This window comes from Cervus canadensis, chromosome 21 (assembly GCF_019320065.1).
Source record: "Cervus canadensis isolate Bull #8, Minnesota chromosome 21, ASM1932006v1, whole genome shotgun sequence".
Classification (NCBI taxonomy): Eukaryota; Metazoa; Chordata; class Mammalia; order Artiodactyla; family Cervidae; genus Cervus; species Cervus canadensis.
In genome coordinates this window covers 22,300,874-22,372,962 of record NC_057406.1, presented here as the reverse complement: position 1 = coordinate 22,372,962, position 72,089 = coordinate 22,300,874, and the positions used below count along the sequence as shown (strand labels likewise).

The window sequence follows — 72,089 nt, the reverse complement described above, 5'->3', positions numbered from 1 at the left end:
GCTTTTGTTCATGAAAAGGGTACTGTCTGTGCATAATGACCCACCTCAGGAAACCTGCTCTGAGATATTTGCAAAATTAATTTGCCTTTTTACTTTAATTCCTCACCTCCTCCTCAATTCTGTTCTATAAAAGAACCTAGCATCCAGACCCCAACAAGATGGTTATTTTGAGACATTAGTCTGCCATCTTCTCTGTCTGCCAGCTTTCCAAATAAAGTCATTACTCCTTGCCTCAACACTTTGTCTGTAGACTTACTGACAGAACCAGCTTGGACTCAGTAACAGTATTGATAGGGACAGAGTGAAGGACAAAGTAGGTGACTAAATAGTTAATCCCACTAGGGGATTGTAAGTAGGAAAATATGGGAGACCCTGTAAGTTAATGATTACTCAAGAAAGCAGGTTTGCTTAACCACAAAACCAAGCTGGCATGCTTAGCAACAAAACCAGGCAACAGAAGCATGAGACAATGCCCCCAAAACAATAAAACAATGGGCGCATGAGACCCACATCCTGCCCAGTGAGCTCGGTAAGTTAATGATCCCTAGGATACGCTCTCTGAACACATAAAAAACAATAATTTGAGGACCTAGATTGACCACCCAGGGACAAGAAAACTCCTCTGCCCAACCTGTAGGAGGAGCTGATGATGGAAGCATGGTGTCTACTCAAGAAAGACAAAGAAGTTCTTTTCCCCCTCCCTACTTTTCCTTTGATTATAAAACTGTAACACAGTAAATTCTCAGGGCAGGGCACACCCCTCACCCGTCAGCTTATAAACCTCACAAGCATCCTATTCTAATTCAGTTCAGTTCATTTCAATTCAGTCGCTCAATCGTGTCTGACTCTTTGTGATCCTGTGGACTGCAGCACACCAGGCTTCCCTGTCCATCACCAACTCCTGGAGCTTACTCAAACTCATGTCCATTGAGTCAGTGATGCCATCCAACCATCTTAATCTCTGTCATCCCTTTCTCCTCTTGCCTTCAATCTTTCCCAGCATCAGGGTCTTTTCCAATGAGTCAGTTCTTTGCATCAGGTGGCCAAAGTACTGGAGTTTCAGCTTCAGCATCAGTCCTTCCAGTGAATATTCAGGACTGATTTCCTTTAGGATGGACTGGTTGGGTCTCCTTGCAGTCCAAGGGACTCTCAAGAGTCTTCTCCAGCACCACAATTTGAAAGCATCAATATTTGACACTCAGCTTTCTTTATAGTCCAACTTTTACATCTGTACATGACTACTGGAAAAACCATAGCTTTGACCAGACAGACATTTGTTGGCAAAGTAATGTCTCTGCTTTGTAAAATGCTGTTTAGGTTGGTCATAGCTTTTTTTCCAGGGAGGAAGCATCTTTTAATTTCATGGCTGCAGTCACCATCTGCAGTGATTTTGGAGCCCAAGAAAATAAAGTATCTCACTATTTCCATTGTTTCCCCATCTATTTGTCATAAAGTGATGGGACCAGATGCCATGATCTTAGTTTTCTGAAAGTTGACTTTTAAGCCAACTTCTTCACTCTCCTCTTTCACTTTCATCAGGAGGCTCTTTAGTTCTTCTTCACTTACTCCCATAAGGGTGGTGTCATCTACATATCTGAGATTATTGATATTTCTCCCAGAAATCTTTTTTTTTCCCCAGAAATCTTGATTCCAGCTTGTGCTTCACCCAGCCTGGCATTTTCATGATGTACCTGATATAAGTTAAATAAGCAAGGTGACAATATACAGCCTTGACGTATTCCTTTCCCAATTTGGAATCAGTCTGCTGTTCCATGTACAGTTTTAACTGTTGCTTCTTGACCTGCATACAGATTTCTCAGGAGGCAGGTCAGGTGGTGTGGTATTCCCATCTCTTTAAGAATTTTCCACAGTTTGTTGTGATCCATGCAGTCAAAGGCTTTGGCATAGTCAATAAAGCAGATGTTTTTCTGGAACTCTCTTGCTTTTTCGATGATCCAGCGGATGTTGGCAATTTGATCTCTGGTTCCTCTGCCTTTTCTAAATCCAGCTGAACATCTGGAAGTTCACAGTTCATGTGCTGTTGAAGCCTGGCTTGGAGAATTTTGAGCATTACTTTACTAGTGTGTGAGATGAGTGCAATTGTGCGGTAGTTTGAGCATTCTTTGACATTGCCTTTCTTTGAGATTGGAATGAAAATTGACCTTTTCCAGTCCTGTGGCCACTGCTGAGTTTTCCAAATTTGCTGGAATATTGAGTGCAGCACTTTCACAGCATCATCTTTTAGGATTTGAAATAGCTCAACTGGAATTCCATCACCTCCACTTATTTTGTTTGTAGTGATGCTTCTTAAGGCCCACTTGACTTCACATTCCAGTATGTCTGGCTCTAGGTGAGTGATCACACCATCATGGTTATCTGGGTCATGAAGATCTTTTTTGTATAGTTCTGTGTATTCTTGCCACCTCTTCTTAATATCTTCTGCTTCTGTTAGGTCCATACCATTTCTGTCCTTTATTGTGCCCATCTTTGCATGAAATGTTCCCTTGGTATCTCTAATTTTCTTGAAGAGATCTCTAGTCTTTCTCATTCTATTGTTTTCCTCTATTTCTTTGCACTGATCACTGAGGAAGGCTTTCTTATATCTCCTTGCTGTTCTTTGGAACTCTGCATTCAAATGGGTGTATCTTTCCTTTTCTCCTTTGCTTTTAGCTTCTCTTCTTTTCTCAGCTATTTGTAAGACCTCCTCAGACAACCATTTTGCCTGTTTGCATTTTTTTTCTTGGGGATGGTCTTGATCACTGCCTCTTGTACAATGTCATGAACCTCTGTCCATAGTTCTTCAGGCACTCTATCAGATCTAATCCCTTGAATCTATTTCTCACTTCCACTGTATAATCGTAAGGGATTTGATTTAGGTCATACCCAAATGAACTTAGCCTCTTGCTGAATTATTTTCTGTGCTGAGACATAAAGGACTGTGGTACCAGAGCTCTTTGGCGTCCCACTAAACAACACCTAATGGTTTCAGTATCATTATTCAGTTGACCGGGAAGGCAATGGCATCCCACTCCAGTACTATTGCCTGGAAAATCCCATGGATGGAGGAGCCTGGTAGGCTGCAGTCCCGCTAAGAGTCAGACACGACTGAAAGACTTCACTTTCACTTTTCACTTTCATGCATTGGAGAAGGAAATGGCAACCCCCTCCAGTGTTCTTGCCTGGAGAGTCCCAGGGACGGGGGAGCCTGGTGGGCTGCGGTCTGTGGGGTCGCACAGAGTCTGACACGACTGAAGCGACTTAGCGGCAGCAGCAACTCAGTCAATAACACAATGGTACTTACTAAGCACCTTCTGTGTGAAGGGATTATATTACTCTTGCAACACAAAGATCTCTACACAAAGGAGGTTGCTGAACTTGAAACTGCAGAAAGTTCCTGAATGTTTCTTGACCTCTTTCAGGGGAGATGTTTCATGCCTTTCTGAGATTTTCAACGACCTTCAACTGGCTCATGATTCAGAATGACTGCTTTACAGATTTGTTATAAACCTCCAGATGTTAAGATACTCTGTAAAAAGAACTAACATATGTAACTAATATGTTCTAATATTAGTAACATATGAATTAACGTGTAAACACGTAGAAAAATGAAGTCCCTGTTCTCTGTTGCCATCTGTCATGGAGGCATGGAACAGAAGTACCCTCTCCCATTTTCATTCTCCCCTGTGCTCAAGGAGCATCAATCTGTTCTCGAACAAAAGGCCTGGTTATCCGAGCTACTCCATCTAAGGCACTTGACTGAGTTGGAAGGCCCAGAAACTGACTGATCTCTTCTTTAGCCTCATCCCTTTGGTACTGTTGCATGTGTGCGTGCTAAGTCACTTCAGTCATGTCCAACTCTGTGCGACCCTATGGACTGTAGCCCACCAGGCTCCTCTGTCCATGGGATTTCCCAGGCAAGAATACTGGAGTGGGTAGCCATGCCCTCCTCCAGGGGATCTTCCTGACCCAGGCATCAAACCCACATCTCTTAAGTCTCCTGCATTGGCAGGCAGGTTCTTTACCTGCCTTGGTAGTAGTATTACTACCAAGTATTGTTACTCCTCAGAAATCATTGTTTAGTTTTGTCCTTGGTAGACTGCCTTGAGTGAAAGGAGTCTTCAAGCTAAGCGATTTTAAGTACATACACACAAATACACACACAGACACACTCGCGTGCTTATTTATATTGTAATTTAAGTCAACAGACATCCTGCTTAGCCGTTTGGTTCATTCATGCATGCACTTAATCAACATTTATTGTCTTACTTGGAACCAGGCTCTGGAGTTAAGGACAGAAGTCAAGTAGGTCCCGTCCTTAAGGCCTTCACAGTCTAATGAGAGATAGATACCTAAGCACATGATTTATGAGACAGTGGGTTAAATGCAGAGAAGTAAATAATTGGGAATTCCAAAGAAAGAGGATGATTTCTCCTGGAAGGATGATGGCAGGAAAGGCTTCACAGAAGTGATTCATGAGGTGAAATATAAAGGAATGAAAACGGCTCATTTGTAGAGACATGGATTGACCTAGAGTCTGTCATACAGAGTGAAGTAAAATCAGAAAGAGAAAAACAAATATTGTATATTAACACACACATGTGGAATCTGGGAAAATGGTACAGATGAGCCTATTCACAGAGCAGGAACAGAGAGGCAGACATAGAGAATGGACATGTGGGCTTGGAGAGGGGGAGGGGAGGGGTGGGTCGAATTGAGAGAGTAGCATTGAGATAAACACAGTGCCGTGTGAAAAACAGCCAGCCAGTGGGAAGCTGCCGTATAACAGGGAGCTCAGCTCGGGGCTCTGTGATGACCTAGACGGGTGGGATGGGGTGCGGTGGGAGGGAGCTTCAGCAGGGAGGGGACTTAAGTATGCGCATAGCTGATTCATGTTGTAGAGCAGAAGCTAACACAACATTGTAAAGCATGTATACTCCAATTTTAAAAATAGAAGTGATTTATGAGCTGAAGAATAAGCTAAGGCCAGACGCAACAGAGACACAGTGCATGCTGCTCCTCCAGAGGGGCACCTCCCCCTGGGAAGCACTCACTCAACACTTGCTAATCTAACACCCATGGGTGCGCAGCACTAAACGCCCAGTCTTCCACTCTGCAATGGCAATAACACATAGTCAAAGCACCCATGGGCCCTGCCCCGTTCCCCTGAGTGAGAAAAACAATTTGCGTTGCAAACATCTTGGCTGGGGTGGAGGGCACTTTACAGCAGCTGTTCCCGAGCCTAAGCATTTTATAATCCAATTCAAGTCTACTCCCATTTCTGGCTAAGTGAAAGCCAGCCTTTGACATGAGCTGTGTCAGGAAGGCCCATCTAACCCCCAAATCTCCTGCCAGAAAGAACCCTGTCATCTGCTTGGAGGTGGACCACCAGCATCAGTCAGAGTCTGACTTTGAAATGCTAGTTTGCTGTGAAACGCCCCGTGCATTGGAATCACAGAGTCTTAACCACAGGACCCCAGGGAAGTCCCCTCCTCTCCTAACAGTTGCTAAATATCATCCCCCCTTTGAAGTCTGCTCTGCCTACACCTGTGAAGTGTCAGCCATATCGGGGCACAGACGTCCCCAAACCAGAACCCAGGCCTGGCTGCCCAGGGTTCTGGAAAGATAAAACAACACATGGAAGAGAGCTATTTAACTGGGGATCCTTCTGCTCAGCTCCTGAACCCAAGCCAGCCTTCACAACTTTAAGTAGGTGGCTTAACCCTTTCCTCCTCAGCTTCCCAGTCTGTAGGTTGGGGTTAACACCTCCTCCAGACTTCTAGATCTGTCCATCCACAGTGGTTGCCTGGAAACTCTGAGAGGTGCTCTGGGGATGAGGGACAGAAAACCATCAGCCCTCAAGGTGTTTCCAGTAAAGCTGGGAGATGTTTAGAGCAGTGCCCTGTTGGATGAAGAACTTACACAGCATGTGCTTAAGTGCTGCTATAAGGTGCCCGCTCTTCCTCTGGGATTCTTTAAAGGTTGGGGGGATGGAGGTCTGGGGGAGTGACCCACAGTGGCTAAAAGAGTGAGGAGAGGCTCTCACAGATCTGAGATGTGAGCTGTGGACTTTGTCATTCAAGGCCTCATGTGGAACCGGGAGCAAGCATGAGGTGTTCCTGGACAAGAGGTTAGCATGGGTCCTGTCAGAGGTCAGTCATTTAAAACACAATCTTAGGACTTTCCTAGTGGTCCAGTGGTTAAGAATCCGCCTGCCCACGCAGGGGACGTGGGCTCAATCCCTGGTCAGGAAACTGAGATCCCACATGCCGTGGGACAACTAAACCCACGTACTGAAACTATTAAACTTATGAGCTCTGAAGCCATAAACCAAAGATAGCTTATGATGCAACGAATTTCCTGTGTGCTGCCACAACTAAGACCCGACACAGCCAAATAAATATCAATAAATTAAAATAAAGCATAATCTTAGAACTTCAGGGTCCCCTAATTCAGCAGATGAGACACCACCAGGCTCATTCTTTGCCCAAGGTCCCCTTTGCAGTCACCGGAGTCCCCTGTTGCCAGATGTTCCCAGAACTTCTAAGAACTGTGGGCTACACGGCCAACACGTGTCCCCAAAGAATATTTGAGAAACACGGCTTGAAAGGCCAAGGATGCCCCAGCAGAGCAGCTAATCAGATCTTCCTAGTGTTTTGCACACCAAATAAAACAGAAAAAGCAAATAAACACTCCCAGTCTGACCCACAGGAGAACAGATGAGGCAGTTATGAAAGATGGGGTGTGATTTTTCCAGTACAGCTGGGGGAAAAACTCTCAGAGAGAATCATTACTTAGCTTGCTTGGTTTCCCCTGGGGGGGCGGGGCAGGGAGGTGGGGGGGACACATCAATTAATGATTAGTAATTGCAGGCATAAGCTGTGGAAATGGGACCCATACCTCCTAGCTAAACTATCTCCACCCAGTTACTTGTAGCTACTCATCTGTCTCCATCAAATTGTACACTTTTAACTGGGTGCCTAAATAAACAAGTGAGAAAAGTTAATTCCCTGGCAGGAAATGCCTGTGTAATTAGTCAGCAGCTTCAGCCCCTGCCCTGTCACTAACCAGCCCCATCACCTTTATCAGGGCCGCCCCTCTCTATCCCTGAAACCATCACCTTAAGCCAGGCCACTATATCCCTCTCCTAAACTACACAGCTTCCTACTGATCTCTGTCTCTAGTTCTTCTCCTCCCTCAAGTCTCTGCCACTCTGGAGTTCTTCAGTATAGAGACCTTCCTAAAATCCCTAATCTGGTCCACTCTCCCCTGTTTAAAATCTGCACCATCTCTTCATTTACTCTAGGATAAAATTCAAGCAAGCTTGCAGAACTTACAAAGCCATGCTCTGGCCCCTGCCTACTATTCCAGACTCCTATCCCCCTTTCCCCATCTAGAGTCTATGGGGTCGCAAAGAGCCAGACAGTTACTGAGTGACTAAGCATACACATGGCTAATTACAGAAAAAGAATACAGTCCAACAATAACCCGAGCTTGTCAACCTTCCTGTCAAACTAACACCGTAGAAAATTCCCTCTAGACATGTGACTTTACATCCGCATTGTACATTTTGTGACTGAATTAATTTATTCATTCTATTCCATTTACCAGAAAATCCATTTCTTCTTTACTTTGGGAGAGCATGAAGAGAGAGATTATTCCTCAGACTTTGGTGCATATTAAACTGTAGACTGGGGCTTCCCTGGTGGCTCAGTGGTAAAGAATCCACCTGCCAATGCAGGAGACATGGACTCAATCCCTGATCCAGGAAGATCTCACAGGCCAAGGAGCAACTAAGCTAGTGCATGCTTAGTCGCTCAGTTGTGTCCAACTCTTTGTGATCCCATGGACTGCAGCCACCAGGCTCCTCTGTCCAGGGGATTCTCCAGGCAAGAATGCTGGAGTGGGTTGCCATGCCCTCCTCCAGGGCATCTTCCCAACCCAGGGATCAAACCAGGGTCTCCTGCATTGCAGGTGGATTCTTTACCAGCGAAGCGACCAGGGAAGCCCAACTAAGCTCATGTGCCACAACTACACAGCCCGTGCTCTAGAGCCCAGGAGCCACAGCTATTGAGCCAACGCACCCTAGAGCCCCTGCTCAGCAACAAAGACCCAGTACAATCATAAATAGATAAATAAATATCATCAACAGGAGACTGGACTAGCCACTCTTTGAGGGCAAGAAGTGAACCTTGTTCAGCCTCATATCTCCATGCTGATAAAGAGCGCCTGGTATGAGGTAGCTGCTTATTAAGGAGGAGCTGAATGAATGAATAAAGGAGGAAGAGAACTCACAACACAAAGTGCAAGAACTAGGCTGAGTGTTTTACCTAGAACACTTCACTTACTTCTCACAACCGTCTGTGATACAGGCTATGTAGCTACTTCTGATTGAAACCACTCTCTAGCATTCAAATGTTTCTTTCTCTTTTTTTGGCTGTGTGACCAGGGAACAAACCCAGACCTTTGGCCAGGAAAGTGCAGCGCCCTAACCACTGGACCGCCAGAGCGGTCAACACCGCCTCAACACCTTGCTTCTCATTATTTGTACCATGGAATCAGGGCTGATCTTTCACAGAAAGGAAAATTGTGGCTTGATTTCACTGCCACACAGAATTTATCTTCCAGTCATTACAGAAATATGTAAATAAACTTTGAAAGGTAAGATAAGCTGGTGAAGGCAATCTAGCTGAGATAACTGTTGAACAACAGGAGCAGAATGAGGGCCAGGTACGCAGATGCCTTCAAGACCATAACCGAATATTTGCAATTCATGGATGAAAGGAATCCTAGTCTGGGAGATCAAACAAGATGTCAGGAGACAAAGAACCTCTGTTGCAAAAGAAAAGGCTCTGCATTTTAGCTCCCTGTCAAAGAGATGTATGTATATCAGCCTAGATCCCATTAGGAGGCAAAAACCAATGTAAACAGGAAATGTTTAACATAAAGAATTATGGGAACTTCCTGGTGGTTCAGTGGTTAAGTCTCTGCACTGCCAACCCAGAGGGGGCAAGTTCAATTCCTGTTCAGGGAACTAAGATCCCACATGCTGTGCATCATGGCCGAAAGATTTTTAAAAAAACAATTATGAAGCTATGACAGGAGTGTAACTATAAGTTGTAAAAAGACCTCTAGAGTATACTTCAAGGCTGAAGGAGAATACCTAAGGAAAGACAAAGGTGGAGGGGAGCTCCCCGCCAAAGGCTGGGCTTCTGATCTTGTTGGAGAAGCTGTGATTGCAGCCCACTGGGTGGTGAAGTTCACCAGGCTGATCAGACCAGAGTTGGCCCACAACTGCTAGGCAGGCAGGGAACAACTCCCCAGGGTGCCGGCCCGCTGAGGCTGGTGGACAGGTGGGCAGAGGGGGTTTGGGCACCGCTGTAGGCCTGGAGTGGGCAGAACCACATAGGGAGGGCTGCAGGAAGGTGATCACTGGGCCGGAAGTTCTCCAAGAGACCGAATGTTCTGGGCACACTGCTGGGGCCCAGCACCGCTGTGCTCACAGACCTGCACCACTGACCATCTGTGCAGCAAGAAACAGAAAGGGGGGAATTCCCTGGAGAACCAGTGGTCGGGATTCTGTGCTCTCACTACAAAGGGCCCAGGTTCAATCCCTGGTTGGGGAGCTAAGATCCTGCATGCTGCAACTAAGAGTCTGAATGTGAAACTAAAAAGGTCCCACATGGCAAAAATCCTTCATGCCACAACTAAGACCGGACACAGCCAAATAAATAAAATAGATAAACAAATATTTTTAAATAAAAAATAAAATTTTAATTAAAATAAAAAGAAGAGCAGATGCCAGAGTGCACTTAGAAACTGACTGCTCTGGACCCAGAAACAGAAATCATCATCATCGTTAATATTTACCAGTGTCTATTCTTGGGCTTCCCTGATGGCTCAGATGGTGAAGAATCTGCCAGCAATTCAGAAGACCCGAGTTCGACCCCTGGATAGGGAAATGGCAACCAACCCCAGTATTCTTGCCTGGAGAATCCCATGGACAGAGGAGCCTGGCAGGCTACAATCTATGGAGTCATCATTATCATTAATGTTTATTGGTGTCTATTTCTGGTTAGTTGTTGTTGCTGTTTAGTCGCTAAGTCGTGTCTGACTCTTTGCGACCCCATGGACTGTAGCCTGCCAGGCTCCTCTGTCCATGGGATTTCCCAGGCAAGAATACTGGAGTGGGTTACCATTTTCTTTTCCAGGGGATCTTTCCCACCCAGGCATCAAACCCTCATCTCCTGCATTGGCAGGTGAATTCTTAGCCACTGTACCACCAGGGAAGCCCAGCCATCCCCATTTTATAAGAAAGAAAGGCGCAGCAGCTCAGAGAGCTTAAACACCCGGTGTGACATAACCCACACGTAGCACAGCTGTGTCACTGAAGCATAGAGCACTCGTGGTTTCTGTCACCACCTTAGGTCCGCCCAGGACTCCGTTCACCTTCTCTCTCAGGCAGCAGTGTGTGGCCCAGGGCAGTCGAGGTTGTGTTCTGCTCCACCTTGCTGGAAGTTTAAGGTAACTCACCTGAATTCTCCACTTGCTGTTTCCTAATTTGAAAAACAAGAGGTGAAAAGAAGGGACTGTCATCAGAAACCATCAGTTCCACAGTGCAGAAGTGAGCCAAAGCTGCTCTCCATATTTACCTCTCAACCATCGGGCTGGGCTCAGACAGGCTCTGGTGCCATCTATTTCCAGAGTTTCCCAGCCTCCATAATCCCACTGCATCCCCTGCAGCTAGTGACTTGGTTTAGTGCTCTGCTTTGGCATCTGATAAAAGTTAAATTAGAAAACCTTAATGTGGCATCATTGTATTTATTTTGGCTTCTAACTTACAAAGGAGAGCCTCATTTTATTTTTCCAAAGTCAGGTGATGAAAAGGAAAATGAGCCAGGCCACTCCAAGTTGAATTGACAAAGAGCTGGAGGTGGAGATGAATGAGTAGTATTAGCACCCACTTAGGCAGCTCTTCCAAAGGAAAGTGGGAGGGTCACGCACCATTTAACATGGCGACAATCCCAGGTTCAGGTTCAAGACCAGCCAAGCCTATCCTGACTCACAGGTATGGCCAAAGAAGATGCTGCCTACAGGACAAACTGAGTTGAAAATAACAATATGAATTCACAATTTTATCCTCTTTAAAAAATAGACAACGAGAGGTAAAATGATAGGAACAGAAGCAAATGACCATAAGGAAATCTATGGGGGTTGTAAGTGTTCTAAAACTGAATTATGGCATGGTTACACAAATTACCAGACTAGAAAGGAGAAGGATGAGGTAGGGCAGGAGGCGGAGGGAGGGGAAGGGGTGTCTGGAACAGAGCCAAATCAGCCTAAGCTCCTAAATCTACTAATCAACAAAAGTTAAATGTCCCAAACCATTAGGAAATGGATCATATAACTAACCCACTTCTAACTAGGGCTTCCCTGGTGGCTCAGGTGGTAAAGAATCTGCCTGCAATGCAAGAGACCCAGGTTCAATTCCTGGGTTGGGAATATCCCCTGGAGAAGGAAATGGCAACCCAATCCAGTATTCGTGCCTGGAGAATTCCACAGAAAGAGGAGCCTGGTGGGCTAACAGTCTATGGGATCACAAAGAGTCGGACATGACTGAGTGACTAACTTTCACTTTCATATAACTAACAATAAGCCATTTGGGAGACATTTGCCTCTATAGTTTTTCATCTTTCTTTGATATAGCCAATTATCACTGCATCCACTGTATTATAGTAACTTGCATACTTATCTTTTTACTCTCACTAGGCTGTAATCCTCTTAAGTGGATTAACTGGGAGTAACTGGGTTTTATTATTATTTATTTGGCTGTGCTGGATCCTAATTGCAAAGGATCATTAATCTTTGTTGCAGTGTGCAGGATCTTTAGTTGCAGCATTTGAACTCTGAGTAGCAGCATGTGGGATTTATAATAATTCCGTGACCAGGGATTTAAACCGAACCCCCTGCATTGGGAGCGCAGAGTCTAAGCTACTGGACCACTAGGGAAATCTCAGGATTAATTATTTGTGTACTCCATAGTGCCTAGGTAACTGAGGACATTCATTCAGTAAGTTATATTAATATTTACATGTCACTTGTTTTTATTCGCTTATAGGTAAATGTATTCACATTGTTCAAAACTCAAAAGTTACTTAAGGGGATATATAATGAATATCCTCATCACCCCCAGATCTACTGGCAACAAATTTCCTCAGTGTTTGACTACGAAAGTCTTTATTTCTTCATTTTTAAAAATAATTGTATTTATTTATTTATTTTTGACTGTGCTGGGATCCTCTCTAGGTGCTAGCTGTAATACGAAAGCATCTCATTGAAGCGGCTTCTCTTGTCGTGGAGCATGGGCTCGAGGGTGCCCAGGCTTCTGTAGTTGCATCACGTGGGCTCAATAGCTGCAATTTCCTCGCTCTAGAGCAGAAGCTCAATAGTTGGGGTGCACAACTATTTCGTTGCTCTGAGGCATGTGGGAATCTTTTCAGACCAGGGATCAAACCTGTGTCCCCTGCATTGGCAGGCAGATTCTTAACCACTGGACCACAGGGAAGCCCCTACAATCAAACTTTTAAAAGGCGAAGATAAAGTTGAAAGCATCAAGAGAGACATGAATCATCACATACAGTAAGATTATCAATATTATTGAGCCTCAATAAAATAAGATGATCAGTATAGTTCTCATGAGAAACTCTGGAGGCCAGAACACAGTGGACTGATAGACATATTCAAAATGCTAAAACAGCAACAACAAACCTGTCAACTATGAATCCTATATGTGGCAACTCTCCTTCAAAAGTGAGGGAGAAGCTAAGACATTCCCAGATAAATAATAGCTAAGGGACTTTGTGACCAGTAGACCTTCCCTGCAAGAAATGTTTAAGAGATTTCTGTAAGGTGAAATGAAAGGACACTAGATAGTAGCTAGAAGCCACACGGAGAAATAAGGACATCAATGAAAGTAAATACATGGAAAATTATAAAAGCTAGTACTATTATAACAATGTTTTGCAATTGTACTTTTTATTTTCTGCATGAGTTGAAACTAATACATTTAAAGAAAAAAATGTGTAAAAGCTATTATTGCTAAAACTTTGGTCTGTAACTTCAAGTCTTATTTTCTACATAATTTAAGAAACAAATGCATTTTAAAGAATCATTAGCTCATATTTTGGGGCACACAACATATAAGGTGTAATTTTGTGACATCAACAACATAAAGGACTGGGGACAGAACTGTAAAGAAGCAGAATTTTTTATGTTATTAAAATTAAGCTGGTATAAATTCAAATTAGAGTGTTATAGCTTCAGAATTTTAAATGTAATCCCCATGGTAACCAAAAAGACAATAGCTAAAAGGAAATGAGAAGGGAAAGTAAACACTTCACTACAAAAAATCAACTAAGCACAAAAGAAGACAGCAATCGGGAAATAAGGGATCAAAAAAAAAAACTCTAAAGCATACTGAAAACAAATAGCAAAATAACAGAAGTCCCTCCTTATGAGTAATTACTGTAACTGTAAATGGATTAAACTCTCCAAGGACAGAGATTAGCAGAATGGATACAAGCACATTATCCAACCATATGCTGTCTACAAGAGACACACTTGAGCTCCAAAGACACAGAGATCGAAAATAAAAGGATAGAAAAGACATTTCATCCAAAGAGTAACCAAAAGAGAGCAGAGATGCTATACTCATATCAGACAAAATAGGTTTTAAATGTTTACAAAGAAAAGCATTATATATTATAAAATGTTCAATACAGCGAGATGATGTAACAACTATAAACATTCACACACCAAATGATAGACCATCAAAATATGTGAAGCAAAAGCTGGCAGAATTTAAGAGAGAAACAGTTCTAAAAAATATTGACAACTTCAATACCCCACTCATAATAACGGATAGAACAACCAGACAAAAGTAAGGAAATAGAGAACTTAAAATAAACCAATCAACTCTAACAGACATAGTATACAAAGCACCCTACCCAACATCACACACATTATTCCCAAGTGCAGGCAAGACATTGTGCAGTCCAGTCCACAAATTCAGTCTCACTATGATATCTGACCGTAACCAGGTAAAGTTAGAAACTGGTAACAAGAGGAAAGCTAGAAATTGACGAAATTGTGGAGAAACCAAATGACACATTTTTAAACAACCAATGGATCAAGGAAGAAATCACAAGGAAAATTAGAAAGTAGTTGCAGGCGAGTAAAAATGAAAATACAACTTACCAAAACTTATGGAAAGTGGCAAAAGTGGTGCTTTGGGGGGAAATTGTAGTTATAAACATATTTAAAAAAACAAAAACAAAAAGGAAGGAAAGAGGCAGAAAGAAAGGAAGACTATAAAAGGATCAAAGTACAATACATGATAAGAAAATAGTTAGGGATTTCCTGGGTGATCCAATGGTTAAGAATCTGCCTTCCAGTGCAGGAGACTAGGGCTCAATCCCTGGTCAGGGATTTAAGATCCCACAAACTGAGGAGCAACCAAGCCCATGTGCCACAACTACCGAAGCCCAAGTAGAGAGCCTGTGTGCCGCAACAAAGGATCCTTCATGCTGCAACTAAGACCCAGATGCAGCCAGATAAATAAATGTTTTTTTTTTTTTTAAAGAAACAAAAAACCAGAAAACAGTAGGTTTTGGTGAGGATATAGAAACTGGAATGCTTGTGCACTGTTTGTGTAAATATAAAATGGTATAGCTCCTGTGGAAAATAGCTTAATGCTTCTTCAAAACATTAAAAATGATCTATGATCCAGCAATTTCATTTCTGGGTATATATACCTGAAAGAATTGCAAGCAGGGTCTCAAAGAGATATTTGTATACCCATGTTCATAGCAGCCTTACAATAACTAAACCATGGAAGCAATCCAAGTGCGCACTTAACAAATGAGTGGATGAGCCAAAGGTGGTCTATACATACAACAAAATACTATCTTGTCTTTAAAAGGAAGGAAATTCTGCAATATGCTATAACATGGATCAACCTTGAAGACATCATGCTAAGTGAAATAAGCCAGTCACCAAAAGACAAATACTGTAGATTCTACTTACATGAGGTACTTAGCCAAAATCACAAGGATGAAGAGTATAATGGTGGTTGCTGTGGGACTGAGGGGAGGGGAGAATGGGGAGTTGTTTAATGGGTAGAGTTTCAATTTTGCAAGATGAAAGAGCTGTGGGGACAGATGTTGGTAGCGGCTGCACAATGTGAATATGTGTAATATCACCTAACTGTATACTTGAAAACAGTTAACACGATAACTATTAACATGTTAACTACAGTTAACATGATAACTACTAAGATAACATATACAATAACATATGTATTTTACCACATTAAAGGAGAAGTGGAAGGGGGAAAAACCTGCACAGGAATGGTTACAGCAACTTTATTCATAATTCCCAAAACTTGGAAGCAACCAAGATGTCCTTCAGTAGGTGAGTGGATTAACTATGATACATCCAGGCAATGGAACGTAATTCAGTCCTAAGAAACGAACTATCAGGCCATGAAAGCTAATCTGAATAGCTAGAGAGGTGGACCACAAAGAAGGCTGAGCACCAAATAACTGATGGTTTCAAACTGTGGTGCTGGAGAAGACTCTTATGAGTCACTTAGACAGAAAGGAGATCAAACCAGTCCATCCTAAAGGAAATCAATCTTGAATATTCACTGGAAGGACTGATGCTGAAGCGGAAGCTCCAATACTTTGGCCGCCTGATGTGAAGAGCTGACTCTTTGGAAAAGACCCTAATGCTGGAAAAGATGGAAGGCAGGGGAAGGGGATGACAGAGGATGAGATGGTTGGATGGCATCACTGACTCAATAGACATGAATTTTAGCAAGCTCCGGGAGATGGTGAAGGACAGGAAAGCCTGGCGTGTGGCAGTCCATGCCGTCACAAAGAGTCAGACACAACTTAGCGACTAAATAGCAACAAATATATATATACTGCATGATTCCAACCACATGACATCCTGAAAAGGGCAAAACTATGGAGACAGTAAAAATAGTAGTGGTTGCCAGGCTTTTAGGGCACAGGGAGGGACAAACAGGTGGAGCAAGGATTTATAGGGCAGTGAAAATAAAATAGTACAGTGGTAGACAGATACAAGTCATTATACACTTTTCCAAACCCATAGAAGGTATAATACCAAGAGTGACTCCTAAGGTAAACTATGGACTTCAAGAAATTATGATGAAAAAAAAAGAAAGAAATTATGATGAGTCAATGTGGGCTCATTGATTGTAAAGTATGTCCCACTCCAGTGGGGGATGTTGATAATGGAGGAGGCTATACACATATGGGGACAGCAACATATCTCTATACCTTCCTCTCTATTTTGCTGTGAACTTAAAACTGCTCTTAAAAATAATTTTTTTGTATTATCATACAAAATAATACAAAACTGCTCTTAATAATAATTTTATTTGGCTGTATTGGATCTTCATTGCATGATCTTCAATCTTTGATTTTGTTATATGAAATCTAGTTCCTTGACCAGCGATTGAACCCCAGCCCCCTGCACTGGGAACTCAGATAACCAGGAAAGTCCCCAAAATAAATTTTTTAAATTATAAGGATATATCAGAGTTTTGTTTGAAAATTAATTTCAGAATGAAACATAATTTTTCTAAAAGGGCTGTCATCAGAATAAGTCTTTAACTTTCCCAATATGCACCCCTATTTGACATAAGTTTAAATACTTGCATCCTTGTATACAAGTTGTCATTAAAATAATGCTTTATGGGCATTATAAAAATATACAAAAATAGAAATCCAAAAAGGATAAACTTTTAAAAATAAATAGAAGTGAAGATTTCAGAGGGAAAAGAAATGAGCCCTGGCTACAGGCCACTGGCCAGTGGGTGATTCAGGGAGTCTGCAGAGTCGGGGAGAAGGGGCAGGAAATGACAGCCCTGCTGCTCAGCGCCATAAACTCCACCGCCGACGTCAGACTATCAGTCTCAGGAGACACACACTCTCCTTCCTCTCCCCTCCCTCTGGAAGCCTACCCAGGTGACCAGCACAGAGGTGGCTCTGTGCTCTTTCCCACATAAACTACTGGCCTGAACTTTGTCCTGGCCGGGCTTTTGGCCTCCTTCCAGACCGCCCTTGGTGATCACACATCAGTTGGAGTTCACCCAGGCAAACATGCTAAAGAGGTGAGCTGTGAAATAAGACTTATCTGCACTCCTCCCAAGATAGCACCTGGAACCTGGCTGGGGACAACACTGACATTTGTTAGGAAAATTATGCTGACCAGGGCCACCTAAAATACATGTTTGTCCCCCAACGTCTTCTACCATGCTTCTGAAAAAAGGAGACTTCAGTCGAAAGCTGTTATCCTGAAAACCAAGAGTTTTTTTTCCCTTTAGGAATTAGAACTTTTTTGAAAAATAGTGTCTCTTTTTAAATTGCTATAACCTTGTGAGTACATTATAAAACAAACATAAACTTACACATTATAAAACATATACAAACCTACAAAGATACACATACTGCCTTTAATTATCCTCAAAGGAAAAAATGAACAATCTGGTTGGTCACCAAGGTCCTCTCCACCCTAAAGTTCTGATTTGGGGTGAGGTATCACATGTGAGTTGGACTGTGAAGAAGGCTGAGCTCTGAAGAATTGATGCTTTTGAACTGTGGTGTTGGAGGAGACTCTTGAGAGTCCCTTGGACTGCAAGGAGATCCAACCAGTCCATCCTAAAGGAGATCAGTCCCGGGTGTTCATTGGAAGGACTGATGCTGAAGCTGAAACTCCAATACTTTGGCCACCTCATGCGAAGAGTTGACTCATTGGAAAAGACCCTGATGCTGGGAGGGATTGGGGGCAGGAGGAAAAGGGGACGACAGAGGATGAGATGGCTGGATGGCATCACCGACTCGATGGGCATGAGTTTGAGTAAACTCCGGGAGTTGGTGATGGACAGGGAGGCCTGGCGTGCTGCGATTCATGGGGTTGCAAAGAGTCGGACACGACTGAGCGACTGAACTGAACTGACTAACTGATCACATGTATATTAGAGCTTCCCTGGTGGCTCAGATGATAAAGAATTTGCCTGCAATGCGGAAAACCTGGGTTTGATCCCTGGGTCAGGAAGGTAGGAATGGCAACCCATGTCCTGGAGAATCCCATGGACAGAGGAGCCTGGCAGGTTACTGTTCATGGGATCGCAACGGGTCAGACAGGACTGAGCAACTAACACTTTCACATGAATACTATGTCTGAGTCCAAACGTCAAATTTATTCATTTTCTAGAGACTTGCTAAAAATATAAAACTACAGAGGAGAGGAGAATCTTTTCCACTCCCCACCTCACCCTCACCCATTTGAATTCCACTCAAATCAATGAAGTGAACACAGAAGTCACAAATTAACTAGAATGTGATCAAATCCCTACTTCATTTTGTCAGTATAAGCTCACCACGCTAATTTCCTGAACACCCTAGGATGAATTTAAGAAATCATGGGAATTTCCCTGATGGTCAAGTGGTTACGATTTTGTGGGGATACAGGTTTGAAGCCTGTTTGGGGAGCTAAGAACCAAAAAACCAAAACATAAAACGAAAGGAATACTGTAACAAATTCAATAAAGACTTCCAAATAGTCCACATTTTTTTTTAAAAATCTTTAAAAAAAAATCACTGAAGATGTAGAATAAGGAGTGAATAAGGAGTGACCACACTGTGGTTTTAAAATGCCACGAAGAAGCTTTTCTGTTTCCTCAAGAAATGACTCATTACATCCAGTTACTGAAATAGCAGATTCCAAGCAGCTAGCACATGCCTAGCACACAGCTGGCTCTCCAAATCCTTATGTAAAGAACCACAAACAAGCCATTACAAATACACAAATAGAAGTCTGTCGAGTAAGAAACCTTCTCATGGTCTCCATGCTCTTGACCCACCCAGAAAACACAATAAGGATGTTGGTTTGAAGTTGGCACTGGAGGGAACAGCTTGAGTTGCAGAGTTTCAAAGAGGTTGGGTATTGGGCAGGAGTCACCTGTGGACTTCTCCCCTGAAAGGAATGTGTGGGAAGAGCCAGCACAGAAATCAGTCACAATGGAGTTAGCTCACCTCACCTGCATGCTGCTACCACTCTTTTGGAACCAAAAAGACAATCCCCCATCACTTGGAGCTGAAAGACATGTCTTCAGGACAGAACGGACGAGCAAGTGATTCACTAGCTAGCCAGCAACAGGCTTATTGGACAAAGGAGTAAGGGCTTAACAAAACTCGGGGCGGGGAGGGGGGGGTTTAGTCGCTAAGTTGTGTCCAACTCTTCCAACCCAGTGGACTGTAGCCTGCCAGGCTCCTCTGTCCAAGGGATTCTCCAGCAAGAATACTGGAGTGGGTTGCCATTTCCTTCTCCAGGAGATCTTCCCAACCCAGGGGATCTTCCCCACCCAGGAATCGAACCCAGGTCTCCTGCATTGCAGGCAGATGACTTACCAACTGAGCTATGAGGAACTAGATGGATATTCAGTAAAAGGGGGCTTCCCAGGTGGCGCAGTGGTAAAGGAGGACCCACCTGCCAATGCAGGAGATGCAAGAGATGCAGGTTCGATACCTGGATGCGGAAGATCCCCTGGAGGAGAAAATGGCAACCCACTCCGGTATTCTTGCCTGGAAAATTCCAGGGACAGAGGAGCCTGGCGGGCTACAGTCCATGGGGTCACAAAGACCTGGACACAGCTGAGTGACACAAAATAGAAGAGGGATTCATGGCTTAGCAAATTTACATTCAGAAACACAAGCATGTAGTGGGGTAAGTCATGATATGGGGGGTGGTGTGTGGAGAGATGAACAGTACTCTGAGGTTACAGACCGGGGTGGAGGTTGCGGGGGGCATAAAGGGAGGGCAAGGGACTTTATCAAAATCCCAGGAGGGAAGGGCAGGCTTTTGAAAAGAACAAAGCTGCTTGTGGGCTGAAAAGGAGGGAATGCCAGCTGGGACTGTAAGCAAGAGATAACAGAGGAATGCAACTTTTTCTTCTTACAATATTTGAATTTCAGTTTATTTTTATCTCCCAGTCCCCATCTTCTGGGTCAACCTAGTAGATCCTCATGAAGGCTGACACCTTCAAATACCTGAAGGTGGTTCTCATAGCCACCCTGACCCCCAGCCCTTCATGACTGTGGGCCAAATATTAGACAAAGAGCCCTTTAAATAGGCCACAGTGAAAACTTCCCATTCTGGGGTATTTTTCTCCCTTCTGCCATCTACCGGTGGAAATGAAAATATCATAGCCTCCCACCTGGAAGTTCAGATCTGCAAATGGGTTTGAAAGCCCTATCGTGTCATATATTTCTTTGTTAGGTGGAATACATTTTTTTCAAAGGAAAAAAATATAAACGATGATTCGATCTTCAATCAGTAAGCACTTGCTGAATGAATAATATGAAATTATACATGTACACATAATACACAAAATGTATTTAGGATAAAGAGTAGATACTTGGCATCAAATTTGGTCCCTTATGAGTTGTATGACAAGCTATATGGGCATGCTATTAATGCTTATCCATTCTTCATCTGTAATAATACCAACAATAATGACAATCACAATGGCTAACGCTTACTAATCATTATAAGGAAGAGCCACAGTATAGTTCATTTAAACCTCACGAGGTAGCTTTATTACTATCCGTGTTTCTTCAGATAAGGAAATTGAAACAAGAAAAGGTTGAATATTTTGCCCAAGGTCTCACAACTGGATAGTCTGGCTCCTTAGCTTATAATGGGGACAATAATACCCACCTTTCAGGATTGTTCAAGGAACTAGAGACAAGTGTGAAGTTGCTGATACACAGTCTTACAGAAAATGACAGATATCGAAACTTCACAGTGTGCCGGGCTCTGCCGGATGTTAAGAATCACATCCACGAGAAGGCTGTGGTCCCTGCCCACTGGGTGAGCACAATCACAATACAACATTAAGACTGAGTTCAGCCCAGACAGCACCCAACTTTTCAGTACTGTCTTCCTGCTACCTGCCACAGTGGCTGCGAGAGAGCAGACACTGGAAAGGAGAGAGGGGACAGAGTTAAAAAACAAAGAAACCCGGTTCAAGACTCTGTGATGCAGGATTTCCCTGGTGGTCCACTGGCTAAGACTCCACCTTCCAATGCAGGGGGACATGGGTTCAATCCCTGGCCAGGAAACTAAGACCCCACATGCCTCGGGACAACTAAGCATACAGACTGCCAACCAGAGGGCCCGCATGCCGCAACTAGAGAAGGCTGGGCACCCCAACGAAGACCCAGCACAGCCAAAATAAACTTAAAAAATTTTTTTAATAATTTTTAATAATTTTTTTTTTAATTTTTAAAAAAGATTCTGTGAGGCAGATGGAAGAGATGCTCATTTCTGCGTTAATGAGCGAGAGAAATCGAGGGTCAGCAACTCCACAAGGTCACAGAGCTACGAACAGTCTCTTGAAGGAGATTGTGTTCCCACACTCCGCTGTGCTCCATGTCCTTCCAGTTTCTTCCAGGCCCTAGGTGGCACCCATGGGTTAATGAAGGATGACATTTTGGGAAGGTACTGGGTGGACCATTAACAGAAAAACTTCAAGAATCTGAACAGATATCAGGCCCACCTCCTAGAGATTCTAGTCTCTATACGAGCCCATTTTATCCCCCATCTCTCTCCCACTTGACGCAAATCAGCTCTTCACTCTAGGTGAGACTGTTCAGTATGATTTCTCAGAGTTCAAGTTTCTGCAGTTATTTTTAGCTGGCGTTTTTAGTGCATACCTGGGACAGGTGAGGCATGAAAAGGAATGTGGGTGTGGGTAGCCCTTGAGTCTCTAGTGCCAGAGTCTGGATCTCTTGTCATTCCAGCTAAAGAGGGTTGACTCACACCCTGATTTATTATCAGCCCCGAGGCTAGATTTCACCTTAAGAACTATGTGGATTAAAACGTGTCTACTCTCTGATTCTGCATTCAAGTCTTTGGAGCATACTTGCTTGATGTTATTTTGTTACCTGCTTTTGATAACATGGACGCCTTCGTTTTCTGTAACCAACACCACAGTCTGTGGTTCTTTCTGGTCTAATTCCTCAGGGCTTTGAAGGACCTGGGGTAGATAGTCTCAGATTTGGATCTTGGGCTAGATCTGCAGGTAGGAACTTACCTGGAAAATCCTCTGGCTGTAAACCAAGTCTATGTTCCTATAGAGTCAGACAAGTTCTAGGATACCCTTTTTTTTGCGGGGGAGGGGGGGGGGGCTGCACTGGGTCTTCGTTGCAGCATGTGGGCCCGGTTACCCCATGGCAGGTAGTAAGGTGGTATCTTATTTCCTTGATCAGAGCTCAAACCTGTGTCCCCTACATTGGAAGGTGGATTTTCAATCACTGGACCACCAGGGAAGTCCTTCATCGTATTTTTGAAGGACTGAGAAAATAATCACCATCATCTAGTTGAGTCTAGATCCCTCCCAACAACTTCTAGAATCCTCTCAGACTGCCCTTAAATTCCAGAGAGCCTGGAATTCTGGGCCTGCTTTAAGCCTAGAACCACCTACTCAGCTGAAAACCCAGCACTGGGATCCTATGTTGTTGTTCAGCGTCTAAGTCGTGTCTGACTCTTTGTGACCCCATGGACTGCTGCACACCAGGCTTCCCTGTACTTCACTACCTCCTGGAGTTTGCTCAAACTCATGTCCATTGAATCAGTGATGCCATCCAGCGATCTCATCCTCTGTTGTCCCCTTTTCCTCCTGCCCTTAATCTTTCCCAGCAATGGGGATCTTTTCCAATGAGTCAGCTCTTCACATCAGGTGGCCAAAGTATTGGAGCTCCAGCCTCAGCATCAGTGCTTCCAATCAATATTCAGGGTTGATCTCCTTGCTGTCCAAGGGACTTTAAAGAGTCTTCTCGAGCACCACAATTTGAAAGCATCAATTTTTCAGCGTTCAGCCTTCTTTATGGTCCAACTCTCACATCCATACATGACTGCTGGGAAAAGCATAGCTTTGTTTGGGATCCTAAGACCCCTCCCTTCATAAGGTAAAGATACTTTCCTCATCTCACTTTGGCTCAGCACAGAGGAAGGAAGTAAAACCAGGCTGGTTAGTATCATGAAATCATGATACAATGAATACTGTATAAAGTGGCACTATGATTCAGATGAAAAATAAGGGAGAATTTTCTCTGGGGCAGCATCACTGACTACTGCAAAATAATCCCTCTAAGTCATATAAGTTAGGTGTGGGAATTGATTGCAACTGGGACGCGGGGCAAGATGGTTGATTATTTTAAAGCCCTCAGTGTCCTAAATCAGGAAAGCAAAACTAAGAAATTATACCAAGATGGGACTAGAAGAAAGGCTAGACACCTTCCCCACTTCTAAAGCTAGACACTTTGGGACCTTGACTGCAAAGACAATTTACATTTAAAAAGATGCCATTGTAAATTTCTGTACTTCCAGCCATCTTACCATTTCTGAAGACTTGTGTGCACGCATACTCAGTAGTGTCTGACTCTGCAACTCCATGGACTGTAGCCCACCAGGCTCCTCTGTCCATGAGTTTTCCCAGGCAAGAATACTGGAATGGGTAGCCATTCCCTCCTCCAGGGGATCTTCCTGACCCTGGGATTGAGCCCACATCTCCTGCATTGTCAGGTGGATTTTTACTACTGCGCCACTGGGGAAGCTACTTCTTGTCTTTTCTCCACTTTCTTTGTAATTAACTCTATCTACCAGTTGTATTCCACAATACAATCTTAAACCCCCCCAAAATGTAGCAGTCCAGAAAGACAGTCTGTACTGGGTTGAAGTGTTTCCCCAAAATCCATGTCTACATGGAATGCCAGAATGTGACCTTATTTGAAACCAGGGTCTTTGTAAATATAATGAGTCAAGACGAGGTCATACTGGAGTAGGGTGTGACCTAAATCTCCAATGATGGCAAAGATTGAGGGCAAGAGAAGTGGGTGGCAGAGGATGAGATGGTTGGATGGCATCAACAACTCAATGGACAGTTTAAGCAAGCTCCAGGAGATAATGAGGGACAGGGAAGCCTAGTGTGCTGCAGTTCATGGGGTCACAAAGAGTCAGATACAACTTAGCAACTAAAAACAACTAAATTCAACTACTGCATCTTTACAAGAAGGCCATATAAAAGCAAAGACACACAAAAGGGAACGTTATGTGAAGACGGGGGCAGAGACTGGAGCTATGTTTTCACGAGCCAAGGACCACCATCAACCATCAGAAGCTAGAAGAGGCAAGGACAGACCCTTCTCAAGAGGTTTCAGATGCAACATGGCCCTGGTGACATCTTGATCCTGGACTTCTAGATTATAGAACTCTGACCCAACAAACTGTTGTTCTTTTAAGCCCCCCTCTGTGGTACTTTGTTACACATACATTGTACTCTGTGACCCCGTGGACTGTAGCCCAGCAGGCTCCTCTGTCCGTGGAATTCTCCAGGCAAGAACACTGGAGTAGGTTGCCATTTCCTTCTCCAGGGAATCTTCCCAACCCAGGGATCGAACCTGGGTCTCCTACATTGCAGGCAGAGTCTTTATTATCTGAGCCACCAGGGAAACTCACTGTTACAGGAGCCCCAGGAGACTCAAGACTTCACAAGCTTGCCTTGGAGGACAGGGAGCATGAAGAAAAGCTTGATTAGTGATACAAACCCACAGCTTCGTCCCCATTTACACCTGGATCACGTTCATTTCTGTGCCTGCTGCCCTTCACAAGTATTATCTCTACTTGTTGTCTGAGACTCTAGTTTATGGTCTGGACCCACCAATATGCCTGAAGACACAGCATCCACCTTTCTTCCCTTAGTGGCCCATCTTCCCAACCTAGCAAAGCATACTCTAAAAAGTACTTCAAAAAAAGCAGCTAAGCTTTAGACGGTTTCTACCCTTTTTAGTCTCTGCAGAAATATGCATGTACCTGAGGGGTCCACAGACCCTAGGTTTGGGATCCTATTTAAAAAGTTCAGATTTCTTCATAACAATTCATTTCTTCTTACACAACATTCACAAAGTGAAGTCGCTTAGTCGTGTCTGACTCTTTATGACCCCATGGACTATAGCCTGTCAGGTTCCTCCATCCATGGGATTTTCCAGGCAAGAATACTGGAGTGGGTTGCCGTTTCCTTCTCCAGGGGATCTTACTGACCCAGGGATCAAACCTGGGTCTCTAGCACTGCAGGCAGACTCTTTACCATCTGAGCTACCAGGGAATCCCACCACCCACAACCTGATTCAGATTCAGCCTGCTTCTAAAGTGTTCCACTGAGCTGAAATAGCAATCATACATTGGCTTTTATCCACTGGCTCAGAGGGAGACAGAGCTACCATTATCTAAGCTGCTCTGGAGAGTCCCAACAGGAAATACAATAATGGAGAATTAGCCCCCAGTGGGGGGCAACCCACCCCCCATATTTACAAAGATCTTCCTGCAGTCAACAGTCCACACTTGATTCCCACAGAGAATTTTACTGACATCTACTTTTCACTTCTTACTAAACACTTCAAGAAACACAACATGCACTTTCCATTAAGATGTACATGGAAGGCTTCCCTGGTGGCACAGTGGGTTAGGAATCTGCCTGCCAATGTAGGGGGCACAGGTTTGATCCCTGGTCTAGAAGATTCCACATGCCTTGGAGCAACTAAGCCCATGTGCCACAACTACTGAGCCCATGAGGTGAAACTGCGGAAGCCGGGCACCTGGAGCCAGCGCTCCAGAGCAGGCGAAGCCCCGGCAGTGAGAAAGCGGTGCACTGCAATGAAGAGCAGTCCATGCTAGTAGTCCCGCAACTAGAGAAAGTCCACGCACAGCAACGTCGTCTTCTAGAAGTCTTTTAACACAATAAGGTCTTCAAGGAGTCTGAATTTTTTTTATAATAATATTTGAATTTACTATTTCCCACTCAGAGTCATGAAACACACGCTGAGACTGAGTAAGTACCACTGTCTTTTAGGTATAAACATCCCTTTCCTTTACAATGACAGGTTGAGAGCTGCATTAGCCCAGTCCTTGACTTGCAGCTGAAAAAAGCACAGGTCGGTGTGAAGGGTGTGAGGGGACTGGAGAGCGTATGCTCCTCATGCCAGGAACGAGTAACCACAGTGGAAGGCCAGTCGGAGTCTCGACACCAGCACTGTGACATCCCACAGCAGCAATGCTCGGACACACGAAGGGGGCCCAGCACCGTATGAGCCGGGCCGCCTGGACACAGTGCCGGCGGACTTCGGCCTGAGGAAGAGGTCCCGTTCGCTCCTTCAATCCCCTCCACAGAACCGAAGGCGGAAATCAAGTCCTTACAAAAGGGATTAACGGCCTTTCCGTTTCTTCATTTTCCCTCCAGCCACCTTGTTCCTGACGCCGATCGCGCCCTCCGTGTCGTCGTTGTTCCCAGCGTCCTCCCGCGAGCGCTTCTTCTTCTCCCCGTGCTCCCTTAGCTCCTGCAACGGACAGAAAGGACGGGGCTGATCGTGACCACTGTCACCGAGGGAAACACGTCCCGGTCTCCGCTCCATCACATCAAACCCTGACCTTCCCTGGCGGCCCAGTGGCTAAGACTCCCTGCTTCCCATGCAGGGGGCTCGGCTGGATCCCTGGTCAGGGAACTATTAACAGACCCCACATGCTGCAACTAAGAAACCTGGCGTAGCTGGCAAGCTAGATAAATAAATAAAATCTTGATAAATTAGAGAATTCATTTATTAAAAACAAACAAACAAACCCTAAGTAACTCCCAATACCTCACATTAGCAAAGAAATAAAACCAAAATCCCAATATACAAAATCGTTAATCTAACTACTCAACAAAGACAGAAAAATGAAAACAGGAAGCTACTATTTTCATATGGCAGACTAGCAAAGATTTAAGAGTAGTAATATCTAGAACTGGTCAGGCAGGGGGCAGGCACAGACACTGTCCCCCATACAATGTCACATACATCGTGTAAGCTGCTATAGCTTTCCTGGGGAGCAACTGGGCATTCTGTATGAATCTGAACTGTGCATTCTCCGCTCAACAATTGATTCTACTTCTAGGAATTTATCCTAAGGAAACAAGTGTGCAAAGCTGTACATAGTAGGATGCTCGACACAGTCATTAACTAAAATATATAAAACTGGGAAAAGCATGAACACATATCAATGGAAAGCATGTTATATATTCGTAACAGATCATGAAGAAGGGATGCCATGAGAATTTTAAGGTGCTAGCACCTAGGTAACAGTCTCTAAAACCTACAAGTGGTGCCATTTTAAAAAAACTGAATTAAAAAAAAAAAAACTGAATTCATCCTCTTCAGACTACTAATTGCCTAGAACACATAATCTGACTTCCCTTGCCAATTCAAAAGGCAGTTAAGGAACTTTCAGTGACTCTAAGAAATCAGTGCTGCCACCATGTTTAGGCAAGTTTGGTAACTGAATCAAATGAGTGCTAATATGCAGCCTAGATGAAGTTTTTTTGAATAGAGTTTAAAATGTGAAAGAAAAAACGTGATCACATGAATCTCAATTAGTTGAAACAGAAAAAACAAAACACATTCAGATAAAGTCATATACAAATTGGATAAAGTCTCATTATGGCGAAAGAAAGAAAAACAGCCAAATGTAATCAATGGTTTTCTGTGGGGGGTGGCTTATGTGTTTCACTATTTTAATCCTTTCTGTATTTTCTAAAAAATGTTTTCCAATGCATATCAAATTTTTTATAAACAAAAACACCAAAACTTCCATGTGGGCTGAAAAACAAGCCCATAGCCCAGCTACTCAGAAAGCGCCCCATGAACTAAGTCTCTTGGCCCCTCAGAGCAGCACTCCTGGGAGAAGAGGCAAGTGCTCTCCTCTAGGCCCTCCTGTCTCCACTGCTCCACCTACAGATGCTCTCAGGAACTACACTGTCCACCTCCGCTTATCTGGTGCTCAGAAACCCTGTCTCCAAGGTAACTACTCTTCCTCATCTACAGGTGAGGGACTGACTGAGCGGTCAGACACCTTGTCGTGACTCACAGCTCACAGCTGCGTCTTCTCATCTCAAGTTCAAAGGTTTTCCTGTCTCAAGTGAAAAGCGAACAGTAGCTGGGAATGAATGTGGTCACTGTGATCAGACAGTCCAAACCCTGATTTGACCATTTAATTACAGGGTTGAAAGCAAACTGCCTGCATCTCTATGCTTTAGTATACTCATCTTACACTTAGAATAAAATAATAACATTTATTGCAGATTAACATGATAAAGTGTCTTGCACACAGTTAAGATAAGTTGCATAGAAGCTGGTGAGAAAAGGCATTGCATGGGTTTCCCTGGTGGGTCCATGGTCAAGAATCTGCCTGCCAGTGCAGGAGACACGGTTTCGATCCTGGTCCGGGAAGACCCCACATGCCTCAGAGCAACTAAGCCCCTGCGCCACAACTACTAAGCCTGTGCTCTAGAGTCCGTGCATCACAGCTGCTGAGGCTCGTGCACCATACAGCCGATGCTCAGCAACAAGAGAAGCCGCCACAGTGAGAAGCCCTGGCATCGCAACTAGAGAGTAGCCTCGGCTCGCTGCAACTAGAGAAAGCCCGTGCAATGATGAAAACCCAGCAGAGCCAAAAATAAACAAAGAGATGCATACCATTCGGGCAAATCTCTGGGCCTCAGTTACACGTTCTGTCAGCATCATGACTTCGTCGTCCTGGGTTGGAAAGACAGGCAGTTTCTTCCCAATCAAGTGCTCTATACGCTGGAAGAGCTCCACGTCGTACCTGAGGAAGGAAAGCTGATACGGCTCTGGCTGGCTGACAACGTACACGTCCGTCTGTCCGTCCCAAAACGACGACACAACAGGAGTCACAGTTTTCAGTAATATCAAACCTCTTACTCCTTTTCAGAATATTGATTAAATGCAACCTGCTGTGCACAGCCCAGCAGAAAACCACCCACCACATCCCTGACTCCCAGAAGAGCCTAGGACACATGGCTGTCTGTTCCTTTAAAAACAAAATCTGAAGAACAGCTATTGTAATATGGTGAGCTGAGGGAATGGTCACTGTTCTCTGGCTCCAGACGTTAAAAGAAATAACAGGGGCCTGGTGCACTGGGAAGACCCAGAGGGAGCGGGCAGAGAGGGAGGTGGGAGGGGGGATCGGGATGGGGAATACATGTAAATCCACGGCTAATTCAAGTCAATGTATGACAAAAACCACTACAATATTGTAAAGTAATTAGCCTCCAACTAACAAAAATAAATGAAAAAAAAAAAAAAGAAATAACAGGATTTTGGTGTATGTGCTTTTATACACCAAGTAATCCGCTACACACATGCAATAGAGTTTAGGCTCTTTACATATACGTCTTCAGTCTTCATTAAAACCCTGCAAGGCTGGTATTACTATTGCCATTTTACAAATGATGAAGGTGGGATGAGGAAGGCTTAGTGCCTGTTACAGTAAAAGGTGAAGTCAGGTTCCAAGTGAGTTGGCCCCAGGGTTCTGCTCCTTTCTCTACATTGCTCTGCCCTGAAGTCGGGTCACTTACTGTGTGACAAAGGTAATAGCCTTTCCAGAGCGCCCAGCTCGAGCCGTCCGACCCACTCGATGGATGTAATCCTGAAACACAAAGGGCAAGTAACTCTGAGTCAGCTGGAATATGAATTAAAACTGTGTATGTAAAGTCTTCCTGCCAGCCTTTGAAAGAAAACAGATCTCTCCTAGAACGTGGAGAAACACACTGGCAATCCATTGAGATACATCTGCTTCACTTTTTTAATTCTCCTCACAGCACAAAACTGACCCCCCTCCCCCTTTTTCCTTTCTTTTATAGAAAGGGAAATCCACAAAGCACATCTCCACGGACACAGTCACAGATAGAGGAAAACCGCCTGGGTCGAGAGGTAGACCTGGGTCACAGCTCTGCCTCTCCCCATCCCAACCAACAACACAACTCTCTGCAAGTCCCAGAACCTCTCTGAACCATGGTTTCTGTCTATAAGACAGGGGCACAAACACACTGCCAAACCCAGAGTTACTGTGAAAATCCTACGCGAGAGCAACTTGTCTACAGCAGTTTAATACAAAGTCAAGACACACTAGTTGTTCTCAAATGGGGGCAGTTTTGTCCTCTCCAGGGAGCACTGATGAACTGTCTAGAAACATACCTTGTGGTCACAAAGTCACCTGTGGGTAGGGGTCAGGAATGCTAAGCGTCCTACAGTGCAGAGGACAGCCACACAACAGAGAACTCCTGGCCTGAGATGTTAATGGTGCCCAGGCTGAGAAACCCTGGGATCGCTGAGGACCACAAGCTGCCATTTCTTATCAGTTAGCCCAGCAGAGGTCAGCATGTGGTACATCTGCTCCTCTGATGGTGAGCATCTTGCCCCACTCCTGGGTTCCTTCCTTCACGTTCATTAATATCACATCCACAGGCATGTGCAAGATGAGGAGAATGAACAGATCAAGAGTTTCCTAATTTCTGATACTTAACTAATCAAGGACACACACACACCCCCCCCAATATTGTAACTAAAGGAAGACAAAAAACGTTCATTAAGAAATACACTTTGGGGGCTTCTCTGATGTTTCAGATGATAAAGAAATATACTTTGGATACAATGGAATATTATTCAGCCATATAAATGAATGACACCTTCCTGTTTGTGACAAAATTGGCTAGATCTTGAAGGTATTTGACTCAGTAAAATAAGTTAGACAGGGACAAATACAGAGATCTCACTTATATGTGAAATCTAACAATAACAAAAAAACTGAGCTCACAGATACAAAAAACCGGTTTGGTGGTTGCCAGAAGCAGGGATGGGTGTATGTGAAATGGGTAAAGGAGGTCAAAAGGTACAGATGTCAATTATAAAATAAGTAAGTCATGGGGATGTAATGTACAACATGCGGACAAGAATTAGAAACACGGTACTGCACATTTGAAAGTTGCTAAGGGAAAATATCTTAGAAGTTCTCATCAAAAAAAAAAGTGCAACTATGAATGGTGACAGATGTTAACTAGACTTACTGTGACCATTTTGCAATATATAGAAATACTAAATCATCACATTTTATACCTGAAACTAATATAATGCTACATGTCAATTACACCTCAATTCAAAAAAAAAGAAAAGAAAGGCGGGAGAAAGAGAATTAGAGAAGAAGAAAAGAAAGGAGAAGGGAAGGACAAAGAAAAAGAAAAGAAAGATATTTTGGGCAAGAAAGTCAGGTCAGCAACAATACTCACCTTGGAATGAGTAGGAATGTCAAAGTTAACGACTACATCCACATGGGGTATGTCCAAACCACGGCTTGCAACATCAGTTGCTAGAAGAATGGAACGAGCCTTCGCCTTAAATTTATTAAGGGACCCCAGGCGCTTGCTCTGAAACAATGAAAAGAAACGGTAAGAATTTTCATCTTGAAAATCTAAGGAATCTTGGAAATCCAAGACACACAAACTAGACACATTAAATAGATACAAGAACCAAGAAAGTAATGTTTAAAATGATGTTTCCCCTTCAGTCTAACTGGGCTTCACAGGTCAAAAGGAAACATGGATGCAATTAAAAAAAAAAAAAGGTCTCAGACTAAAACTGGAAAATATTAACATAAAACATTGTTAAACATGACAGAAAGGTAACTGGGAAATAATTCACCACAAGAGCAGAACAAATCGGGCTTCCCAGGTGGTGCTAGTGGTAAGGAACCTGCCTGCCAATGCAGGAGATGTAAGAGACCTCCTCCAGGACCCCTTGGAGGAGGGCATGGCGACCCATTCCAGTACTCTTGCCTGGAGAATCCCATGAACAGAGGAGCCTGGCAGGCTACAGTCCATGGGGTAACACAGAGTCTGACACAACTGAACCGACTTAGCATGCACACATGCTGCATAAATCAACTCTACAGCTTCCATACCAGACAACTACCTGTGGAATATTCTAACTGGAGCCTCCTGCTCTCCTGAAAGGAGGAAGCAGCATGGACAGCAACACTTTAAAGCCTGTAATACCAGGACAACTACGGAAAGATGCATCAGTGTCACACGCTGCTACTGCAGAAACGTCCTGCTGTGAGGTTTATCTTTCTCATGCCACCACTAATGAAGGATAGTTACCTGACTCATCTGTCCGTGGAGGGGAATGGCGGTGAATCCAAGATTTCGGAGTAGCAGAGCTGTCCTCTGAGTGTTGTTACAGGTGCTGCAGAATATCATAAAGGAGTTCCCGGCCAATTCGTTCAGAATATAAACCAGGTAGGTATCCTACGTCATAAAGCCAAAACAATATATGTAACTGAACCTGGAAGCAAGTCAGAGTCCTGGGCATATAAACCACGTAAAAGACTAAGTCTCTAGCTGCTTCCCAATTTCCCAGACCCTCAGCTGGAAGCCCTGCACCCCTTAATCAGCTTTATCATTATCATCTCTGAGAACCATGAGTAACACACACAGCCTGACACCGGGCACAAGGAGATCTGGGCTCAGCAAGCAGGCAAAGCCCTGACATCAGAGGACAAGACTAGGGTCCGCTGCCCACAAAAAAGCCACATAATAAGCAGACCAAAGAAAAACTACCTCAAGGACGGGGTTAGGAAGGGATTATATCATGACTTCATTACTCTGGTTTAATACATTGTGAATTCCCGGAATGCTCGGCATTTTCAGTGATAAATGTAAACACGGCATGAACTCTAAAACACACAGCACTTAGCTAATCAAGAGCTGACACTTTCAGACACTGTGGTGAAGGAGGAGAGGGAGAGGCAGGAATGATCAGAGTAAACACTCTACCTTGAACTTGGAAGGAATAAAAAGATAATACTGCTGCAACTTCTCAACTGTCTGATACTTGGAGGAGACAGCACATTTCACAGGGTTCTTCAGCGCCGCTCGCTGAAGTTTTTGCACCTGGAGAAAGGACACCTAGATTAGTACGTTGATTCCTAAGTGCTCTGTTTTTATTGTTGTTACTGGGACTGTTTCTACTTATCGATTCTTATAAAGAAGAAAAGAGAACTCCTAGAAAAGTTCACCTTCTTGGTCATCGTAGCAGAGAAGAGAAATGTTTTCCGATCTCGGGGAATCACTTTGAGGATCTTGTCAACCTGAGGCAGAAAAAGCAAAGGATCAAAGTGACATTTACACCGGACACCTGCAAATGTATTTCGTGAAGGAGATGAGGGATCACAAACTAAATACATCACAGTGGGGATGTGAGAACTCAAACCGTCGATTCAATTCGGCTAGAACTTACTGAATATATGCTATCAGGTAGCACACCCGATGCTATCAAAAAATAATGCTAATCAGAGAAAAGAACACTTTAAATCAGTACAGTACAGCTAACCTAAGAGAAAAGGAAAGAATAAGCATTAATCAACTAAGTAAATTATGAAGAACTTCTTGTCAAAGAAAAGATAAAAGAGGTCGAAATCAAATGAAATGGAAAAGAAAATCTGGTTTTGATACTTCTTATCTCTAAAATCAAAGTCAGACTATATATATTATGTATATGCTTTTTGCCCAACTATTTGTTTCTTAATTGAAGTATAGTTGATTTACACCATTTCAAGTGTACAGCAAAGTGATTCACATATATACTCTTTTTCAGATTCTTTTCCAGTATGTGTATGTGTGCGTGTATGTGAGTTGTGTGTCTGACTCTTTGCGACCCCATAGACTGTAGCCTGCCAGGCTCCTCTGCCCATGGAATTCTCCAGGCAAAAATAATGGAGTAGGTTGCCATTCCCTTCTGCAGGGGATCTTCCCAACCCAGGGATCAAACTGACATTTCCTGCATTGCAGGCAGATTCTTTATCGTCTGAACCACCAGGGAAGCCCCCTTTTCCAGCACAGGTTATTACAAAATACTGAATATAGGTCCATGTGCTATACAGTAGGTCCTGTTATTTATTTTATATATAATAGTCTGTATATGTTAATCCTAAATTCCTAATCTATCTCCCCCTCAAAAGTCAGGCTATATTCTAAAGAGGATGCTGAAACTATTTATAATAGCCAAGAAATGAAAGCAAGCTAAATGTCCATCAACAGATGAGGGATAAAGTGGTGGTACATTATACAATGTAATAGTACTCAGCCATTAAAAATGAAACAATGCCATCTGCAACAACATGGATAGACCTAGAGATTATACTAAGTCAGACAAATATCCTATGATATCACTTACATGTGGAATCTAAAAAACAGTACAAATTAATTTATTTATGAAACAGATTCACAGACATAGAAAACAAACTTAAGGTTACCAAGAGGAAGTGGGGGAGATAAATTAATAGTTTGGGATTGGCAGATGCAAATTACTTTGTATAAAGTAAATAAACAACAAGGTCCTATTATATAGGACAGGGAACTATTTTCAATATCTTGTAAGAAACTATAATGGAATAGAATGGGGAAAAGAACATCTACACACACACACATACATATACACACATAAGATATACGTCTAACTGAATCACTTTGCTATATACCAGAAACACTGTAAATCAATAGTGCTTCAATTTCAAAATTAATTAGATTAAATGTAAAAGCAACAAGGATATATTGTACCAGCACAGGGACACAGAGTCATTATTCTGTAATAATCTTAAATGGAGTATATGGAGCATAATCCATAGAAATACTGAAGCACTATGCTGCACTCCTAAAAGCAATATGATATTCTAAATCAACCATCTTTCAGTAAAAAAGAAAAGCAGCAGATATGTTAAATTAACTGACAATGGTAAGTGTTCTAAAAAGCAAGTGAGCTATGAATCAGACTTTGAAACGGGGCGAAGTTTTAAGAGGAGGAAAGACATTGAGAGCTGGAGGAAAGACATTGAGAGCTCACCTCTGTCTCAAAATCCATATTCAAGATTCGGTCTGCTTCATCCATGACCAAGTACTTGAGGGCTCTTAAGTTGAAACCTTTCGTATTTTCCAAGTGGTCAATCAGTCGGCCAGGAGTTGCTAACAAGAAAGGTTGAGGACATGTTTAAGAAGAAGGACAGAAAGGGAGTGACTGCCCCCTCCTAACCAGAATTCCAGAAGTTTAAAAAAAAGAAACAAAAAAAAAAACATTAAACAGGGTTACAGACTATCATTCTTTGAACACTTTCCGCACAAATAAATTACACATAGCATCAGAAGATTTTTCTGAAATTCATCCTCACCAGTGCCTTTTACCGATGTCAGTTACTCACCTATCACTACATGTGGTTTTTTGGCCAGGGCCAGAGATTGGGACATTGAATCAATTCCACCTACAATGACAGCTACAGAAATAAAAAGAATATTAGAAAGAAATCCTTAATTTTGTTTCCATAATGCCCTGAACATCTTTTAAAGTCAATGCCAGATTTCTACTTTCATTTCTCTTCCCTTACAATGACAACTTTCCCCGAAGCTAACATACCCAATCAGCTCTTTAGGTCGATGAACTTCTATTAACAACACTTCCTTTCATTCTTTCACATTCATTTGCAACCTGTGAAGAAACTGTGAAGATTCCTTTCCTCCCAACACTTACCACACTGCACCCCAATAGAAGACCCCAGGGCTTCAAACTGCTCTGAGATCTGAAAGGCCAGCTCCCGAGTGGGGGTGAGAACTAAGGCAAACAGACGCTGGGGTGTCTCCAACAATGCATTGAGAATGGGCAGAGCGAAGGCGCCGGTTTTCCCAGAGCCGGTTTCTGCCAGCCCGATGATATCACGACCTAAAAGACAAAGAATATACATAATAGCAAAGAAATGCTCCCTGCACCATTTCCATATTGGTGGAAATATGACCAAATGCTGGGCACAACACAGACCATGAATAAATATTTGAATGATTGAGGGGAGGAAGAAGTTGATCAGACAGAAGACATGGTCTCTGTCCTGAATAAGCTCAAAATCCAGAGGTAAAATACACAATACATACGAATATGATAGGTGCCTGTAGGACAGGGTGAAAAAAGGAAGGAGTAACTTACTGCTTGGAGAAGTCAGGAAAGGCTGACAGAGGTGACAAGCAAATTAAATCTGGAGGTCAGCAAAGAGGGGACAGTCTCGTGTGAGGAAAGAGGCTTTAAAGAACACAGAACGAGTCAGGAGAGGGAGAATTACAACATGGCCAGAACACAGAAGTCAAGGGGGAAAAAGGAGAAGGATGAGGACACCCAGAGCCATGCTAAGGAGTTCTGATGTCTTCCTTTAAGACAGAGGAACTGAAGGATTTTGGGCAGGGAGTATTATGACCTTTAAGTATCAACACTCTTTAAGATTTCCCTGGTGACTCAGATGGTAAAGAAGCTGCCTGCACTGAGGGAGACCTGGGTTCTATCCCTGGGTTGGGAAGATCCCCTGGAGAAGGAAATGGCAACCCACTCCAGTACTCTTGCCTCGAAAAATCCCATGGACAGAGGAGCCTGGTGGGCTAAGTCCCAGGGTCACAAAGAGTTGGACACGACTGAGCGACTAACACATAACATGACATGACTCTTTACAAAGATAAACCCCAGGCCTGATGCCATAAGGAGAAGCCAAGGAGCTTAACAGTAATTGCTGTTTATACTGCTCCTCCTTAGGGAAGAATGCCAGAAGTAATTCCTTAAGATTGGTCTGTTATTGCCAATCAAGCCATAATTGAGAAGATTTGGCAATTAATTCCCAAGCCAAAACCACTGTCTTTAGGTTCGCTGTAGCCCCCAAGGCAGCAATCTTTGGCAGGGCCAGAGACTAGTAGGACACTGAATCAATGTCCCAGCACCCAGGGGAAAGGTTTCCTTCAAGTAATGACCGCCACACTTGATTGCTGAGGATTCCTCACCTAGAAATTATCCCTGACGCAACTTGAACGTGACTCTCTTCCTTACATTCTAAAGTGACCTCGAGGGCCAAAATGGGGAAAGCACAGGAAAATGAGACCTCAGAGAGGATACGAGGGGAGCTATGATGACAGCCTGAACGGAGGTCAGGTGAAGTGAGAGACAGAAAGTAACAAAACAAAAATGAACAGTCATTGTAAATCAAACTATATTTCAATAAAATAAAAATAAAAGAAAGTAACGAAAGAAAATCTGATTGGCACAGAGGTTTCTACCTCAGGAAACTCAAAGGCCATAAACTGAGATACAGGCTACAGAGAAATTAGTTCTGGTGAGAAAAATAAAGACTCTGGTTTGGATACAGGGAACTTGAGATTCCTGCAGTAAGCTTGGAAAGAAGTATCTAAAAACCAGTTGGACAAACTTGTTTGGAGTTCATCCAAAAAAATATGAGCTAGAAATACAGATGTGGGAGGCAAGAGCATCAGACCAATGGTGCTACCCCAGGGGCACACACATCAGAGTAAACCATGAAGTTTTATATCTATATATGACTAGGTCCCACACCTGGAAATTCCACTTCAGGAGGTCTAGGCTGGAGCCCAGAAATCACTAGAGTTTTAAAAGATCCACAGGTGATTCTCATAAGCACTGGCTGAAACTCACTGATGCAGACAGCATTAAAGCTTCAGGACTGGATGAGAAATCTTAGTAGAGGTTTAAGGTGAGGGTAAAAAAAGGATGAAGATAGAATTAACACTGCAAGGCAAAGGAAAAGAACCAGAAGAAACTGAGAAAGAAACACTGGAAAGACAAAGACAACAAACCACCTTGCAGAAGGTAAGCTCACTAACACCGCAGAATTACTTTTTAAAAAGCCAAAAAGCCACAAACTTTTTATCTTTACTGAACATACTTTATTTCACTTGAAGTAGGCAAAGCAATAGCTCTCAAATGTGGTAAGTATTTAACTGAGTATGTGCAACTTTACACTGAGCCTGAAACAGGCCACATACTTATCCAACCTACCTTGTAAGGCCAAAGGAATAGCTTCAATCTGGATCTTCGTGGGTTTTGCCCATCCCAACTGGTCACAGGCTTCACACAACACATCTGTCACACCCTTAGAATTCAGAAAAATACAGTTTAACAAACAACAACACACACTCGCCTCCCACACAACTCAAGGGCTGTCAGGGCAGTCTTGCTGTGACACGTGCATTTCCTACATTTGACTCAAAAGGTATTTATTGCAGATGGTGACTGCAGCCATGAAATTAAAAAGACGCTTACTCCTTGGAAGAAAAGTTATGACTAACCTAGACAGCATATTAAAAAGCAGAGACATTACTTTGCCAACAAAGGTCCGTCTAGTCAAGGCTATGGTTTTTCCAGTGGTCATGTATGGATGTGAGAGGTGGACTATAAAGAATGCTGAGAGCCAAAGAATTGATGCTTTTGAACTGTGGTGTTGGAGAAGACTCTTGAGAGTCCCTTGGACTGCAAGGAGATCCAACCAGTCCATCCTAAAGGAAATCAGTCCTGAATACTCATTGGAAGAACTGATACTGAAGCTGAAACTCCAATACTTTGGCCACCTGATGCAAAGAACTGACTCATAGGAAAAGACTGATGTTGGGGAAGATTGAAGGTGGGAGGAGAAGCGGAAGACAGAGGATGAGATGGTTGAATGGCATCACCGACTCAATGAACATGAGTTTGAGCAGACACCGGGAGTTGGTGATGGACAGGGAGGCCTGGCATGCTGCAGTCCATGGGGTCGCAAAAAGCCGGACAGGACCGAGCAACTGAACTGAACTGACTCAGTCTCCTTAACTTTGAATACTGGGACAGTAGCTCAAGGCTGTCATCACTTTCCACTCACCAGGGACCAAGCCAAGTTCTTTAGATGGGTTACTTCATTTAATATTCACACTTCCGTGAGATACTTATCATAACCCTCAATTTACAGAGGTGGAAGGTCAGGCACCGAGATAACTTGCATCTAGTCAATGACTGGGTCAGAATTCAAACCTGGCTCATCGGGATCCTAAACCCAAATCGGACAGGTCGGACTGGACAATATTTGCACAAACACAGCGTTGCCACACCAAGTGGAGCTGAATGGGCCCGGGCCCGGCCTCCCTCCCACCACCCAAAATCTGAGTTGAGGGCGGGCCCTCGTCCCGAACCTGAGCCTCGGGTACCCGGGGGGAAACCTGAGCTAGGCCCCGGCTGCTTCCGCACACCACAGGCCTAGATGGAAGGCAACCGGACTCTGCCCGCGCCTGGCGCCGGAAGAAAAAAGGGAAGCTGGCATCATCCACTCTTACCAGGTCTTTAAACGTTTTCGTTTCTTCCTCCTCCACCGCCGTCTGGGGCTCCTCCATGCTTTCCGGAGAATCGTGCTCCACGGACGCCGCCATGTCGTCCGCGAACTCCGGAAGTGGGTCGGCGGACCGCAGGATTCTGGGAAACGTAGTTTTAGCTCTCTCCGGCGGCGGCGGCGTGTTGTGGGCGCCCCGCTGTGGGTTTGCCCGGGATTTGCACCAGCCGGCCAGGCAGGCGGGGCTTCGCTGACAAGTACATATATATATATATATATGTATATATATATATATTTTTTTAAAGGATGGATATAAACGTTAGGACTTGTGAAACTGAGCCAAAAGCAGAAGGACTTGATGCCCAGGGTCTGCAGTCAGCCCTCCTTTTGTTTTTCAATCGCTAGGTCGTGTCTGACTCTCCGCGACCCAGTGGACTGCATCCTGCCTGGTTACTCTGTCTATGGGATTTTCCAGACAAGAATACTGGAGTGGGTTGCGATTCCCTTCCCCAGGGCCTCTTCTGGACCCAGGGGTTGAACCCAGCTCTCCCGCGTTGCAGGCAGATGGGCTTCCCTGATAGCTCAATTGGTAAAGAATCCGACTGCAATCCAGGAGACCCCGGTTGGATTCCTGGGTGGGGAAGATCTTCTGGAGAAGGGATAAGGCTACCCACTCGATTATTCTTGGGCTTCCCTTGTGGCTCAGTTGGTAAAGAATCCGCAGGCAACGCGAGAGACCTGGGCTCGATCCCTGGGTTAGGAAGATTCCCTGGAGAAGAAAAAGGCTACCCACTCCAGTATGCTGGCCTGGAGAATTCCATGGACTGTATAGTCCATGGGATCACAAAGAATCGGACAGGCTTTCCTTGATTCTGTGCTAAATAAATCCTATATCTGGTGTTTACCCTTACAACACTCTTCCCCTTATAGTTCTTCTTTTTACATATCAGAAACATCATTTTCCATGATCACAAGCAACTTTTCCCAGCACAGAATTCCTCTGCCATACAGATTTTTCTGTAAAAACAAAGAGAGAAGGATTTACTTTGCTTCTCTGAGGCTCATGCTCTGATTTCACATAGGAGAGTGGAATGGAATTAAAAGTTCTGGGAGAGGGTGGAAGACTAGATTAGAAAGTTCGAGACAGCAGAGCAAAGATGCCTGGAAAGGGGACCCAGATGGAAATGATTGAGAGGACTGTATATAATACAGGGTCTAAAGTTATCCAAGTTTTGTTAAAATATGTTACAGGAACAAAAAACAAAAAAAATCACACAAGATTTCTGGGGCTCTGTCGTTCAGTTGCTAAGTTGAGTCAGACTCTTTTCGATCTCATCAACGAACACACTAGGCTTCCCTGTCCTTCAATGTCTTCCAGAGTTTGCTCAAGTTCATATTCATTGACGGAGAAGACAATGGCACCCCACTCCAGTACTCTTGCCTGGAAAATCCCAGGGACGGAGGAGCCTGGTGGGCTGCAGTCCATGGGGTCGCTAAGAATCGGACACGACTGAGCGACTTATTTCACTTTTCACTTTCATGCATTGGAGAAGGAAATGACAACCCACTCCAGTGTTCTTGCCTGGAGAATCCCAGGGACGGGAGAGCCTGGTGGGCTGCTGTCTATGGGGTTGCACAGAGTCGGACACGACTGAAGCGACTTGGCAGCAGCATGTTCATTGAGTCAGTGATGCTGTCTAACCATCTCATCATCTTCCGCCTCCTTCTACTCTTGCTTTCAATCTTTCCCAGCATCAAGGTCTTTTCTGGGGCTCCTCTAAAGGGAAACGGATTCAAACCAACAAGCTGCTATTATCATAGCAAATTCTGCCCACTTTACCCAAGGGAAACACTCTTCTATGTGTTCTTTTTGTTTTTTTTTTAACTTTTTATTTTGTATTGGAGTATAGCCAATTAACAATGTTGTGATAGTTTCAGGTGGACAGCTAAGGGATTCAGCCATACATATGTATATATACTTCTGTGTGTTCTTGGATAATTCAGACATAGGCTCTTTTTCAAACTTCCTCTGGTGCCGGCACCCACCTTGATGACAGAGTTCTTGTCAGATCAACAGGGTGAGCACAGGCGGGTCCAATCAAGAGGACTGTGGGCTTTTGACGCTTCCTACCAAGTCTGGAGTAGTTTGGATATTCACATTCTGGTCATGGAAATAATAGAGGTCCGTTCTAGTAACTGAACCATGTCATATCCTGTACTTTCAGAACAATGAGAAACGTTAAAGAGGAAATCCAAATAAACACTCAAAATAAGGGGCAAAGAGCCCTGAAACAATACACTGGCTCCAGGAGGAGAGGTCAAAGTGACTGACCCCACCTCCCTTCCCCCGCCCCCCCCCCCCCAGAAGTTTTTTCTTTTCTTTCAATTTTTTTTGTTGAAGTACAGATGGCTTACAATCTTGGGTTAGTTTCAGGTATACAACAAAGTGATTCAGTTTTATATGCATATATATATATATTCTTTTTTAGATTCTTTTCCATTGTAGGTTATTACAGGATACTGACTCTAGTTCCCTATGGCATACAGTAGATCCTTGCTGTTTATCCCATTTTATATATAGCAGCGTGTATATGGTTTTTTTTTAACTGGAGGAAAACTGCTTTACAATGTATGTTGGTTTCTGCCGTACAACAACTTGAATCAGTCATCATTACACACACACACACACACACACACACACACACACATATATCTCCCCTCTCTCTCTTAAACCTCTCTCTCCTTCTCACCCACTTCCCACCCCTCTAGGTCATCACAGAGCACCAGGCTGAGTTCCCTGTGTTACACAGAAGCTTCCCTCTAGCTATCTGTTTTACACATGATAGTATATATATGTCAATGCTACTTACTCAATTCATCCCACCCTCTCCTTCCCCTCTATCTGTTAAACTCATAGTCCTAATTTATCCCTCGCCCTCCAAAAGGTTTTCCAGGCCTTCATGCACCCCTTCCTCTACACACACAAAAATATATATTAAAAACTATAGTTTATGGCTGCGTTAACATAAACATGTTAATATTGTATATTAAAATATTTTCTTTGACTTAAAAGTTATCTTTTTCATCTGACGTTTTAAAAGAAATGAAACCCTTATGTGGGCCTCTAAAAGCATAGTGGGCTCCCAGGCACGGTGGCTCCCGCACCCAATGGATAAGGGAAGGGCGTGAGGACCGCAGGGAAGCCTTCAACAGGCCAGTGACATGGACTCCGCGGGGTGAGAGCTTGTGAGGATAGAGGTGGCTCCTGGACCAAAGTAACACAAGCTTTTGATTCAAGCAAGAATCTGTTCTTAATCAGTTTCTGCTCAAGCTCTTCCCAGGAGCTACATACCCTGTAGTCTATTTTGGAGAAAGCTCCCTCTAACACAGTGCTCTATACTCATCAGGAAGCTAGCAATGCAAAATTTAATCTATCAAAAAGTTATCTTTAACTTATGAATTCTTCTTTTTTTTTTTTTTTTTTAAATTTTTTGGCTGCCCCAGGCATCTTGAAGAATCCTAGTTCCCAGGCCGGGGATCAAACCCCTGCCCCATGGAGTGGAAGTGTAGAGTTCTAACCACTGGGCCATCAGGGAGGTCCCCATTGTGAGGCTGCCAGGGCTAACACTATGACAGGCGGCCCGGACCTAAGTTTTGGTTTCCCCTGAAATGGTAAGATTCCCTACCCCCATCAGGCTGCCTGGAGCCAGCCAATCAATATGCGCCCAGTAAGAAACAAAGGGAAAGCTGAAAAGCCCGGGAACGCCCAAGTTTGAAAAAAGCCCCAAAAGTTTGTACCAATAAAATTGCTTTGCAAACGTAACCAATCCGCTTAAGCCAGCTATCAACCTTATGCATACCCTATAAATCTGGGTAACAGCTTGGGCTCGGGGCTCTCTGACCCCGCACCACTGTGTTGGATGCGGCAGAAGCCCTGGCTCGAGTCAGTAAAAAACTTCCCTTTTTGCGAATTGCATTGTCTTGGAAGCCTTCTCTCTTCCCGCTCGGGGATTCGGACATCGGGCAAAACACCCATAACTTATGAATTCTATAATTCTGTTATGGATATGTATGTCCAAGGGAAGAAAAGACACTAATGATGTAATAATGAGGACAGAGAGAGATTTCAGTCTCCATGGAATCAATAAACAGATGACATATAAAATACTCTGTTATCTAACCAATTCGTGTCTAGAGAAAAAAAAGATAACTAGTCCTGGTTATTCCCTTCTTCTTTTTGCCTATAGTTTGAAAAGTTTTTTAAAACATAGAAAATCTGTATGTTTCTTTCTTTATGTTTAACAAACATTTTCAAACCCTATGGCAGACCGTGGACCACACACTAGGAACTGGAAGTAAGCATGAAATTTATACTACAGTGAGGGAGACAGCCTATGTTTTAAACAACAAAAGAAAGTAAATAAATAAATCTTCACAATCAAGCAGGAAAAACAAACAAAAGAAGGAATCAAAAGTGAGATGCATGGTTAAAAGGAGAAAAGCAAGATGCTACAGCAATATATGATGTGATGAACTGGCCTTCCTCTGCGAAACAGGGACATTTTCCCCCTAGAAGGGACTTTTAAACTGAAATTTGGAAGATGAGCACCATTGACTGGCTGTGTCGGGTGCAGAGAGTAGTTTACAGCCAGAAAGAATCTTCCAGGCTAAGCTTTGCAGTAGAGAAAAATCAAATGAAGCTTATAGAGATTATAATATGATGATGATGGAGGTCTACGTGGGGACCTGAATATTTAGGGCCTTATTTCCATGGTGGCTCAGACGGTAAAGAATCTGCCTGGAGTGCAGGAGACCTGGATTCGATCCCTGGGTTGGGAAGATCCCCTGGAGAAGAGCATGGCTACCCACTCCAGTATTCTTGTTACTGAGTCCAAGCTCTATCTGCTCACCACACAACGGGCCAATGAATCAGAGAGACCAGAGTTTGAGACAACGAAGAGACTTTAATCAGGGAACCAGCTGACTGAGAAGATGGCAGGCTAGTGCCTCAAAATTACCAAAATTACCATCTTCTTGGGGTCTGGATGCCAGGTTCTTCTATAGATCAGAGATGGGGCGAGATGAGGAAGCAAAATAAAAGGCCATTAATCTTGCAAACATCTCCTAGAATGACAAGCCTCAGGCAAGGAATGTGCTAATTTCTTCCTTGACATCTACTGGTGGATAGTGTTCTGAACAAGGGCACTTTAGGTTACTAGAGAGGCAGGATTCCCTGAGGCAGGCTGTTCTGTATGATTATAATAACAAAAGCAATGAAAAACAAGTCAAAGAAGCAGTTCTAATATGCAGTCAGGACTGGCTTCTTCTCTGCAACATTCTTGCCTGGAGAATCCCACGGACAGAGGAGACGGGTGGGCTACAGTCCACGGGCTTGCAAAGAGTCAGGAACAGCTGAGCGACTACCTCTTCTGCTTTCATATTCCAATGAACATTAAGAAAGCATCTGGCTTTCTCCTCCACACTTGTTTCTCTCTGCATTTCTTCATCTCGCCTCTTCCTTTCCTCCAGCCTCCGCATCAACAAGTGCTGTAGACTCAGCTGCCTAAATTTATCGAGTCCCTCTTCTTCCCCTGCCTTTCCATCACTACCACCACTGTCAAAAATGAACTTTATCATTGTCTGATGTCTTAGTAGATTTAAACTTTAGGAGAGCAGTGACTACACTGGTGGTCACTGCCATTCCCAGCGCCTTGCACAGAACAAGCATTCAGTAAATTGTTGTTCAATGAATAAATGAGAATGGTTTGTAGATTAGTCTCCTCTGAGCATGCTTGGCATGAGTAATCCCCTGAGTTTATTTATTTGCTAATTAGATGAATCACAGGGAATTTCTGAATCACGGGAAAAAAAAAAACCAAAAATGGAGAAACTGACCTTGGAGTGTGGTCATTTAACAAGGCAGGGTGCAGCCACTCCTATGGGAGGCACCACCCCATCCTCAATGGCCAGGAGCAGCTCAACGTGGCAGTAAAGCCAACTTCTCTACCTAACTTGTCATTTGGCCCCTGGAACATTAGTCAGAAACCCTTGGCCCACTACCATCCTTAAGTCTTTAAGATAAAGATTTTCATGTCCAGCACCTCATAAAACCTGATGTCTGAGGTTTTTGAGAATTACAATGACGATGTCATAGATATACCGAGATGTAAATAAAATATGGGGAAAAGAGCATTTAACCCGAAGTCAACAACAAGCAGGAAATTCAAAAGTTATAAGACTTACAAACCACAAAGGCTAGAGTTTCAAGGTCACTTCTTACTAAGGAGTGGGTGATAAAGGAAAGGCAACTTTGACTTATTTCCTGATTTCCTGGTTGTTTGATATTCCTTTCATACAAGTGTTCTTTTAAATGCATAAAAACTTTTTAGAAGACAAATTGCTAGAAATGGAGGTGTATAAGATATTCCTTTGGAAAAGGAAATGGCAACCCACTCCAGTATTCTTGCCTGGAGAAGCCCAGGGACAGAGGAGCCTGGTCGGTTGCCGTCTATGGGGTCGCACAGAGTCAGACATGACTGAAGCGACTTCACAGCAGCAGCAGCAGCAGCAAGAGATTCCTTGGGACATCTCTGGTGGTGGTCCAGTGGTTAAGAAACGCCTACCGATGCAGGAGACACAGGTTCAATCCTTGGTTGGGGAAGATCCCACGTGCTGCAGGGCAACTAACGGCATGTACTGCAACTACTTAACCTGTGCTCTAGCGCCCTCAAGTCTCAACTACAGAGCCCACATGCGGCAAGGAAGAGCCATGAACTGCAATGAAGACCCAGTGCAGCCAAAAGTAAATAAGTAAAAAGTCAATCCAGACACCATTGCCACAATGAAATAATAAGTATAGTACACGACAGCTTCCAACCACAATTTCGAATGGAAGTCTTTGAATGTAAGTAAAAGGGTTTGATGTCTAAATGTTCAAAATAAATAGATAAAATAAAACGTTAACTGCTATCCTGGACAATTTCTCATGCTTGGTGATAGCCTGACATCTTTTGAACAGTTTTCCTGCGATGAGCAAAGTTCTCCCAGATCAAGCCCTTCTCCTTAAGTAGAAACCAGAAATTCTCTCTCCCACCCACCCTTGCACCTAAGTGTCTCTACCAAGCAGACACACCTCTCCAGAGCAATACAAAGAAGTGGATCCTGGCATTTTGGCGTAGGTGTCCAGCTTGAGGGGGCAGCCGTGGCAAATGGTCTGGTGTCCAGAGTGTGTGAGGGACATGCACTCCAAGGCGTCCTCGCTTAGTGGCAGCAGCAGTGGAGTTCCTGCTGGCCTGCTGGTCTCCAGGTTTGGGCGTTGTTCCTAGCTGCATGGCCCCCAAACTCGACCTTCACTTTCTTGGAGATTCTTCCTCATTATGCTTTAATAAATTAGCAAGCAATCAGTTCAGTTCAGTTCAGTCACTCAGTCATGTCCGACTCTTTGCAACCCCATGAACCACAACATGCCAGGCCTCCCTGTCCATCACCAACTCCCGGAGTTCACCCAAACCCATGTCCATTGAGTCAGTGATACCATCCAACCATCTCATCCTCTGTCGTCCCCTTCTCCTGCCCTCAATCTTTCCCAGCATCAGGGTCTTTTCAAATGAGTCAGGTCTTCGCATCAGGTGGCCAGAGTATTGGAGTTTCAGCTTCAACATCAGTCCTTCCAATGAACACCCAGGACTGATCTCCTTTAGGATGGACTGGTTACATCTCCTTGCAGTCCAAGGGACTCTCAAGAGTCTTCTCCAACACCACAGTTCAAAAGCATCAATTTTTTGGTGCTCAGCTTTTTTTATAGTCCAACTCTCACATTCATACATGACCACTGGAAAAACCATAGCCTTGACGAGACAGACCTTTGTTGGCAAAGTAATATCTCTGCTTTTTAATATGCTGTCTAGGTTGGCCATAGCTTTCCTTCCAAGGAGTAAGTGTCTTTTAATTTCATGGCTGCATTCACCATCTGCAGTGATTTTGGAGCCCTAAAAAATAAAGTCAGCCACTGTTTCCACTGTTTCCCCATCTATTTGCCATGAAGTGATGGGACCGGATGCCATAAAGCCTAAGCACAAATCAATAAATTTCCTTTCTGCTTAACTAGTTGAAAGAGCTTCTACTCTTTGAATGTAAGAAACCTGACTAGCCAATGTGCTGAGGGGAAGGAACTGTGCTTCCCTAATGGTACATCATTAAAACACCTGCCCTATGCCGCCTCTCTGTAACCGGCCTTTCATGTTGCCTGGCAAGTCCAGGGCGTTTCCTCAGCCCACTCTCTCCCTCTCTCTCCTGAACGTCCTCTCAAACATCCACTGCTCCTCTTCCACTGTCACTTCCATGATTTCACTTCCTATTTCATGGGAAAATAAAGGAAACTTCAAGTTTTCCAGTACAAGTAACCACACCCATCTGATAACATGCCCTACCTTTCCTCTCATTGACAGGATGTATTTTTGGGGGGTTTTTGGTTGGTTTGTTGGTTGGTTGGGGCTTTTTTGTAATCAAAGGGCCCTAAAAGTGGGAGAAAGGCAGAAGGTCAGAGTGGCACAGTAGGGAAAGATTCAATTTATCACCTCAGGCATTGGAGAGGGTGGAAGGGGGTCACAAACCAAAGAATGCAGCAGCCTCTAGAAGGTAGAGAAGGCAAGAAAACAAATCCTCTCTGAGATCCTCCGGATAGAACAGCTACTTTATGTTAGCCCAGTGAGACCCACATTGGACTTCTGCCTGTAAGAAAATTAGTTTGTGTGTTCTTTTTTTTTTTTAGTTCTACCAGTTTATTGCTAGCAACCCATCTCCCTCCACCCTTGTGCACAGACGCTCAGTCATGTAACCCTATGGACTGTAGCCCGCCAGGCTCCTCTGTCCATGGGCTTTTCCAGGCAAGAATATTGGAGTGGGTTGCCAGTTCCTTCTCCTAGTTTGTGTTATTTTAAGCTGCTAAGCTTGCAATAACTTGTTACAGCAGCAATCCCAAACAAATACATACCATCTCACAAACCAGACATTTATTGTCTTTATGTCTGTGCTCCCTATCATCACTAGAATACAAAGTCAAGACATTTGACTGTTTTTGTCCACTACTCTATGCTCAGTTGGAGAAGGAAATGGCAACCTACTCCAGTATTCTTGCCTGGAAAATTCCATGGACAGAGGAACCTGGTGGGCTACAGTCCATGGGGTTGCAAAGAGTTGGATACAACTTCTCAACTGAGCACGCATGCATGCTAGGCTCAGTGCCTAGAAATAAACTTAGCAAATAGTTGGCAAATATCTCCCCAATAACTATTTTGTTGAATGGAGGAATATCCATGTGTCTGTAGTGTGTATGCACGGGGATGAGGAAGGACAGATGAAACAGCCACTGTGATATGGAAAGGCCATAGGCTTGTGTGTAAAGGATATCATAAACTAAATTGAGCTTCTGGAGCAGGTTATCACCCTGGGCCAAGATTGCTCATCCCTGGTGCGGACAGAAGAACAGCTTTCCAAGTATAAGGCAGTTGTGTAGTGACAAGGTTCAATCTGACGGTGCAAAGGAAAAACCTCTCTTGGCAGCTCTCGCACACAAATGTCCCCCAGTCCTGTTCTGAGAGGTAAATGTGGATCAGCAACTTAACAAAGCTTACAGAACTGATGATACAGGAGAGGAGGGACAGGGTACCCTGGATCACTCTAAAGTCTTCTCCTTTTTGGATAACACGCCTTTAAAAGGAGGCCTCCCAAGGGAGGAAGGCTATCAGAGGTCAGGAAGTTCATTGTCAGCACCATAGATTTATGATTCAGCTGCAGAATAGTGCTGACCTAAGCTGGGCATGCATTCTTTTTTTTTATGCCAACCACACAGGTTTAAGAGCCTATGAAAGTAAGACGTCAATTTCAACTATCTTTCCTCGCTGCTTCTGTTTCTCACCATCGAAGGTCCTGCAAACTGGTTGGTTGGTGTGTGGTGATCTCATTCTTCCCTCCTGGTCACTCAAAGCCAGAAAACCTGTAGTTTCATGGAGGACATTCCCCTATTCACTGCCCCATCCTGCTTATCACTGCTGCTCACCCTCTGCTTTCTACCTTCCTCCCACTCCCAAGCCTCCCCCCAGTCCCCACCACTGCCACCCTCAGACTTCTAGATCTGGCCCTTTTTGTAAAGTCCATGAACTACTTCATTATTTTTTCCATTAAAACCACAGGATTAAGTTCGTCTTAGCCCTTCACAACATCACCTTTCATAACCCACTGTTAAAATGAAACAAACATCACAGGAACACATCTCTGGGGTGTGTATTCAGAGTCTTCTACGAACTAAGTAGTCAACAATGTCAAAACTACAGAAAAGTTAGAAAGAGTCAAAGTCCTATTATTTGACCATCTGCATGTTTTTCTTTTTTCTTTATTGTCTGTTAAAAAGAAGGCGAATCTTTTCATGAAATATAAATAAATCTGAAACAAATGAAAGATAAAGTCATTTTCTTACACTATTTCACATTTTTACAACACCCCCTAAAACATTCAATATACTCTAAAATTCTTCTTAGGGGAAGAAAGTCTTAAATATAAATTAAATTGTCATTTAAAGGTTAGAAGGGCTTCCCTGCTGGCTCAGTGGTAAATAATCTGCCTTCCAATGCAGGTGACATGGGTTTGATCCCTGATTCCAGAAGATTCCACATGCCTTGGAGCAGCAAAGTCGGTGTTCCACCACTATTGAGCCTGTGCTCTTGAGAACAGGAGCCACAACTACTGAACCCATATGCTGCAACTACTGAAGCCCATGCACCCAAGAGCCCATGTTCCACAAAAAGAGAAGCTACCACAATGAGAAGCCGACACATTGCCAAGAAGAGTAGCCTTGGCTCACTGCAACTAGAGAAAGCCCACACAGCAACAGTGACCCAGCACTGGTAAAAATAAAATAAATAAATAAAATTTAAAAGGTTAGTAAAATTTTCTATATGGCTGCATCAATCTTAAGAAACCTGCTTCAGATTTTCCAAAGCTTCAAGCCCAGTCCTTCTCTAGTACTTTCCTTTCCTTTTTGGCCATGCCACGTAGCTTGCAGGATCTTGGTTCCCTGACCAGGGGTCAAACCTGGGCCATGGCAGTGGAAGCATGGAGTCCTAATCACTGGACCATCAGGGAATTCCCTCCAGTGATAACTAGATGATGGTAGGATGTGAATTGCCTGAGGTACTCAAACATCAAAGAAAGGTCCTTTGAGTAACAGAAAAACCAACAGAAATGCTTTCCTTAAAAGGTCTTGAAAATTAATAATAAATGGTTGTTGGGAAAAAAGAGTGAAAATCCAACAATAGTGTTCTCCATGCAAAATCTCAGGGAACTGTGTTAAAAACAAATCATTCAAAGACAAAGCATTATTATTTTGAGTAATTTTATTACTATTAGAATCTTATTCCTACACACACTTGTCTACTCACCCACAAGTGTCTAGCACTTTTAGTCCATAGCCACCATACAGAACTTCAGTACACACCCTTATCAGGAAGAAAACTGACAAGCAGTTTCAGTGATAGTTTCTATGGAATGACCACAAGAAGTTTCCTTTTCAGAGGTTTTTATGCAAGATCTGGAAAGGTCTATTGAACCAGTAATTACTTTATTCATGTCTGTGTGGTCTCTGCCCATACCTTCTGTCTCAGCATACCAGTTGTTAGCAAAATACTCTTATTAATCACATCTTTTTGTTTCAGGGGTTGTATTCACAAGAATCTTGCCATGTTTTGGACAATTGGGGCAGGATTACAAAATACCTATGCACAAATTTTTACAATCAGAGCTGAAGTTTCATAATTTTCAAATTGCGCCCATGTTGCTTTTAGCAAATACTGCTGCTGCTGCTAAGTCGCTTCAGTTGTGTCCGACTCTGTGCGACCCCATAGACAGCAACCCACCAGGCTCCGCCGTCCTGGGATTCTCCAGGCAAGAACACTGGAGTGGATTGCCATTTCCTTCTCCTAGCAAATACTAGCCATTTGAAAAACTATGTTCAAATTTCTTTTTAAATATATTTTATTATTTATTTGGGGTATTCCTGGTGGCTAAGGCAGTAAAGAATCTGCCTGCAATGCCAGAGACACAGGTTCGATCCCTGGGTAGGGAAGATCCCCAAGAGAAGAGAATGGCAACCCACTCTAGTATTCTTGCCTGGAGAATCCCATGGTTGTTTATTTATTTATTATTTGCCAAACCATGAGCCTTGTGGAATCTTAGTTTCCTGACCAGAAATTGAACCCAGGCCCTCTACAGTGAGAGCTCGGAGTCTTAACCACTGGACCACTGGGGAATTCCCCAAATTTCTTATTGATTAACCTACTGGCATCGTCAGGGTATCAGTCAGTTCAGTCGCTCAGTTGTGTCGACTCTTTGCGACCCCATCGACTGCAGCACGCCAGGCCTCCCTGTCCATCCCCAACTCCCAGAGCTTACTCAAACTCATATCCATCAAGTTGCTGATGCCATCCAACCATCTCATCCTCTGTCCTCCCCTTCTCCTCCAGCCTTCAATCTTTCCTAGCATCAGGCTCTTTTCAAATGAGTCAGTTCTTAGCATCAGGTGGCCAAAGTATTGGAGTTTCAGTATCAGCATCAGTCCTCCCAATGAATATTCAGGACTGATTTCCTTTCGAATGGACTGGTTGAATCTCCTTGCAGTCCAAGGGACTCTCAAGAGTCTTCTCCAACACCACAATTCAAAAGCAAGAATTCTTCAGCGCTCAGCTTCCTTTATAGTCCAACTCTCACATCCATACATGACCACTGGAAAAACCAGAGTATACCCCACCCAAATCGTCAGGGCCATAAAATCTAGAATCCTATCTGTATTGCTCACAAATGACAGTGGGAGTACAAGGTGAATACTCAATAAATGTTTTCTAAATGAATGAACCTGTCAGACTTGTAACTAATGTTGTCACTCTTGTGAGTTTTTATATTAGGAATAAACTTACTCTCAGAAGAACTAAGAGTATAACCCTGGAGTCAGGCTGCCGGGATTCAAATCCTGGGGCAGCCTTTGCTAGCTGTACAACCTCCCAGTTCTTTCTTTTCTTTATCTAATAATATGGGGTAATTGTAGTGCCTACCTCAAAAGATTTTTGTAAATGTGATAATGCACATCAAATTGTACTTAGGATACTACTTAGTAAATCTTCCACAAATTTTAACTATGATTATTATTTTCAAAAACCCACATTTTATAACTTTGTTATCTAAATGTCATTTAGTTGAGCATTTAGCAAAGTATTGTTCTTTAATGAAATTTTGACAATGCAGGTTTTTTGTTTTTATTTTATTGGAGTATAGTTGATTTACAATGTGGTATTAGTTTCGAGTGTACAGCAAAGTGATTCAGTTATACAGGTACATATATTCATTCTTTTCTAGATTCTTTTCTCATATAGGTTATCCCAGAATACTGAGGAGAGTTTCCTGTGCTCTACGGTAGGTCCCTGTTGGTTATCTATCTTATATACTGCAGTGTATGTTCATTCCAAGCTCCTGATTTATCCCTTCCCCACCACCACTGCCCCCGCCCCCCACCATGTTTCCCCTTTGGTAACAGTAAGATTGTTTTCAGTATCTGTGAGTTTGTTTCTGTTTTGTAAATAAGTTCAGAACAGTTTTATAATAAGGTCTTGTGTACACGCATGCTCAGTCGCTTCAGCTGTGTCTGACTCTGCGACCCCATGGACTGTAGCCCACCAGGCTCCTCTGTCCATGGGATTCTCCAGGCAAGAACACTGGAGTGGGTTGCCATGCCCTCTTCCAGGGGATCTTCCCCACCCAAGGATCGAACTCCCATCTCTTATGTCTCCTACAATGGCAGGTGGGTTCTTTACCACTAGCGCCACCTGGGAAGCCAAGTAACAAGGTCAGTTTTACTGAATGTCCCCATGTCAACCAGGGAAACTGGGAACAGAAATCTGGGGCCTAAAAGAAAGGTTTTAGATATCACTGCTAAGTCACTTCAGTTGTGTCCGACTCTGTGTGACCCCATAGACGGCAGCCCACCAGGCTCCCCCCTCCCTGGGATTCTCCAGGCAAGAACACTGGAGTGGGTTGCCATTTCCTTCTCCAATGCATGAAAGTGAAAAATGAAAGTGAAGTTGCTCAGTCGTGTCCAACTCTTAGCGACCCCACGGACTGCAGCCTACCAGGCTCCTCCATCCATGGGATTTTCCAGGCAAGAGTACTGGAGTGGGGTTTAGATATCACCGCTGCTAAGTCGCTTCAGTCGAGTCCGACTCTTTAGATATCACTACCCATCTCCAATTCCACTTACACCGAAGTTTCTCCCAATTACAGCTGTTTTGTTTAATTTAGCAACTGGATCCACACAAATGCTGGCACAAGTCCTGTTATGGGTGCCCTGTGCACTTGGGAGGCAGAAACCTCCGCCATGACTCACTGCTAAAGTTCTGGGGAAAATCAGGTTTCAGACCTGCCTGCCCTCCCACCCTGTGGGGTTACGTTGGAAACATTAATATAAACAGGAATAAACATCCCTCTCTGCCGGTGAGCTTCATATGGACAGGCTTTACCTGTGCAGGCAGGACCACGTCGCAGGGCCTGCTCTCCACCACCCAGTGCTAATGCCAGTAGGAGTCTGAGGATGCTGAAGGTCCCTGATATTCATTCCTGGGCCCTGAGGGCTTCATCAGCACATTTCCCCCTCTCCTACCAACTTGTTGTTTGCTAAGGGATTATTTCCAGATTTTAGGACTCACTCTTTGTCCTAGTCCAGACCACAGAAGGGTTTACTTTCCCACTTAGGAGTTTGCCAGGAGCAAAAAGTAACAACATCCCAACCCCCTGTCAACTCAACAAAGATTTATTGCAGTTAACTAAAAGGATACTTGTTATGACAGGAATACCGTATGCTTCAGCAAAGATAGAATCCAAGCTTATGGCTGGCCTTTGCAAACAGCCAGGATCCAACCTGCCAACACAGCCTTTTTTCTTTTTTTTGGTTGCACAGTCATTAACAGTGCAACATCCGGACCCAGAGATGTTTCCAAGGTGGGGCTTCAGGTTGGCACTCAGATAATGAGATTAGCTCCAGCAGTAGTTCTCAACAGACTGCAGCAACCACTATAGGCTCTTTGTTTGGACTGTTGGCCTCTCCAACCAATGTCCGTCCTCCTTTTTGTTAATTACAAACAGAAACCTAGGTATTTGGGGAACAGTTAGTTCTTAGCTAAAAGTACCACATTTCCCATCCTGCTTTGCACAATTAAGATTAGTGACTTGCCAGGTGAAGAACACTGGAGACTTCTGGGAAAGTTTTGCCATTCTAATGTAGAGGCTGTCTCTTGTCCTTCCCCTCTACCCCTCTCTAGTGTTTGGGTTTTCTGAAGCCTGATGTGGCTGTGAGAGCTGGACTGTAAAGAAAGCAGAGTGCCAAAGAATTAATGCCTTCTAACTGTGGTGCTAGTTCAGTTCAGTTCAGTCGCTCAGTCGTGTCCGACTCTTTGCAACCCCATGAATTGCAGCACTTCAGGCCTCCCTGTCCATCACCAACTCCCGGAGTTCACCCAAACCCATGTCCATTGAGTCAGTGATGTCATCCAACCATCTCATCTTCTGTCGTCCCCTTCTCCTCCTGCCCTCAATCTTTCCCAGCATCAGGGTCTTTTCAAATGAGTCAGCTCTTAGCATCAGGTGGCCAGAGTATTGAAGTTTCAGCTTCAACATCAGTCCTCCCAGTGAACACCCAGGACTGATCTCCTTTAGGATGGACTGGTTGGATCTCCTTGCAGTCCAAGGGACTCTCAAGAGTCTTCTCCAACACCACAGTTCAAAGCATCAATTCTTCGGCGCTCAGCTTTTTTTATAGTCCAACTCTCACATCCACACATGACCACTGGAAAAACCATAGCCTTGACTAGACAGATCTTTGTTGGCAAAGTAATGTCTCTGCTTTTTAATATGCTATCTAGTTTTGTCATAACTTTCCTTCCAAGGAGTAAGTGTCTTTTAAATTCATGGCTGCAATCACCATCTGCAGTGATTTTGGAGCCCAGAAAAATAAAATCAGCCACTCTTTCCACTGTTTCCCCATCTATTTGCCATGAAGTGATGGGACCAGATGCCATGATCTTAGTTTTCTAAATGTTGAGCTTTAAGCCAACTTTTTCACTCTCCTCTTTCACTTTCATCAAGAGGCTCTTTAGTTCTTTAGTGGTGCTAGAGAAAACACCTAAGAGTGCCTTGGGCAGCAAGGAGATCAAACCAGTCAATCTTAATAGAAATCAACCCTGAATATTCACTGGAAGAACTGATGCTGAAGCTCCAGTATTTTGGTCATCTGATGTAAACAGATGACTCATTGGAAAAGTCCCTGATGCTGGGACTTTTGAGTCCCAGATTGAGGGCAGAAGGAGAAAGAGGGTGTCAGAGGATGAGATGTCTGGATGGCATCACCAATGCAATGGACATGAACTTGGGCAAACTTCGGGAGGTGGGTAGAGACAGGGAGGCCTGGCATACTGCAGTCCATGGGGTCGCAAAGAGTTGGACACGACTGGGAGGCTGAACAACAAGCATTCTTTTCAATTACTTCTCAGGTTGTAGTTGTGTTCAAAGGTTTGAAACTGCTGGGAGTCTTATTTTTAGATAACAGAATTCCTGTACATGAATTGATTAATCTTTAAAAATTGATTTATACAGTTTTATGCTGAATATTCTAGGTAAAAATGATTAAACCTCTACCTTTTCTCAAAGTTACTAATTTATACACAGGCAAACATGAGATTAGGTAACTAATTAGAGGAAGATCAAGAAGTTTGAGTAAATCAACTCTACTTCAATAAAATTAAAAGATTAAGAATCATAAAAAAAATTTTGAAAAGAAAGAGAAATGGGCAGTGTATTTCAATAAAGGGAGAGGACTGATTTTGCTACAGTGGGGAAAAAAATGAGGAGGTTACAAGCTGCTGAATTAAATATATCCCATTTCTCTCTGCACAATACCTTTATCTCAGTGTCTCCATTCCTTCTACTTTCATTTCATACCAAGGCATCGACTGAGAAATATATATAGTTGACAAACTGCTTGACATATCTGATCTAGGGTGGCTTCTACATCACTCTTCTCTCTCTTTTTCCTCCCAGTAAATATTCTGGACACTGACATTTGCCACATTGGAAATGACAGGTACCTGAGGGCAAACGCATCAAAGTGATTAGGATCAGAATGTCTGTTAAGGATTATTTTTTTTAATAGAGTAGAATGTAGTTTTATTGAATCCTTGAGATGTAGAACCAAAAGAAACTCCTTTCTTGTGAAAGAAAACAATCCAAACAATTGTAAACCCCGGAAACCAACAGAAGCACTTAAACCTTCAATATGAACATGTTTATTTTTCCAACTCGGATATTGTTCTGAAGTACACTTGTAATCTAAATACCCCTTTCTCTCCTTCCCTTTACAACATACCATTTCAGTCTGTTTGTTTACAGAACAATGGCCTTAAGGAAAAAGCCTTATTCACATTCCCACAAAAGAAATAAATAAAATACTTGTCTCTAGGATCCATTTAACTAAACTTGACTTAAATCCTGGTATAGGCTTCCATCTCTATAACAGACACAAAAGAGGATGAATGATCTTTCACTATCAAAACAAACTCCTATTAATATAGCTAAACAGTTCATTAAATTATTCAAATACATTTACTATGCTCCTGTAATGTGCAAAGTACTGTTCCAAAGTAGACACCCTTCCTTAGATGTACAGTGGGCCACTAAATAATAATTTCAGGAGCTTAAGACATTGGTACAGTCAAAATACCCTAATGATATGAAATGGTCTCTGTTGCTGCTGCTTCCAAAAGTGCCCAGTTTATTTCTAAGGAACAGCTCAGGCCTTTGGAAGAATAATTCAAACTTAAGCTTTAATACTAGATGGGGTTAGGCAGTGATTGTACCTTCATAACATAATATAACCATATGAAGTACATTCTGGTGATCGAAAATGCTAGCATCTGTGCAAGGTAACCTAAGAAATTTGACACCATTTCTTTTAAAAAGGTATCAACTTCAAAATAAATCAGGATACAAATCAATTGCCATTTTAGGAAAAATAAAAATATAGAAACACCAACTCCTCTCCCCAGCTCTGAAATTACACTTCCTCTGACACACTGCCATCATTGGTAAGCATGGGGGTCAACTGGGCAAATTTAAATCACATTAGATAATTACATAATTTGACCTAGCTTGGGTATGTGTGTGATCCCAAAGACTTTTCAACATAGTTTTCAGCAATACAGTGGTAGCAATAAAAATTGAAGAAATTGTAAGTATTTTCTTAGAGACAGCTTACAGATTTCTTACAGATTCCAAAGTGAAAATATAACACATCACCATCATAACACAAGCTACTTTGTCACTCCTAAGACCCAATTTCGCAGGACATCAGGCTTCCTAGTGTTTCCTTCATACGCCTCTACTTGGGTTTTCTTTCCCCTGAACTAAATAGGGAGGGCCTTTCAGGTCAAGTGTTATCTGCTGGCAAGTTACCTTCAGGATAGATATGCTCACATCATTTCTATATTGACAAGTCAAGCCTCCCATTTATGAGGCTTAAATTCAGCTCCTGGTCTCTTTATTCAGAACTTCCCTCATTTACTTACAAAAAGAACACCCCCTCCCCCCCAAAAAAAAAAAATCCAAGAGGAAAAAAGAACTACCCTCATTTACTTAAAAGGATCATTCAAAACACTAGGGAAAAAATTTCCCTCTGAAGAAGATTTATTCAAGGAACACAATACTGTTTACAGCTCATGGCCCACCTTAGAAGGGCAAACTCAACTTAGTCTCCTGAAAAGAATCTCAGTAGTCTCCCATTTGGAAACTTGCTATTCCTATTATTTTCTAATGTGGTTAAATAAAATTAAATGTTAATAATAAACAGTAATTAAATAATAAACTTAAAATAAATAATAATAAAAAAAATGGTCTGGACGTTTTTAGAAAATGTAATAAAGGTCAATTTCCATTAAATTCACATTCCTTTCTGTACCAGTTTCTACAATGAGCAGGCAACACTGCCCTCTAACGGGCTGATTTTGTTATATCTCTTAGTTGACCTGGTGGGAACCTGCTCCAGGAAGCATTGACACAACGGCCCCCATGCACATTTTCTTTTACTTCTGGGACACAGTCTGTCCTTGACCGTCTGTGAATGACACTAAAGACGGAGCAGCCCCTAGAGAAGCTATAGATTTAGAGAACGCTCATCAGGGGATTGCAAACTAACACCCATTGCAATGGTGTTCAAATTTTAGCAGGCATCAAATTACCCCCAAGGACTTGTTTAAACACAGCTTGCTGAGCCCCACCTGTGTTGCTGACTCCTTAAGTCTAGAGCTGAGTCCAAGAACTGGCCTTTCTAACAAGTTCCCAGGTGATGCTACAAGCCCAGAGACCACTCTTTACCACCCAGACACTGTGCTTGGCTTTATCTTACTCAATACTTCCCAATAGGGTGAGGTTTTCGCATCTATTTTACAGACTAGGAAGCCAAATCTCACACAGAATAAACCCAGGACTAACTCAAAAGCGACTGATCCCTTCTTTCCAGTATGAAGTCAGTAAATGAAACTATTAACCATTTTCTCTTCCTTCATTTTCTTCCCCAAGGGGGCGGGACTTAGGTGAAGGTTTAGTGGATTTCCCCTCTCAGAGCACCTGGAGGTCTGGCTATGAAGTCACCTAGGAAGGTCCACTCCATCCCCAGGCTGGATCTGTGAGCAGGGTACGCTGACAGAGGAGGGGGCGCATATCAGTGGGAGGTGCCTCCCTTGGGTCCTGAACCCTCCTACACAGTTCAGAGAGTCTGATTAGCACTAGATTCTGGAGTTCTTCATACTCAGAAACTCTGCCAGAGAGGTTTTAAAGCTAGTGTCTCTTCTCAAGGGTGTTTTTCAGGACCTCAAAGCCTAGTGGGGCTTGGAGAGGACCCAGAGGGTAGGGATGTCTGCACCGCTCTCCAGCCTCGGCTCAAATCACCCGCCGAGGCAGAGACAGGCACGTTGCGCCGGGGCAGGGACAGGCATGTTGCAACAACTTTAAATCAGGAGTGCCCAAGGGCGTGAAGACTGAACGGTTATGATAAAAGATTAAATAGTTTTCAGGTCATATATCCCACCAGGATCAGGCAGGTAAAAGTCCCTAGCACTCAGCCCCTGGCAGGATGTCAGTGATGGGTAAGGAAGAGTTGGGAGAACACACCCCCACCCCCACCCCCCACCCCATCCTCGAATAGTTTTTCTCATCTTTTGCATTCAGCTCCTAGCCCAACTTGGTGTGTTCCTGAGGGAGATACAAATATGGAGCATCCCATGGGGATGGTTTTCTGGCTTCGGTCATTAGATGGGAAAAGATGTTCTCAGAAAAACTGCCCCCTGGGCCGGTCAGCGGAGATCTTGAGGTCGTGGCCGCGGCTGCTCTTCGTGTAGAGCTGGACTCTGAACTCCAGCCGCTCGCTGAGTTCGTCCAGCGCCCGAGTGCAGGACTCCAGGCTCTCGGCCAGTTTCTGAACCTTGGCCTTTAGCACGGCCTGGCTAACCCTGGTGGCCCCCTCGGCCCGCCTGGGCACGAGGAAGCCGCGGGAACCAAAGAAGACGATGAAGTATACCGAGTTGTAGAGCGCGATGGACGCGCTCCTCCCGCACTGCAGCAGCTGGCGGTCTCCGCCGCCCTGCCCGCGGCAGAAGAAGTCGAGGCAGCTCAGCATCTCGCGCATCTGGTCCTGGCAGGTGGCCGCGATCTCCTGCACGCGCCGCAGCTCCCGGGAGTTGCAGAAGATCAGGGCGAGGTCGGACGTGATGGTGACGGCCCCGCCGGCGGTGGCCACCCCCAGCCCTACGGCCGACGCCAGCAGCGAGACCCCCAGGGTGACGGGGCTGAGCGAGAGTCCCACGATGGCGGCCACAGCGCCCGCCGCGCTCAGCGAGCTGCCGGCCACGTTGGCCGCCAGGGAGCGCCGACGTAGGCGCTCTAGGCGCCGGGCCACCTCGCGCAGACTCAGTAGCTGGCCGTGCAGCCGGCCGCGGCGGTCCAGCAGCAAGCCCTGGAAGCGTCGCAGAGCATCCGCGCCCTGCAGCTCCCGGGCCGACGGCCTCTCCATGTCCTGCGGGGACGAGACACGCGGATAGCCCGAAGTTAGCGCAACAGCTACGGCCACCCAAGGGGAAACGGGTCATTTTCCAGTGAGTCATGTGTCAGGTTCTCAAAGACCCGTTCTGTCATCTGGGACAAGTCCTCCACTTCCCAGGACTTTAAATCCGAGTAAGCCAATAGGAATAATGCTCTCGTCCACTTTTCTCCCAGGGAATGTCAAGGATTGATTTTTTTTTTTAATCTGTTAAATAAGGGAGTGGTGCTATTAATATTTGGAGAAGAAATGACAACCCACTCCAGTATTCTTGCCTAGAGAATCCTGTGGACAGAGGAGCCTGGTGGGCTGCTGTCCACAGGGTCACAGAGTCGGACAGGACTGAAGCAATTTAGCATGCATGCATGCATTGGAGAAGGAAATGGCAACCCACTCCAGTATTCTCGCCTGGAGAATCCCAGGGACAGAGGAGCCTAGTGGGCTGCCATCTATGGGGTCACACAGAGTCGGACACGACCGAAGTGACTTAGCAGCAGCAGCAGCAGCTATTAATATTAGAAGTCTACTGCAATACTGAAGGGCTTCCCAGGGGCTAAGTGGTAAAGAATCAGCCTGCCAATGCAGGAGATGCAAGTTCGATACCTAGGTGGGGATGATCTCCTGGAGAAGGAAATGGCTACCCACTCCAGTATTCTTGCCTGGAGAATTCCATGGATGGAGGAGCCTGGCAGGCTACAATCCATGGGGTCAGAAAGAGCCGCCCAAGATTGAACAGGCACGGAATACTGAGCACTCATCTCTGCAAGATGACATGTGGCAAGCAATAGGTTGTATCCCTTTACAAAGTCCTTTCCTTACAAGAAGACTAAGATCTTAGGAGTTTTGCAATAGTTTTTTCCCCTCTCTGATGAGTGAAAAAGACAAATCACCAAAAACTCAAAAAGCATCTATCAAATGTAAGAAAATAATTTTTCTAAGTTAGATGCTCACCTGAAGCAACTCTTCTGCTTGTTATTTTTCCCAGCTCTTATCTTAGAATCAAGCCTAAGATTTCTTAGGCTTGTGCTATTTCTTCTAACTAGAGTTCATCAGGTCTTCATAAATCTTACTCTTTGATACATGCTTAATTAAAACTAAATTACACTAGCACCAGTTTGTGCACAACCTTATAAGTAAGAGTTTAAGGTGTTTACAGACCTCCTGAAGGCTGTCCATGGACCACTGTTCACTCTTCTCTGCCCCCCGTCCCACCAGATAAAGAAGCTTCAATTTAACCCAGCCCATCTTGGGTATCCTGTGTCATTTCACAGGGGGTTTCTGGCATTCTCTGTGTCATTCACAGCCTCCCCCTAAATCACCGATGTTGGAACACTAGTCTTATCCGTCCCCAGCCTCTACCCCTCCTGCCTGGCATCTGAATCTGATTTTTACATTTGTGTTGTCCCTCCTTTAGACATCTGTCATCTTTCTCCTGCTTGATTGTATGAGAGATCCTTCAACAACATGGGTTTGAACTACTCGGATCTACTTATATGTGGATTTATTTTCAATAAATACATACTACAGTAAAAAAAAAAAATACACTAGCACCAGTTTTTTCCTTTATGATGAAAGCGCCCTTTAAAAATGAGTAACAATTGAACAGAATTTTAAAAGGGACCACAATTTTTGTTGAACAGCTCACTGAGGGCTATCTGTACTGAGCTGAACGGAAGCCAATTGAAGATGACTAACAGAGAAAACTACATCCTGAGTAAAAGTACATCCTTTCTAGTTGCCAAAGATTTCTCCCTTCATAGCCATTGTACTTCTCATTATTAGGAACTTCTCAAAGGTGACAAAGCTATAGAAATCCAACACTTCACTACTGTGAGATATCAGGGCAGAAATTATTCTCATGTGGAAGGTGAGGAAATTGAAACACAGACAACTTCTATCTGCCGCTGATACTTCACAGAGCCCAGTGTAGAAGTCCACTGGTCTCTAGACTCCTAGATCTTAATTTTATTAGCATGCCTCCACAATTGTACCCACCACTGACAAACTGCCAGATAAAGACACCTCTGAGCAAAAAGGAGGCAACGTTTCTCAAAATGTATTACGGACCAAGGATACAACCCCAGTATTACCAGTCCAGTGGCTATTCTTTCAGATAGCATTCCTTTGGTCTCCCCACTTACCATTCACTTCTGGCTATCTCCAGGAAAGAAGAATCTGAGGCTGTTTCTGGATGAGCAAGCTTTATAGTTCCAGAGAGCCAATGACAGCCCTGGGAAAGCCTTGTCTTATTCTGAGAATTTGCCGTTTCCTGTCCTGGCCCCTGCTGCCTTCATCCAGAAGGATATGACATGGTGGAAAATGACCAGCCAGCCTCGCAGCACATCCCGTATTTAGGAAATGAACATTGTGTGTTCGCTTTCGCCCAAACGCAGGAAAAGAACCACAGGCTCTTCCCCAACTTAAAACAAGTGCTGTCATTGTCCCGGGGGGCATACTCTGCCTTCCCTTTCCTGAAAATAGCTAATGACGTTATCTGAGAGGACATCAAACGCACCCCAGGCTGACCAATTATAGTGTTTCTTGGGAGGCCACCAGTACACAACCACTTTTTAAAAAGAAAAAGGGAAGAGACTCTGTCTGATAGAGCCACTCACAGTCCACTCCTGTATTTTTTTTTAAAAAAAGCATCGTGAATCTGAGCGTTTGAAACACGTGATTCAGTAGGCGCGCAGCCTTCAGAATGCAGAGCCTCGCCCACAGGAAGTGCTGCGTGCAGTTTTGAGCATCTCCAGCTGCGGAGAAGCTCTTAGAGGTCTCAGAAAGGGCACATCTCGGGCCAAATGCGTCAGAAAAATCAGTGGGGTCAGGCTGCACGAGGAGCTAATTATACACTTTCAACAGCAGCGGGGATTCTGTTTCCTGGGTTTTCATGGGAAGCAACCACTGTAGCCCAGGCAATAGTTATATGAGTGCATTCTACCCCCACGGAGTGAAGCACCGGCTGAAGGGCAATATTCTGGATCATTCAGGAGAGGATGCTTTCTGGGACATTCAGACAGGTGTTTGCTGCTCAGCCAGGAAGACTCCTACCACAGGTTCCCAGATACGAATTATTGCCTCAACTCTCTGGTTCATCTGGAAAGCCTTAGCAACCACATCTTTCTTGAACACAAGTCCCCCACCTTTATAAGTAGACATTGTATTGAGGAACACAACCCAGGTTTTTGCTACTCACAGTCATGGGCCTTTTTGAACTTGCTTTTTCTGAATTTGACCCATGTCCAAAAATTCTGGTTACAGCTCCTCAAAGGATAAACATAACCCTCAGTCAGACACCTTCAGTGCCTGCCTCTGCTTTTGAGGTAAGAGGTGGGAAAATGTCTTCCACTGAACCCATAGGCATAAGTCATTCCAAATGGGATGTAAAGCAGGGTGAATTCGGCAGGCGGGCAGGCAGTGGGGGGGTGGGCGGCGGTGGTAGAGTAGGCAGGGAGTGAGACAGTGTACCCTGATTCTTCAATTCTCATTTGCTCCTCCACCTTCCCTGGACATATTCTTGTGTTTGGGGTTTTGTTGTTGTTTAGTCACTGAGTGGTAGCTGTGGTAAGCCAGGCTCCTCTGTCCATGGGATTCTCAGGCAGGAATACTGGAGTGGGTTGCCACTTCCTTTCCCAGGGGATCTTCCTGACCCAGGGATCGAACCCTCATCTCCTGCATTGGCAGGCAGATTCTTTACCACTGAGCCACCAGAGAAGCCCATGTTTGGGGTTTAGATGAACACAAATACATCTTGGTTTCATGAATGGGTGAATGTTGCTGGGATACAGAGAGGATCATCATCTTCAGAGCATCAATAATCATAGCACAGAACTAGGATGAAGAGGAGAAGGTCCAGGAGAATGGGCAGTACTGACCTCAGCCAGTGTCCAAGAATTTGTTTTTCTCTGTGTTATAAATCCATTTTTTTAAATGGAACAAAAAGAATTCATTCATTTGACAGTTTGGGTTTGTTGTAGTGTTACCGCCTATAAAAATCTGGTAGTTCACATAATTTCTAAAAATGGACACATGAACATAATACTTTTGACTCAGTATTTATTTACTTTCATATATTTAAGCACAATAAGATATTTGAGGAATAATTTAAGGTATTTTGATCAAAAGTATTATTGAGGCAGTTCCTTCAACATCTTGGGGACTGCACCCTCAAACTTCTTTTCTAAACTGTTCTCTGGGCACTTGTAACCCATCACCCTGGACACGTTACATTGAAAATGGTGACTGACCTTCAGATTAAACATGCAACCAGGGCTGTGAACCATTGCTGGAGAAGCTGTGAATTCTCTGAACCACTGGTTACAAGGCAGCAGAAACAGTATGGCTAGTAGATAGCAGTTTGTGAGTCAGGTGTTTATACAGTTAAGTTATTAACAACTCATTAGTCTGGGGCCCCTAGCTAAAATTATCACATTTTAAAAATAAGGTGATAACTATGTTCTGGGCCTCCCAGAGTTCTAGAAAGGTCTGGGCCACCTCTATTTTTTTTAAGGGTCTCAGTGAATTTTTTTTTTAAAGAAGAAATTTTATAAATGAGAAGGTCCTACTGTATAGCACAGAAAATTATCTTCAGTATACTATGAGAAACCAAAATGAAACAGAATATTTTTTAAAAGAATGTATATATAGGGCTGTCCCAAAAAGTTCATTTGAGTTTTTTCATAATATCCTACGGAAAAACTCAAACGAACTTTTTGGCCAACCCAGTATATGTATAACTGAATCACTTTGCTGTACAACAGAAATTTTTTAAATTAATTTTTATTGGAGTCTAATTGATTTATAATGTTGTGTTTGTTTATGATGTACAGGAAAGTAAATCAGTTATGCATATACATGTATCCACTCTTTTTTAGATTTTTTCCATATAGGGCATTACAGAGTATTGAGTAGAGTTTCCTGTGCTATAGAGTAGATCCTTATTAGTTATCTATTTTATATAGAGTAGTATGTATATGTTAGTCCCAGTCTCCCAATTTATCCCCCCTTCTTTCCCCTCTTGGTAACCATAAGTGTGTTTTCTACATCTGTGACTCTATTTCTGTTTTTGTAAATAAGTTCATTTGTACCCTTTTTTTAGATTCCACATACAAACAGTATCTATGATATTTCTCTATCTTACTTCACTCAGTATGACAGTCCATCCATGTGGCTGCAGCAGAAATGAACATAACACTGTAAATCAGCTATACTTCAATCAAAATAAAATAAATGAAAAGAAGACATTTTAAAATGAGATATAAAAATGTGTGGATTATTTCTTTTAATTGCCATATGACAGATCTTACAATGTCACTATTTCTCTATTCACAAGATAATCACTGATTTATAAAATAGTGCATTACACTGGCAGTGTGACACAAGTTTAGGGAGCTTACACTTGGTGCTCTGTGACAACCTAGAGGGGTGGGATGGGGTGGGCGGTTCAAGAGGGAGGGGACGTGTATACCTATGGTTGATTCATGTTGATGTATGGCAGAAACGAACACAATATTGTAAGCAATTATCCTCCAATTAAAAATAAATAAAATTTTTTGAATTTAGTATTTATTTATTTGGCTATGCTGAGTCTTAGTTGCAACACAAGGGATCTTCAATCTTCACTGCAGCATGCGGGACCTAGTTGCCTGACCAGGGATCTAATCTGGGCCCCTTGCATTGGAAACATGGAGTCTTACCCCTGGACCACCAGAGAAGTCCCCAGTGATGACGTTTTCTTTTAGCCTTTCTTGGTGAATCTCAGTGACTGTGCATAGAACCCTTTTTGAAGACAATATCAAAAGTATAAAATTGAGACAACTTGTGAATGTGAGATTTAGGCCAAAGGTTTTTCAGACTTTCCTTTGTACTAGGTCCTAATGTGTACAGTCATCCAAATAAACAAAGGTAAGTTAAAATAATACCACCACTGCCTGTGGATCTTTGCCCATTTTTTTGGTAAATTTCATGAGCATGTAAGTGCTATAGCACATAATTAGACTCAAATTACTTGCTGAATTTAAAGTATTTTGTTCTCTTAAAGAAGTGTCACTATTTTCATAATAACTTGATGAGAATTTAGCACTAAATTACAACCTGGTAGGAAATTTAGAGCCCTTATTTTGCAAACTTTCCACATATCCATGTTGGGAACTTCCCTAGTGGTCCAGTGGTTAAGAATCAGCCTTGCAAGGCAGGGGACATAGGTTTAATTCCTGGTCGAGGAACTAAGATTCCATGTGCTTCAGAGCAACTAAGTCATGCCACAATTAGAGAATCTGTGTGAGCAATGAAAGATACTGAAAGATCCCGTTTAACATAATGAAGATCCTGGGTGCAGCAATTAGACCTACACAGCCAAAAAATTTTTTTAATTTTTTTTTAATTAATAAAAAAGATATCTATGTTGCATGAGATCTAAACTATCAATGCCAGAAACTTATGGAATTGCACAGGAAAGAAAGTATTGAACTCCAGCCATTTTCAATTTCTGCAGATTAGCCTCTGATCTTTCATGTACACACACATCCTTAACCATTCGTGTTTAAACACTGGCCTGTGTTCTTTTCTCCACTTAACGTTCCTGCAGATACACACTTCTCCATGTTGACATAGTCCTCACCTCTGTCATTTTTAATAGCTCTATTATAATCCCATTGTTTGCTTAGTCATTTCCCTATTAGACACTTGGATCGCCTCCAGTTTTTTTCACTATTTTAACTAGAGTTACCGGGAACATCTGTGTAAATTTTCCCCCTTGGGATGATTTCTTTGGGGAGTATTCACAAACAGGAAAATACCAAGTAAAAGAGAATGAACATTTTCATGGTTTTTGTTGCATGTTGTTGTATTGCTTTCCAAAACACCAATTTATTGATATAATGTGATAAGCTTTGTAAGAATCCCAGCTGCAGGCTATGGGACTACTCAAAGACTACTTAATTTGTTCGGTTTATTTCAGCTCCACAAGCATGTATCAAATACCTGTGTGTGTCAGACACCGTGCTAAATTCTGAGAATAAAAAGCTGAGTAAGATACCATGCCTGCCATCCAGAATGAAGACAATCCACTGGAGAGAAAAATACAGAACAGATCATTTCAATTCTATGTGGAAAGTGCCAGAGGTGTGTGCACCAAAGAAGCCTAGAGTCCTACGAAGCACTAGGTATGACTTTCTAGAAGCACAGATATTGAGCTGAAACTTGAGAGTGGAACAGAAGTGGTTATTTGGACAAAAATTAGGAGGGAGAGGGGAGCAAGCTAAGGAAACATAATGGACAAAGGTGTGGTACCACATTTAGGGTGCTTTAGGCAGTTTTCTATGGCTGAGCATAAAGTGGGATGCTGTGGGTGACCAGGGATGAGGCTGAAGGGATACACAGGAGGCAAGTCACCTGAAATTTACTCATTTTGAGGGGATCAAACCATTTTACTGAGGGGCTTCAGGGGAGGGTTGAAAGGCTGGGAAGACAATGAGATCTGACATCTGTCTCCTGGCCAGGATCTCCCCAGCTTCACAGCCACTGAAGGTGGAATTTGGTACAGTGCATGGTGGGAGCTGGGGCTTCCCCGGTGACTCAGATGGTAAAGAATCTGCCTGCAATGCAAGAGACCCTGCATTCGATCCTTGGGTTGGGAAGATCCCCTGGGGAAGGGAATGGCAACCTACTCCAGTATTCTTGCCTGGAGAATTCCATGGACGGAGGGGCCTGACAAGCAATGCAGTTCATGGGGTTGCAAAGAGTTGAACACAACTGAGCTACTAACCCTTTCACTTTCAAGATGAGAGTTAAGCTAATTTTTGTCCAGATTAATCCCTTTTAAAATAGTAATATGCTTTTCTATAGATGAGTTATTGCTCTTTGTCTTTTTCTTTTCTTGATCTGTTACTGTTGTTTACATGTACTTCTAGAAACTATCCTATTTTACTCATCAATTTACCTTTTTAAATTCAAGATAATACAATTTTGAAAATCATTGCTTCATAGTAGCATTTTTATTTTTAGAGAGAGAATCTATCATAATCACGTTTTCCTGGAAAATTTTACTTGCTTGTTCTTCTGGACAAACCTGATAATGGGAGTTCTTCAACTGCTGTAGCCTCGCTAATATGATCAACTGAAGCCAATTTAAGTTTGTTCCACTTCCTCCTTCACAGGTGTGCACACTTGCACAGAACACCTGGGATCATGTGGGTGAAACATACATTACATCATTCATACAGAAGCATTGGCCTCACAGGCTCTATTATAGTATAACTTCTTTACCACATGCCTTTTCCTCTGGTGCCACAAAGACTAGAGCTGAGTCTACATCCCTTTGGTAACCATAAAGTTTCTCTTATCTCCCGGGACACCAGCAAACTATTACCTTGTTCTCTTCCTTTCCCAGGCTTAGTCATTTTCTCCCAAGTTCTCAGGCATACATAACAATCATTGCAACCTGGATCCTAACACCTGCTCGTTCTATATGTAGAGAGGCATAAGAAATCTTCAGGGCTCCCTTAATCTCAGATATTTGAATAGTTTCATTTTTAGCATGTGTCTTACAGGTGAGAGAATGTTAGATATTGGCCTCCTTTTTTAACTTTGCTTAAAGCCTATTTTTAATAAGAAGAATTCAGTCATTTCACATCAGACATTACAGTGAAGCAAGGGTGTATGTTCCTGTACTCTGAAAGTTGATTGTTTTTGTTCTAGTTATTTGCTTTTTAAAAAATAAATGGTTACTATAGAGGGTTTTCAACTTTATTTGCTTTTGAATCAGATGAGGAAATAACTTTTTGTAGTCTACTTTTCCCGCTAAAAATTTAGCACTTTAAAAATTATTTCTTGGACTTCCCTGGTGGTCCGGTGGCTAAGACTCTGTGCTCCCAATGCAGGAGACCCAGGTTCGATCCCTGGTCAGGGAACTAGATCGCGTATGCTGCAACAAATGATCCCGTGTGCTCCAAATAAGACTTAGTGAAGCCAAATAAATAAATAAAATATTATTACAATATTAAAAAAGCATTTCTGCCTTTACTTTCTTTTTTAAGTTAAAACTTTTATTTTGAGAAAAATATACATTCACATGTAAGGAAGAACACAGAGAAATTCACTGTATCCTTCACAGTTTCCCTTAATGGTAAAACCTTGCAAAACTATAGTAGCATATCACCAGAATCGATGTCAGTACAATCCACCCTTTTTTTTTTTTTTGAAATCTGAACAAAATCTGTCTTTTAGTCAATAGTACTGTATCACATGTTAATTTCCTGGATTTGTTTCTACAACATAGTATTTCTTTATATTCTCAGAATTAGATTAGAAGTTTCAAGCCTCACTCAGGTTTTTCTATGCTAAATAAAAGTTAAACCACCTTTGAAAAATAGGGAAAGCAGATTCTATAAGGTAGACCTCTGTGTATACAGGGATAACGTGGGGCTTGAATCCTGAGTCTGCATTTCCTGTGTGGTGTTAGGCAAATCAATAAACCTCTCTGAGACTAGAAAGTTTTCTTGATTAAATTAGAAAATGAACATTGAGTCCTTTTGAGACCTAGGAATTTGGGTACAAACATGAGTTATTGGTACCTTTTTCCAAACCAGTGACTATTTGTGATTTCTGATGACTTTTCAATAGTTCAACTGTTTAGACTTTATTATTCTGATAGTATATTATTTATCAGCTGATTTTTTTAATCAGCATATTACCATAGACTTTCTCTGGCTTTCTCAGAAATATTTGTATTTTTCAGCTATGGGGCCATCCAAAAGTGATTTTTAACTTATCAACTTATAGTGTTCTGGCCCTTTTTGCAACTGTCTTAGGTAGCTTGAGTAATCTTGTCTGGGAAAACCTATGGACAGAGGAGCCTGGTGGGTCCATGGGGAACCCAGTCCATGGGGTCACACAGAGTCTGACACGTCTGACTCGACTTAGCACACACACTCACAGATCAGAGAAAGTTTGTTTGCTGAGAAAAAAAAGAGAGAGAGACAAGACCTGAAAGGCAAACAGAAAGAAAGTCTAATTTTTATTTCTTGCCATCATTCTGTTCCATGCTGCTGCTACTAAGTCGCTTGAGTCATGTTCGACTCTGTGAGACCCCATAGACGGCAGCCCACCAGGCTCCCCCGTCCCTGGGATTCTCCAGGCGAGAACACTGGAGTGGGTTGCCATTTCCTTTTCCAATGCATGAAAGTGAAAAGTGAAAGTGAAGTCGCTCAGTCATGTCTGACTCTTAGCGACCCCATGAACTGCAGCCCATCAGGCTCCTCTGTCCATGGGATTTTCAGGCAAGAGTACCGGAGTAGGGGGGGCAGAATCATCCTATATCCTTAAGTTTTAACTCCCCTTTTATTATTCAAATGATCTTGATTTGCTTTCTGATCTTTGCAACAGAGAACTCAACTAACCAACACTACAGCATATAAATTTGACTCTTTAACATTAAAAAATAATAATAACAGATTTTTGGAGGTCTTTATGCAGTACCAGCCAGTTAAGATTCTGCCTGCAATGCAGGAGACCTGGGTTCCATCCCTGGGTTGGGAAGATTCCCTGGAGAAGAAAATGGCAACTCACTCCAGTATTCTTGCCTGGAGAATCCCATGGACAGAGGAGCCTGGCAGGCTACAGTCCATGGGGTTGAAAAAAGTTGGACAGGACTGAGTGACTAACACTTTCACTTTCACTTTAAGTGAATTAACTGTTTAAAAGCCATTTAGGGGTTCCTCTGCCTTTGCCTTCATCTTAGGCATAACAGCACTTTCTTTTCATGGAACAGGTACTTTATTTTCCTAATCACAAAAGAAATACTTCTTGTAATAAATTCACATAGTATAAGAACACAGAAAGTTAGGTTTTCCCTCTCCATTTGTTTTCACTCTCCAGAAGTAGCATCAAGGTTTACAGTTTCCTATGCAGTCTTCATAATGTTCACAATTATATAAATATGTGGTTATGATTTTCTTTTACAAAATAGCATTTCTGGATTGCTGGGCAACATTTTTTCCATTGAAAAAATGACATAAACATCGTGCTAGTCACTCCCTATCTCCATATATTAGTTTTTGCCCTTTCTCTCTGCCTGCTCTGTGCCCCAGCAGGTTGCCCCACTCACGTTCCATCACAGCTGACTGTGTCCAACCCAAGGGAGGTACCAGCAAGAGATGAGAGCCTAATGGGAAAGAAGTAAGTCAGAGTATTCCTTCCCTGCTTTTCCTTGCTTCTGCTTTTACAGTACAGGCAGGCCCTCCATACCCACAGGTTCCTCATCCCTGTGAATACAGAGAACCAGCTGTAAGCGACAAGAGCATCTGCAGATTTTGGTAACCTTAGGGGGTCCTGAAACCAATCCCCCATGGATATATGGAGGGACAACTGTCACAGATTCCCTCATGGGCTGTAGTTTCACTGAGTGGCCCTGCCTCTATATTCCAAATTTCACCACACTCCTTTTATTATTTTTTATTTTAGTTTTTAATCAATGTATAGTTGATTTAGGGCTTCCCTGGTGGCTAAGACAGTGAAGAGTCTGCCTCCAGTGCAGGAAACCCAAGTTCAATCCCTGGGTCAGGAAGAGCCCCTGGAGGAGGGAATGGCAACCCACTCCAGTATTTTTGCCTGGAGAATCCCATGGACAGAGGAGCCTGGCGGGCTATGCCGCGTGGGGTTGCAAAGCATTGGACAGGACTGAGCAACTAACACTTTCACTTTCATAGTTGTTTACAATGTTCCGCCTATCTCTGTTGTACAGCAAAGTGACTCAGTC

The 72,089-nt window shown here is 43.3% G+C and overlaps 2 protein-coding genes across 2 annotated transcripts; both read right to left on the bottom strand.

Moving 5' to 3' along the window:
* Window positions 1–24,918: 24,918 nt before the first annotated feature.
* Window positions 24,919–39,305, bottom strand: DDX47 (DEAD-box helicase 47). The gene is made up of 12 exons (XM_043440996.1): window positions 39,164–39,305; window positions 37,860–37,953; window positions 35,550–35,738; window positions 35,224–35,295; window positions 34,872–34,990; window positions 33,049–33,120; window positions 32,807–32,923; window positions 32,132–32,278; window positions 31,262–31,399; window positions 29,555–29,625; window positions 28,653–28,782; window positions 24,919–26,480 (listed from the first exon to the last, which is right to left on the bottom strand). Exons 1-12 carry the CDS (start codon window positions 39,254–39,256, stop codon window positions 26,349–26,351), a joined length of 1,374 nt encoding a protein of 457 aa, XP_043296931.1. The 5' UTR covers window positions 39,257–39,305; the 3' UTR covers window positions 24,919–26,348.
* A 17,210-nt stretch (window positions 39,306–56,515) lies between these two features.
* APOLD1 (apolipoprotein L domain containing 1) lies at window positions 56,516–62,725 on the bottom strand. Its single transcript, XM_043441037.1, has 2 exons — window positions 62,476–62,725; window positions 56,516–60,310 (listed from the first exon to the last, which is right to left on the bottom strand). The coding sequence occupies exons 1-2, from the start codon at window positions 62,476–62,478 to the stop codon at window positions 59,567–59,569; spliced, it is 747 nt and encodes a 248-aa protein (XP_043296972.1). The 5' UTR covers window positions 62,479–62,725; the 3' UTR covers window positions 56,516–59,566.
* Window positions 62,726–72,089: the final 9,364 nt, after the last annotated feature.

Excerpts from the sequence above, each read along its gene's own strand:
- DDX47 (XM_043440996.1), bottom strand. The coding sequence starts at position 39,256 with ATGGCGGCGTCCGTGGAGCACGATTCTCCGGAAAGCATGGAGGAGCCC. Across the intron at positions 34,991-35,223 it reads AAAACCACATGTAGTGATAG|CAACTCCTGGCCGACTGATT; the intron begins GTGAGTAACTGA and ends CTTTCTTGTTAG. Across the intron at positions 33,121-34,871 it reads ATATGGATTTTGAGACAGAG|GTTGACAAGATCCTCAAAGT; the intron begins GTGAGCTCTCAA and ends TTTCTGCCTCAG.